At 45.8% G+C, this 60,948-nt stretch overlaps 2 protein-coding genes across 6 annotated transcripts; one reads left to right on the top strand and one right to left on the bottom strand.

Annotated features, from left to right (window-relative positions):
- Window positions 1-325: 325 nt before the first annotated feature.
- mRpL40 (mitochondrial ribosomal protein L40) lies at window positions 326-8,028 on the bottom strand. The gene is made up of 5 exons (XM_050179982.3): window positions 7,819-8,028; window positions 7,542-7,619; window positions 7,299-7,469; window positions 5,373-5,571; window positions 326-502 (listed from the first exon to the last, which is right to left on the bottom strand). Exons 1-5 carry the CDS (start codon window positions 7,857-7,859, stop codon window positions 386-388), a joined length of 606 nt encoding a protein of 201 aa, XP_050035939.1. The 5' UTR covers window positions 7,860-8,028; the 3' UTR covers window positions 326-385.
- A 2,271-nt stretch (window positions 8,029-10,299) lies between these two features.
- Window positions 10,300-46,967, top strand: LOC126532281 (uncharacterized). 5 transcript variants are annotated; one of them, XM_072288262.1, is made up of 22 exons: window positions 10,300-10,460; window positions 15,387-15,465; window positions 16,314-16,337; window positions 16,422-16,442; window positions 16,531-16,551; window positions 16,643-16,663; window positions 16,752-16,772; window positions 19,591-19,611; window positions 20,849-20,916; window positions 21,712-21,789; window positions 21,919-21,943; window positions 22,891-23,221; window positions 24,452-24,495; window positions 24,581-24,696; window positions 29,088-29,237; window positions 30,170-30,395; window positions 34,289-34,375; window positions 34,574-34,848; window positions 43,221-43,363; window positions 43,470-43,589; window positions 43,786-43,887; window positions 45,769-46,967. In XM_072288262.1, exons 1-22 carry the CDS (start codon window positions 10,320-10,322, stop codon window positions 46,532-46,534), a joined length of 2,880 nt encoding a protein of 959 aa, XP_072144363.1. In that variant the 5' UTR covers window positions 10,300-10,319; the 3' UTR covers window positions 46,535-46,967. The 5 variants fall into 5 exon arrangements, with proteins under 5 accessions (XP_072144363.1, XP_072144362.1, XP_054926905.1 ...); XM_072288261.1 differs by having other exon boundaries at window positions 43,470-43,598; XM_055070930.2 differs by lacking the exon at window positions 16,314-16,337 and having other exon boundaries at window positions 43,470-43,598.
- Window positions 46,968-60,948: the final 13,981 nt, after the last annotated feature.

The following is a 60,948-nucleotide window of genomic DNA, read 5'->3' as shown; positions in this document are numbered from 1 at the left end:
TTTCATAGCCATAATAGTAAATTATTGGACTACATTGCAATGTCAGAAGAGTCCAATATAAGTGTGAGCGTGCATATTGCTGGGTTTTTTCATACCCAGTCCAAACAATTCAAACCAACGCTTGAACGACTTCAGATTAATTTTGGTTGCCTGGCATTTCTTAAAGTGCACAAATTGTGTGGTGCACAAGTGTTTTTGCATGCCACTCTTCTTGAAAGGTGGTCGCTGCAGCCAGGAATCGAACCAGTGACCATGTGCTCTGCAGCAGAGTGCTGCAGCCACTAAGCCACCACTGTGAGTAATAGCTGCAATGGATACTACAAAGTGCAGGAGATAACTATATTTACTGGAGTAGTACATCTATTTTAACGAGCAGCTGTGCACTTTAGGGTCTCCACTTCTTTGTGGTGTCAACATATTTTCCATCAGGTGGCTCATAATTCTCAATTGGAGGAGTAGAAACTACGGCCTTGAACTGAGCAGGAAACAATCCATTGTCAGCCTATAAGGGGAGGGAGACAAGAGAAAATTTTTGCGCAGATGAATGCATGATCGACACAATGAAAACACTGCTTAACAAACTGCAGTCACAGATGTATGCACAGCTTTGTCGCACTCACTTAGTTGCGACCACATGTGCTAGGTGACTCAACACAAAGGAGAATGTGTGACTAACACCAATAAAGACAGCTACTGTATTTACTCGCATAATGAGCGCGCTTGCGTAATGAATGCAGCCCCCACTTTTCAAATCAAGAAGTGTGTTCTTTCTTTTTCTCGCATAGTGACCGCACCCTGAACTTGCTGCTGTGAAGTAGGAGAAGCACGGTATGATTTGGCGTCTGATATGGCGTCTGGCGGGTGTTCGTGTCGGACGCCGAATCGTACCACGTCTCCCTACTTTTATTGCGATAGCAATTATATGGACGCTCCGAGTGCATTTTTGCCGTCATCGTCGGTCGTCACACAGTGTAGGTGTGAGTGAAAGTGCCCGAGGGGCGCCGACGATCGCAGCTCAATCTCCCGGGTACAAGGAAGGAAACGCGCCGTCCCCTCTCACACACATGTTGGCGGGGGCACGGCGTTTTACTCCAATAGCAACTGTGCATTGTGCGGCCGCGGCGCGCCCTATTTTCAAAGCAAACTATTGGCGATCTGCGTCAGGGGCTGAGTCGATAGCGGCTCATACCTCTGTGCATGCTGCGTTCTCGCCACTCAGTTTGCGTTCAGTGAATGTTTACAAGTTTATATGGCTGATAAAACTACTACCCTTTCTTCGTGTAGCTGTCAACACATTCGCTATCGCAATCAATGGTTCGCATTTCGAGCGAAACTGACTTTGTTAGAGGTGGCCCCGAAAAAAAAAGAAATTCTCATAATTTTACCCCACATAATAATTGGATCCCCCAACTTTGCCCATATTTTTCGGGAAAAAAAGTGCATTCATTATGCAAGTAAATAAGGTACATTGTTTTTGTTGTTAAAAAGGTATAGCACACGGCAGATTATACAATAACCATTGGCAGGTAGGGTCACGGCTCCCAGTTTGCTGGAATGCTAATAAACCATTCCCTTTCGTACTGAGCTGTGCTGTGTGAATCTCACAGAGGTCAACTTTACTAAAAACAGCTCCAACATACTCAGAGTTTACTTTTAAAAAAGTAAATATGAAAACAATGCTTAGAATCCTGAATCTTGAAATAGAAACAACATGCAACATATTTCTAATGTACTTTTGATGTAGCATAAATGGACATGCCTATGCAGGCAATGCTGCACTAAAAATGCACCAGAAATGTGTTCCTTGAATTGTGTTTAAAACTACATGCTTACACTTTCATACATGTTCTGCATGTAAAGCAAAGCTAGTTAATAAATACTGCACATGATCTCTGGAGGTAGAAATAAACAACTGTCCAACACATTTGCAGAGTGTGGAACATGTCAACATACCATACTTAACTGCATAGTGGATGCAATAAAAAAAAGAACTGAATCAAGGTCGAGTACTTCAATTTAAAGGGACACTAAAGGTTACCAGAAACTCAAGTTAAAGTGGTAGAGCAATGTTCTAGAACGTCTAAGGCGTCAATATAATCGCGAACAGAGTTTTAGTAACCGAGAAATTGAGGTAAATGCATGACACGATTTGAGACCCCCCAGCGACATTCCGGTACTAGCCCGATGACGAAAGCACTCCTCATAATTTGTGTTACTAATACTCAACTACTCGTATTAAAAATATCATTTCATTTGATTATAAGACGAAAAAAAATGCTACTTGTCTACGTCTATTCGATTCTAAGAAAAAATAGTATTTTGAGGTTACCCTTCAGTAATATGGGTGTTCGAAAGGTTTCGTTTTCGCTCGACTCTGCGCCGCGCACGCTTTGGAGTTTCAGTAGTTTCGTTATCGCGTCGTGCTGTGAGGGTTCTGCTACCTCGCGAAAGTTTCATTTGGAACAAGCAGCGAGAATGCCAAGTCCATGTGGTGTCGTGGGAAGCCCTCGTTGCTTTCCCGCTCCGGAGAGCCGGTGTCGAGGCCGCCGTCGTAGTACGCAACGACGCCGGCAGTGCGAGCCCTCAGCAGCAGGTCGCGCTCGTCGGTGTTCAAATCGCTGAAGTTGAGCCCACCATCGCGAGCCAATCTGTCGGTGTCAGGGTCCATTGCGACGAGCGTCGAAGTTTGCGTCATAGAATGAAGTACCAGCTTATGGGCGTCTTGCGCTGGAGTTTGAGGTATAGTAGCGGCGCCTGGTGGCGGTGCGGGAAACGACATCTGGGTCGTGCCAGCTTGGGTCGTATTGAGCCCTGGCTGTGGCGAAGCACGTTTCTAGGCCGAGTTTTGCGTCGATTCGCACTTTTTTATGCCCTGTTGCAAGTGCGAAAAGGCTCGTCACTTCTCACAGACCACGTCGACCACGCTGCGAGCTCGCCGCAGCCTATAGTTTAACGAAAACGGACTCTCCGTGTGCCGTGGGACGTAATGTGGGACGTAATGTGGGACGTCATTCGTTTCTCCTTCCGCTAGCCACCATACTCCCGCTTTCGCTCTGCTGTCGGCTCTGTCTTGGCTCTGTTTCTGGCCGCGCGTTTGCGTTTTGCGCAGAAAAGCCGTAGCGCCGTCTGCGGACGCCGTTCTACTCACCGATGGCGCAACGTCACTATGAGACCATGATGTCAGTACTCCTCGATCGGAGGGCGGGCGATTTGAACTGTGCTAGAGGTACGCGGACGCTTCAGAACGCATTTTCTCTTAAAATAAGTCTCTGCTTGGCACGAAACAAGCGTTTCGAGGTTTCTGTGATGGTATTTCAACAGTCCACGTTGACTTAATAGTAACCTTTAGTGTCCCTTTAATGTATGTTCATTGCAGTGGGAGAAATTCTGAGCGAAGAATTTCACTTGAATTTATTCCCCATATAATGAAAATAACCCCAAACTTGGCACCGATCTTTCTTGGCAGTATAAAGTGCATCCATTATGTGAGTAAATAGTATACATGGTGCAGGCTATGCTACAGAGGCCAGTGTTAGAATAAGAAAAGCAAATGAAGGGCCCACACTTGCACGTCACAGAAACAAAGTAACCAATAACGATTACAATAGCTTTATTAAAATATGTAACTGATTACATTGACCAGTTACTGCCCTATGAATAATTGAGACATTACTAAAATGTAATCAATTACCTTTAGTACTTTCCTCGAATGCTTTATTAACATCGCACATATCCAGGTAATACAGTGCTTTCCTGCCTCTTTCAGTGCATCCTCTGCAGCCCTTCACACATTATCTTTACTAATAATCCTTTTCAAAATTTGCGTCGGTCAGACCCCCTACAATGATATTGAAAATTTTCTCTACATGTGCGCTGGGAGTTGGTGGGATGTTACAAGGTACGAACACCTTGCATACAAGATTTTGGTTACTCGGCATCTAGGTTCTCTAAGAAATGCAGCACTACAGCATTGCTGGGTTTTGAAGAAGGAGCCCCTGGTAGGGCCTATGAAAAACAGAAAAATTGTCCGTACATTTATTCCCTGGCATAAACGTCTGAAATGGCCGTCACTATTGAGCAATAGCAGTGCCAGTTAAAATCATGGGCCAAGATCTGGTGAAGCATAACGATGAGGAAACAAATACTGAGAGGCTGGCTTTGCCTGTCTGAACATGCAGATTCGTGAGGCTGCTGCATAGCAGGACTGCGAGCATTTTACTGTAGTTCCTGCCAAATTCAAGTATTCAAAGCTGCATTGCCTGTTACAGCTTGTTTCGCCGATAAGGTAACCGGTTACTGCAAGGGTGAACCAGAAAGTTTTTGCCCACATTTTTTTTTTAGCCAAATTACGGCTGTAAATGCGAGGTCAACACATCCATTCCCAGCGGTGGACCTTTCTTGGACTGGCCCGTCCTTATCGGCTGGTAGCTCTGCGGCATGGCGCTGCTGTCGGTTGTGGTTCACACATCCGCAGCGTATGAGCAACGAAGTCTGATTTGCTTTGTATGAAGCAAGGGACGAACGCCCATCAAAAGCCACAGGGAAATGCAGCCCACGTATGGGGAAAAGTGGTGGTGTTGTGAGTTCACAAAAGGCTGATGAAGCCAATACAGCAGTCCGACGGTGGTTCCACAGTCAGCCGGATGAATTCTACCACAGGGACATCTCAAATTTAGTGCTGCGATGGGACAAATGCCTGAACCGGTGTGGGGACTATGTGGAAAAACAGCACAAGGTACTAACAACAGTACATATATTTGCAATTACCTTTATGTACCTTATGTTGACTAATAAAAAATAGGGGCAAAGACTTTGATTCGCACTCGTAAAGAAAAAAAAAAGGCAATAATATTACAATGCGCATTACAGAGCAAAATAAGTAAACAATCAATTATAAAGGCAAGTAGTTAATTACATGTGGTTTGTTAAGTGCAAATCTGGAAAGGACACAACCTGACAGAGTGACCCGTCACACTGTTCTTATTTGATCATGAATTGTCAACTTGCCCAAGCTTCAGCCTTGGGCAGCATTCGCACCAGCGACCGACACAAGTTGTACGACAAACTGGCAGCCAAAGAGCAGCTCAAATGATGTTAAAACCGGTAATCATGACTTGCATGCACCACAGTGCCGTGCACATCTGCTTGCATCCCCATCTTCATGTAAATTAAGCATCAGCATACACCAACATCCTGTTCCTGTGCCACTGGTTCATTCAGCAGCTTTGCAACCTAAGTGGCAAAGCTGAAAAATTAAACAGTGAGCAACTGATCCAAAACAGTTGCCTTTCAATCAAAGCGACCAACTTGATCATGTGACCTTTGCATCGCAACAGTGTGTATGATGCCTTAACGAGACACGGGTGGCCCACCTGCACAGCTGCATTGTACAACTCTTCAGAGGCTTCCTTCAGCATCTCCAAAGCCTTCTCCTGTGTGGCCACGATGCGTTCCAGCATGGCAGATTCGTTCTGATGCTTCCGCATGCAGTATATGCTCCAGGCCCGCTGCATCGCCTCTCGCAGCTGACATGTCTCATGCTCCAGGACAGGTGGCGCCCTGTGCCTTAATCTGCAGTGTCAGCATAGAAATGTGCTACTGTCACGGATGCTAGAATACAGTCATTGCTGTGTGCGTTACTGGTACCATCATGTTTCAGCACTGAGAGAAGCTGCCTGGAAAGAAAGCTATATGTCCTCACCCACAATTCAAGCTCCAGCTTGCAGTGTGTGAAGTCTCATGCAGTCCTCGCATTCCGTTCAGAGTTGTCATTGTAGGGCCAGCTGCCACCATTTTGGGTGGCACTTAACACTTTTTGAACACAGTTAAGATGTTTGCGCTTTTGTAGACAATGTTGCCATGAACATGCAAGCCAAACATTACTGCACTGCATGCACAGCAGGGAGTTAAGTTTCACATGAAATAACCCTCTCTCTCTGTTTTCGAGCACCCTCTGTTATGCTATGTCTATGACAGCCCATGACACCAGCCACTGAGCCATTGTCTATGACCAGGAGTTACTCGCGAGTGAAAGCAGGAAATTGAATGACAAGTGAGAACTGGTGAACACTGAAACTTAAAACACAGAGGAACAGATATATGCAGCAGTGCACAATGGATTAAACAGCAATCGAACTGTGGCGACAGTGATCACATTCCACAGGCCTGAATGCATTATTAAAAAAGACAAGGCAGTAGTGTGGAGCAAACTATATTTGAGAAATGCTGTAGCGAAATTAAAATTTTAAAATTAAGTAAGATCAATAAAGTTGTACATAAAAGCTTTTGCACACATTTGGCAAAGATGCAATTAGCATGTTCTTGCCTCTTTAGCTCTAATTCATCGGTCACATTTAGTTTCCAGAGGTTTGTGTTTCTACTCCCATTTGTTACCTCCAATATCTGTAACAGTGCACTACCACCACAACACCTACATTAACTGCAACTAAAGAGTGGTCACTTTGCAGAATCTGCCGCGAGTCGCAGAAAAGTTACCACCACGGTGTTCAGACAGTCACTGACATAAACATCGCTTACGAAGGTTAAACGCCAAGAGGAGCTGGATGAAGGCACAAGGGTTTGCCCCACACACATTCGGACAACCTTTGATACCTTGCACAGTTACTTCAATATTGCAAGTGTACAGGGCTGTACAAGGTATACAAGACTGCATGGAAATTGGAAAATAGTTGTGAGTGTTTAAAATGAGCTTGTTATTACCAAATATTTGAGTCAAGTGCCAGATGAAAATTACCAGCTCCATTTTATGTGATGAATGGCTACAACTGTTTCAAAAGTGCATGACAATTTAGCTGACCACCAGGCAGTAATAACAATCTTTACTGAGTAGGTTTTTGGCTTCCTATCCAACTTCGAATAAGGTTTTGTGAGAGAGTAGCTTTTTGTATCATTAGCAGTCCTGCCACAAGCATTGTAGAATGATAAATTTGCCCGGGTCATATGTTCATTTTCCATAGTCCTCTAAAAAAACATGTCAGCGGGGTTCTAGAGTGGGTTGGATACTTTAGGAATTGACGTGATCGGTGCATTTACCATCACAGCAGGCACGTCAAATAAGCTGCATGTTACATGGTCTCTACGTTGCCCATATACTACCTAGAACTTTGCAGCACTACGGTAAAGACGTTTCACAGATGAACAGATCCCTGCAGTTAAATTTACTCGGGAAGCTACAAGGCTCGTCACAAGAGGAACCTGTCGACATCACTAATCCGTTTTTTTTTTCAGTAACCCGCCTGCCGCCAAAATGCCGATGCAGTCAACCATTCAACACTCACCCTAGCTCTTTTTGCAGTTTTGGGGCCACCTCCGACTCTTCGATTGGCTTGTACTTCTTGGCATGCCTCTTGAGTTGGCGGATACCCCTTTCGATCCTTCGCTTCTTGCGTTCTTCCCTCATACGAAGAATAGCCGGGTCGAGTCGTTTCTTCTTTTTAAGCGGCTCCGCACTGCGACAATTCATTTCCGACAATACCGGCATTAAGCACTGCAACTTCGCGCAAAGCAACATCGCGGCTTACTTAAGCTGGGCCGTGGTGTGCAGATCCTTAAACGCAACGGTAGCTGACGGCAGTAATCTCTGTGGGGCCGCCGCTAACCTGCAAAAGGGGGAAAAGAAAGGAAAAAAGGAAGAGTCAAGACAAGAAGCCTTGAAATTCGTCCCGGATCTTGACGAATTTTTCTTCAACTACAAGTCTTTCCTTCTGAAAAATCCGTGGATGCCAATTCTTCCCTTTTATGCAAGAAGCCTTCGAGGATGTCGACGAGCTCCACGTCCAGCCCGCACTGCTCTCTCACCTTAAATTGGTCAGCCTTGCAGTCAACGCGAAAAGTTGCATCCTAGCTCAGATGCAGAAGAGGCGCCACTACAAATATGTTATACCACTGGTTATACTTGTCTGTGTTAGCTCAGTCTTTTACGTTCGTAAACTTCATAGACTAGCCATGCCCCTCGATGCTCGCACGACCCGCAGCATCTGCGCCATGTGTGCTTCCGAGAGGGCGATAAACCCTTTCCCAAAGCAAGGCGGAATTTTGTAAATACTCCTCATTCGTGTATTCATTTGCGCTTGCATTTGTTATTTTATTTATATTATATATTTATTATAACCAAAGCGCTCCCCATAGATCTCATGCGTTGAAATTGGATATGATGATGATGACCTATGCGGTCTTTCCCACGGGAGTTCGGGTCTCTGGCACCCCCATTGCCCCCATTGCCAACCGCAAGGGCGCCGCCATGTTGCTACTTTCCCCAGGTGCAGACAAGAAGTAATCTAGTAACGTTGGGTGCAGACGACGATACTCAGACGAGACACATAATCCACGCAATCATTGTATGAAACTCTTCGATCGTGGTCGATTCAGATCGACCTTGATCTGGATTGGGTGTTGCTACAGGGTCATTTGCGATCGCGATCATGCGAGATCCGGATCTGGGCGATCGCGATCAGCCGTGACAATGGTATTACCCCCAAAAATGCATGGCGAACGAGTTGAGGAGAGAATTCATGGCTATGGAGGAGGGTAACTTGTAATCGTCCATGAGGCGCTTCACACAAATTGTGGTGCGAATGATTAACTTTAGCTGTATCCTACGCGTCTACAAAATTTTTCCGAGCCGTTTCAGGGGCCCTTTAAGAGAAAGCTTAAGCTCAGACCCAACTCCGACGCGGCCTATTCAAATACATGTAAAACGCAAAAACGTTTTTCTGAGATATCCCCTGGACAGATTTTAATGAAATTTGTTGCATTTTAAAAAGAAAGTTAAATTGTAATGACTCCAGGAAGCGGAATTTCGATTTAGGGCCTGGATTCTCTTGAAAAAAATTTTTTTTTAAGAATTCGCAAGTTCGAAAAAAAAGAAGACGCACGAAATTTATAAAATAGCATCAAGAACGGATATCACGGTTCTGTAAACGGCATCCATTAGATCATTCAAAGCGGACAGATTCGATATGATAATTTACATCTTTCGTGAGTCTGCTACGTTGTGCACAAGGGTTCTGCAAAACCTGTATTTCCATATTACTGAATTTTTTTAGCTTCATGTGTAACATATCAATTTTGTCCACTTTAGATGTACTATCGTATGCAATTCACAGAACTGTGATATGATTTTTCCTTGCTGAGTTAGAGTTGCAAAATAACTTGATAGCTTCGTTTTCTGAAAATTTGAGATTTTTGCCAATTTTTAATAAAAAATTGACGACCTAAATCAAAAATTTGAAACCAACACTCACTAGATTTTAAGTTTTCTTTTTTAATGCAACAAACCTCGTCAATGTTGGTGCAGTGGTTGCCGACAAAAACGAATTTCCTTTTACATGTATTTAGATAGGAGCACCCGAGCCCCTATTGTAGTACACTGTACCCGAGCTAAAGCTTCCTACTAAGATGCATTTCTGAGTATGGGCAGTACGGGATGGTACGGGTGTTAGCATGGAGAAAGTAAACTCCATGGGTGTTAGTATGGTGGTGCATCCTCCATGGGTGGTGCTTACTAGTTTAGGCAGCTACTAACGCATTCTTCTACGCACTGTGCATTTTACATGACAATTTTATAAATAGCCATCCGATCTTCCTGAATAACACACAGAATGAACTTTACACGTTGTCTGTATACGTACGTGCTACGTGTTAATGCTCGTTTTTGCACTATATTTTGAATATTCTTGCGTTACAAAAATGGGTCGTGGCCATGTCGTGGCAACAAGGCGGCGCCCTTGCGGTTGCCTTATTTTTTTTCCCGCTATAAGCTATTAAAGGGCAACTTCGGCGATTTTTCGATGTCCACTAGCTGATCTTAATAAAATTTTGAATGTATGTTCGCTTTTGCACTCTGATTATCTATGCCAAACTATATGGCTACAAGTCCTTTAGTTTTCCTGAACATGAATTTTAAAGATTGGTTGCGTTTCCGACTCATGACTCCCAACCACGTTCAGTAGGTCGTGCTCCCAACATCGTCGGTTCGGCGTTAGCGCGTTCTGTGTGTTTATATCACGGTTATATATTGGTTATACATTATGGTGGTGTAGGATCTGACGTCATCTACTCATCGTGCCGTCACACGAATCAGCTACCCGTTTCGGTATCTCGTTTGTTGTTATTTAAAATTATTGATGAATTATGATAAATTATTGATGAATTTGTGCGTGTAAATGTAACAATAAAGCAGTGCATTACTGCACCCAAGCTTTCGATTTTGTTTTCTTCTTTCTTGCTAATTGTATTACGACAGCAATATCCGGTCAGCCCGTTTCCCGTGGCATTCAGGGATTCTTCTTCATTCTGAAATGGCGTCCGCAGGCGACGGAAGTGCGACCGTGAAGAGGAAAATTAGCGAACTCAAAGTTGTCCAGCTAAGAGCCGAACTTGAAGGACGCGAGTTGGACAAAAGCGGCAGTAAAACTGCACTGATTGAGCGTCTTTCAAAGGTAACCACTTACGAGCTTCCTCTAAACGCTGCTACTTCCTAGTAGGCACTAGGCCTACTTCGCTTGGCGTCCTGTGCTGCCGTCCTAACTTGTGCCATGCTTGTGCATGTTTTGCTGCTGTATGTATACGTACAGTACGTAACATTCACGTCCTTGAGCTTTATTCAGAAGGTAGTCTTTGTTCGGAGAGAGGATTATTTAACGGTAGCCTATATTGACTTAAAGATGTAATTGCTGCCGAGCTAGATTTTTTTTCTTTCTCTCTCTCTCTCTCTCTCGTTTGAGTGGCTGCAGCTGGATTGCTTTCCACGCGAGCATTTCGTCACTTTTGCTTTCGTTAGATTAAAGCGCGCGCTCACGAACACACCGGCATATGAGAAAGAAAATGCCACGTCTTGGGTTTCGTTAGCGCCTACTCGGAATGCATGCGCAGAACGGAGTTCTTCGGCAAGTGTGACGATCTGGCTTTACTAGCGCTTCCTCAGGTATTTCGGTTTAAGAGCATATATTTATTTGAACGCGACTTGCAGATATTGCTCGAGTTGTTCGCCCAGATTTAAATGGTGACGGTAATTTTCAAGCAGAGCTGCAGCAATTACATGCAATTTGCGGATTTTATTACGATTTATCACGTCTTTTGTGTGTGGATTGCTGGTAAGTGTGGGTGAACGATGGTGAATGAGTACCGCCGTGGCAGTTCTGAGGAAACGAACTCTTGTAATTTTCTTTTGTTTGCGTAAGGATCAGACACCTCGAATAAAAATCGGTTACAAATTCACAAACTGCGATAATGAAAACTGTGCATAAAAAATCACTATTACAAAATTATGCTCAAGCATCCGCTCGGGCAATTCCAGCAAAACAGCATAAATTCAAGAGTTCTTCACCTGTACCTTTTGGTGACTGTACCGCTATCATGATTTCTTAGGTTATTCCTCACATTGCTGATCTTAAGTCTTTCGCAGCTGTTCTTGTGTGTGATTGAATCGGGAGACTCGCAGGCCAACAGTGCAAAAAATATTTGGATATATAGGTGGCGACACTTCAATTTCTCCCCTAACATACATAAAACTTCTTTAGTATGGATGGAACACAAGTAGACACTATGAAGCACTATTCACTAGTTTAATGAGTCCTTTTGCAACACTAATTCAACGTGCGTGCTAGTATATATATAATTCCCCTCCTTTCTTAACATCTGTTGCCACTGAATTTGCATACTTCTTGCATTTAAGTTCCTGAGATTTGTAAATGCGGCACAGGGAAAGGCTGTGTGCCTTATTTTTGAACTTTCATCATTGTAGAAGGTTGTTAAGTGGCCAAACGCCTACTATATGTAGAGTTCAGTGCTGTATACGAGCGAGTGTGTGGCATACCTATCTCTTTCTGCTGCACACATAAAGTCGCAGGAGTTAAATTTCCTTCTAAGTGACGGGGCACTTGGGAGACATTATTTACTGTTAAGATGGCTGCCAATGAAAACTGACCCTGACAACAATCAATATGCAAACAGTCTCTAGTGAAGCTAGTTTAGCAGGACTCTTTGAGGAACTATCAGGCATTGTTTGGGATATCATTGGCTTTAGTGAAGTTAGAACTACTGGTGAGGCTTATACATTGCTGAATAACGGCCATGTCCTTTGCTGTAGAGGACTCCCAGACCAACTCAGGCTGGTACTTGCAAACAAATATGCAGCCTTGCAACAGAGAGATGAAGATGACATAGTGGTAATGAATCGTAACTAGGCCAGCATCAAAAGCAGCTATTGAAGTGGAAGGTAAGGCACCAAGGTAGCCAGTACGTAAGCTCTCCCAAGTAATGAAGGACCTAATAAACGACAATGAATGAAAGTGTCCGACTCAAGAGATCAGATAGAATTCACAGAACTGTCAAAACTGATCACCAAGAAGAAAGTAAGGGATATTCAAAATTGTAACGTGAGAAAGACTGAGGAAACAGTAAAATTGGACACAGCATGAAATCAGTGAGAGAAATTGGCATAGGACAAACGAAGATGTATGTACTGAAAGATAAGTGGGGTGCTATCAGCAATTTCGAAGGTTTAGTAAAACGAACAGAATTCTATACTGACCTGTACAGTATCTAGAGCAGCCACCATACCTCCATTCGAAGTAGTACTGAACAGGTTACAGAGGCTCCTTCTCTAACTAGCGATGAGGTTAGCAGGGTTTTGCAAGAGATGAAACGAGAAAAAAAGCGGCAGGAGAAGATCGAATAAAAGTCGATTTAATCAAAGATGGAGTAGATATCGTGCTTGAAAAGCTTGCGGCCCTTTATTTAAAATGGCGCACGACTTCACTTCAAGGGTCCCAGAGAACTGGAAGAATGCCAACATTATACTGATCCACAAAAGGGAGACATTAAAAAATTGAAAAATAGGCCCATTAGCGCACTTCGAATATTATATAAAATATCCACCAAGATAATTTCCAATAGGATAAGGGCAACACTGGACTTCAGTCATCCCAAGAGAACAGGCTGGCTTCTGGAAGGGACGCTCTACACTGTTTCATATCCATCTCGTCAATCAGGTAATGGAGAAATCTGCGGAAATCAGCCTCTTGTCGTATATGGAAGAAGAGAGAAGTCTCATTTGGACAATAAAGAAAGTAACATGGTGTACATGCAGTGATTGTATCATTCTTCTATCTTCTAAATACAATATATTGGCGACAAGGCAACGACGATGACTGTAGCTCACACTAAAGCCCCTCCATCCACGCGCCACCGCCGCTTTCTTAAGTAGCGACAACCGCCTTTTCCCCTCACACCAAATCCGCTTCCGGCATTTCCGGTTCCGGCGTTTACGCTTGCTGGAGTTGCGCTGCGAGAATTTCCACTGTGATTGCAGACGATGGTGAGACGCCCGTGCTTAGCAACCGGTGCTAATTTGAGTAGCTCGCTCTAGCCATTCCACCAAGCATCATTCGTGTGAATCTACATGCTTGTTTGCGTACACTGCGCCCGCACGCTTTGCCTGTCGTCCCCTTTCTCTGACAAAGTGCGGAGAGCCATGGGCTGGGGCACAACACACGAACACAATTCGCTGTACACATCTGCTCGCGTCACAACACTAACACAATTCGCCGTACACCTTTGCACGCGTTACAACACGCGCGCACGCACCAATTCACTGCACACCTCCACTCATATCGCACAAGAAAAGCACACTTGTTTTCACCATGTCACTGAATGCCCTCCACGCAAATTTGAACTTGTTATATTTCATAGCTTCACGTCATTGCAGTTCTTCACGCAGTGCACGCACTTGGGACGTTCGTTACCTTCGATCTGCCGTACGAGACAAGTTCAACCTCAGAATCAACAGCATAAACTCTATGCGTCTGCCGTACAAATTGGCGTCGCGAACTCCTTCACTAAAGTCCCTCCATACGTGCTGGCTGGAGGGGATGTATGCTTCAAAACAAGAATTCAAAGGGGACAAGCTGTTGTATTCCGCTGAAGTAGTAGTTTGCGGTCGCTGTTTTCCAAATGCACGAAAAACGGGAGCGGTCTCCAAGCACCCAGGCACTACATTCCACTGTACGTTGTCTCTCGTGGCACAACTTGTCGCAGGTTGATGCGAAGCAGCGAACACGACCAGATCGCAGATTACAGTAGGCGGTGGTTCTTGGATGGAATCGCATTAACAGTTTCAACCGCAGCTGGTGCAATTAAAGTCTCTCCGTAGACGCGAAAGTAAACAACGCTAAAAAAAGATAGGGTCAATTCCACTCGGAACACGAAGCTGAAGCTACGCAAGTTCCGCTTGACGCCGGAAGCTGAGGGGGTGAGTGGGAGAGGAGCGTGGAGGAGGGCAGGTTGGCGGTACTTAACCTGGTCGGCGGTGACGCGTGGATGTAGGGGCTTTAGCTCACACGGCAGGAAAAAAAAAAAAAACTGATGTCAAGGGACACAAACACGGCATTTACGCATATGCCTGTGTGGAAGGTCAGGCTGGTTTCTGGTTGATATGGGATCGTCTGTCGCTATTTTAGCAGAACAACTCATCGCTATTTTTTTCCAAGTACTTGCCCTTTGAAGACTACTTCAGCACAGCTTTTCGACTACTTCAAGCCTAAATTGGAGCTCAGGGATGCTTATTGCATCAGCTATGTTTTGCGACAGAAGTGCTGGCATTCTTCTGTAGTGTCTGAGGGCACCACTGTTTTGGGCCTAGATGCCATTGCGGCACTACCAATGAAGATTGAAGGTACATTGCTTCAGTGCGTTGACCCGTAGCACTCCTGTATTTGCCATCTGAGCTACATTCAGAGTAAAACATTGGTTTGACAAACAGCTTGGATTTGCCAGTGGATTCAAACATAGAGTTAAGGTTCACGAGCTCGTTTCACCCATTGCCAGCAAGCTCCGAAGGTTGCCCTTTACTGTTCGCAAGCAGGTGTCAGCTGAATTACAGAAACTTGAAGCACAAGACATTATTGAGCTTGTCGATGCCTCTCTCGGTGGGTATCTCGAATAGTGGTGGTTCGGAAAAAGGATGGATTAATAAGAATGTGCGCTGATCTGCGAGTACCCAATAAAACTACAATTGTTGATGGCTTTCCACTTCACAGACAGGAGAGCTGCTGCATAGCTTAGCTGGCGCCCAATGATTTTCGAAGCTGGATTTAGTGTCTGCGTACCACCAAGTGGAACTCGACCCTGAGAGTCGTGATCTGACAATGTTTATTACGAATGATAGGCTCTTTCGCTTTTAGAGTGTGTGCTTTGGCTTGGCTTCAGCTCCATCAGCATTTGAGAATATGCATTGATGCATATCAGCATATTGGCAGCCTTTGCAATTACTAATGCCAATCTTTTCTAGTGTTTTTTTTTGTTTTTTTTGTGAAGCTTGTGACGGACTGTTTGATGGAAGTGTTCTCTTGCTGTCTTCTTTTTAGGCTTTAGAAGAGGAAGGACTCGATCCAGAGACTCACGAGTTTGAAATTTCTGTTGAATCGTCTTCAGCGAAGAAAATGAGTAAGATATGTTTGTGCCCATTATGGGGTTAAGGGTGGATGTGTGGGTGGGTGTTGTAGTTGATGTAAAGTGACAGTGGTCAACATACTACAGCTTATGTTAACAGAACTGTGACATGCCCATCCTTCACACTGAGCGTATTTTGTGGTAACTTCGGGCATCATTTCGTAGCACAGTGTAGCAGAAAGTGCGAGTGCTTGAGGGAACACTGTTGGCAGTTACCAGCATTTAGCTTAAATTTGTCAACTTGGAAGCATGGGTAGAATGACCTTCCAACCATAGCAAGCTGCTCAAGATGTAAAAATAAGGTATAAATGGCAGCTGATATTCGTTGGGGCTATAAATCTGTTAGGCTTCTTTTGTTACGGTGGTGTAATGAAAATTAACATGTTCCCTTCATTCACATTTGACCTGTTCAACACCAGCACTGGTTATCAGCATGTATGTTGCCCATAATTGCCACACATGTGAAAATCTACTTTCAGTACTAGATACCAAAAAAAAAAATTGATTACTTTTTTTTTTTTAAGACTAGGCCCATTCATGTGTAAATATGCGGAGTAATTTATCGTACTTGCTCTGGTATGTGAAAACTTAGTCTGGAGGTAGATTCATTGCAAGGAAGCTTGATTCCAGCAGTATGAATGTAATGCAGATTTGTTACAAAAATGTTACTATTTTTTATATTTCTTTAGGTTTTGATAGGACTACAGGTCCTGAGGCTTTAGATGTATCTTATGAATACATATGGTAGCTGCTTATACATTTTACTGATTGAGATGCATTAGATTAAGTTGTAATGAACACATGTATTTCACTCACACACACACACTTTTTGTTTGTTTCAGGTAACGAGGATACTGATTTAGATGGTGTGCTCCGTTTCATTTTTGATTGTTTTCCCAATGAACACAGTTAGCAAACATACAGAAACATCTTTGTTTTGTTCATTTCAGGTAACGAGGATACAAACTTAGGTGGGGTGCTCAGTTTCATTTTTGATTGTTTTCCCAATGAACACAGTTAGCAAACATACACGAACATCTCTTTTTTTGTTTGCTTCAGGTGACGAGGATACAAACTTAGGTGGGGTGCTCAGTTTCATTTTTGATTGTTTTAGTAATGAATACAGCAAATATACACGAACACATTATCCTTCTTTGTTTTTGTTTTTCAGGTAACAAGGATACTGACATAGGTGGGGTGCCCAGTCTGATTTTTCATTGTTTTACTAATGAACACAGTTAGCAAACAAACACGAACACATCCTTTTTTGTTTGTTTCAGGTAACGAGGATACTGACATAGGTGGGGTGTCTCATTCTGTTTTTGAGTTTCTTTCAGTGCATATAAATGTCTGTGTGCTCTTGTGTTGCAAGTACCAATAAGTTGTCAAGGGGCTAGAGGAGGGCTTGCTGTTAATTTTTATCTGTCCCTCTCAGTAATGTGCGCACAATGTGCATCTGGAGCACATTTAACCCTTTGAAGGTTATCGCCGTACATGTACGGCGGCGGTTTTCTGTCCCGCAAGGTCTTCGCCGTACGGGTACGGTTCCGACCCTCCGTTTGAAATTTCGCGCCATAATGACGATGAGCGCTCATCGGAAGGTGCTGCCACCTCTTAGCACTTACAAAATGCGTTTGAAATTGGTGCTACCTTCTTGGGGAGATAAACAGAGCTGATTGCTAGCTTCAGCGCGTCGCTCAGACTGCGGCAACGCCCCTTTGGCGGTTTCGATTCCGCCGCGTGATCGCAACGGAGGCGCGCGAAACGTTGTTTTTCTCTTTGTCGGCACGCTCTCGCAGCGGCGGCGGAAGTTGATTTCTATCTTGATTGGCACTTCTCTTAGCTTGGTTATCCACTTGCTTGTCCACTTGCTTATCAGCGCCGTTCGCGAGGTATTCTCGCTCTCCGCGGCAACGCGCTTACGCGAGAGGGTGCCTCAGGATGCCTCAGGATGCCCAAGGCAGCTGCACGCACGCAGAGATGGCATGTGTGCGCCAACACAACTCCTCGCTTCAAGAGAACAGACATGCATTTTAGGTGTGCAGACTGCGATAAGGCGCTGTGCGTAGACCCGTGTTACAAGGAGTACCACGCTCGGAAATACTACTGAACATGTTGCAGTTCTGAGTGATGCCGGCACCAAAATACTGTTCCTAATTATTTTTGACTATTTATTCCCGACTTAATAAATTTTGGACATTCAAGATCCGCAAAAAAGTAATTTGACCACCTGGGAAAGTTTTTTTCAAAATAATTCGACCCTCAAAGGGTTAAAGCATTGCTTGGAATGACCTGCACCTTACGCATGTTTTGTGGTGGTATAGGTTGTTCATAATGATTTCAGTGGCAACATGGTCAATTATGCAAATGCACATTTTACAACAGATATCTATGATCAGAAAGTCTTTTTTTTTTTTTTCAACATTTCTTTTGCTCTAGACTATTTCTACACCATTGTCTGTTATCACACCGTGAAAATTTGTCTTTGGAAACTTTGCATGTTAGCGTTTGCAAAAATGTTAGCTTTCACTTAGAGCGCTGCTTTGAGAAATTGATTGATGATAGACTGTACCACAGCAGAGAAACTACCGAAGTGGAAAAAATTGTCAAGTGAAGTAATCTAAACTGCCAAATAGTACACAGGTAATTACTGAATGTTGAAGGCTGTAATTCGCCTACTTGCATGCTTTTAGGCATTTATATTTTGACAATTGGGCAAAGGATGCTTCATTATTAGGTCTGAACATCAAGTTGCATTTTAAGTAGGTGCTTAAATTTTTTTGTGCAGCTTAGTTGGTTTGTTTATAGACAGAGCCACATTGTGCACAACTATGTATGCACCTTTCCTCCAAAATTTATTTATACAAGTGAAATATTGCATAAAATTGATGTATTTAAACCTTTACAATGCACAGATAGTAAGAATATTCATGGATATTGTAAAGCGGCCGAATGGGGTATAGTTCCACATACGTATGAAGTATACCTGTGAGCAAAAGTGTGCAGACCAGGGTTGTGCGATAAAGCAGATTTTTCCCCCTCTGCCTGTGCATGCAACTTGAAATAGGACTGCAGTCCAAACTTGGCATTGCAAACTTTCCATTGTACTTGTAAATTTCAGTTTATGCATGTTAAATACAAAGAAATTTAGTTTTCTTGGTGACCCTGTAGTCCGTATACTTTTGCTCATGATTGTACATTTAAGTTAAAAGGGCTTCATGGCACTCCCGAGAAAGCTTGTTGGGCATCACAATATGGCGATTTCATGCAACAGATGTGCTGATGTGGGGCATCGTGATCATTGGTTTAAAATGTAATGTGCAATTTATGTTTGCATGATATTGCAAGTGCTGTGAAAAAAAAACAAAAAGACTACAGGATTAGTTTACAGCCATTTTAACTACCACCTAGTTATCACGCAGCCACAAGCAAAATATTGCAACCATGGCAATGAGTAAATGGCGCGTCAATGTTGCAAGCACATGGCACACCTACAGCTGTTTTGTAGAAGCGGAAGCTGTTGTATACATAGAAGTGATGTCATAGCCATCAGGCTTGGCAACCATGGTGACACACTTTCTTTACGTAGTGTAGACACTATGTGGTTATCGGGTGCTGCTGCTGATGATAGCCACGCGAAAGATATTGCAACCATGGCAATGAGCTCATGACGAGTCAATGTTGCAAGCACATGGCGCGCCTATGGCAGTTTTCTAGAAGCGGAAGCTGTTGTATATATATAAGTGATGTCACAGCCCCATAGCCATCGGGCTTGGCAACCATGGCGACCAACTTTCTTTACATACTGTAGACGCTCTTTGCTTATCGGGCGCTGCTGCTTATGATGATTACCTTCATTTTGCTTGTATTTTGAGGTTTCTGCAACTGGTAACTTGGTTGTGTCAGTATCACACATCCCTTTGTTCTTTGATATGCTAATAAAAGGTAGAGCAAAAAATGGGCCTAAAGTGCTAGAGGGGCCTCTTCAAATTGGCCACTCATTTCACAAATGCTGAGGCCCCGTCATGCATTGCATGAAGATGTGTAGATGAGCTAATATTCAGTTCTAATTGACACACTTGTTTCACACACGCATACCATATTCTTTCTTTCTTGCAGGTAATGAGAAAACAGATGTAGGTAGGGTGTCATTTCTTTCTCTTTATTACACTTTGAAGGCACAGCTTTAACCCTTCAAGTGCCGTGGGCGAATCTTCTGTTTTTTTTTGTTTTTTTTTCTTTTTAATTAGTGCCAAGAATGAGTCTGTCTCGTCCACCTGTTTGGGTGCTCTGAGGGTCAGTAGTGGGATGGTCCACTGCATTTTGATGTTCTGGCCAGTTTCCTTTGGGAACTAGGGAGCATACGGACTTGGTTTGCCCGGTAGATATTTAAATGGTGGCTGCGAGTCGTATGTTGCCGCACCCATCGCGTAAGCGCAGCTTTCATTTGATTGTGTCAAGCTCCATAGACGGTTTGCTTCTGCATGAAAGCATTGACAGTGATGGCAATGTTTTCTGTGTTACAAACACACAGTGAATATGATTTCGTTGCCAACTATGATGTGCAATAAGAAAAGTAATATCTGAATGCGTTTTGCAGTTTTTTTTCCGGCACTTAAAGGGTTAATAAAGTTGGCTGTTTTAGGTGTACCAAAGGTTTGCCCGTATGAGATGTTTGTGGAGTGCTAATATCTGCTGCAGCAATGGTTTTAGTAGATAGCGAGGAATTTTACATGAATTCCTCTGCTTGCAATTTTATGTGCATCCCGTCTGCACGACTAAAGCATGTCCATGAATTTTATGTGCTCTTTTGAATGCTTCAGACATGCAGAGCCTACCTTGTCTGCTTTGTGCATTGGTTGTAGATGTCAATGGCACACAGTGTTCATAGAATGATCCAGAAATAAATTTCAGCATGATGTAGTTAATTCTTAATGATGCAGGTTGAGGCACATCTAGCATGTAAAGCAGGAAAGCTGTTGGTATATGCCACTGCTATTTTAGTGGTAATGAACTGTAGTTTTGCTCTTAATGTTAAAAACAACATAATGCATTGAGTGGCATGTGGAAAGCTTTTCGGTAATGACCACCAAAGTATAATTTGTGTATGTGATGACTATGCATACACGGTGCCTCGGAAGTAAAAAAAAAATTATTTGCATTTAATAAGCTGCATTTGGATTGCCTAATATTTTCTAATGTTCGTGTTTTTCCAAATAATAGTTGACTTTTTGATCAGAACTGTTGATAAAAAGATAGATCCAGTGGGGTTAGAAAAGTTGTCATCAGTAATGCTTGCGAAAGAACTGCACACAGCATCTGCATGCGAAGTGTGGCTGTGTGCATTTGCTCAAACATGTTCACTTTGTTCACACAGAAAAGGCACCTGAAGTTGAATCTGAGCCTCAGACAGTCGATGAAGCAGAAGAAGCAGAAGGTGAAAAGGTATGTGTAACCATGCTGTAGACGGGATTACTAGTTGGCTCTACTGCATGAGAATATTGGTTTTAAGGCTACTTGGTGGTTGTGGTAGTTCGCTGCCTGCTACCATGTAGAGTTGCATAATGACGTGGGTTGCCAATTTGAAATGCATGATTGCATACTTTATGCAGGAGCGATAACTGCATGCCGATGATTTTTTGTACGAGATTGGTATTTATTTGCTACATTATGAAACGCACCACTGCCAAATCATTTCATTTTTCATGTCTGTTTCTAGTATCATGATATATCATCAGATTTCTCTACTATTTTTCCCCGTTAAATGAAGACTAAAGCCCTCTAAGCCCTAGAGAAAATATTAGCAAATTTCAGAGCACCCCAAGTTTACTTGGTGGTCATAAATTTTGTTGTTGGCCTTTGACACAGTGGCAGTGGAGTAAGGATACCTGCATTTCGCGAGGTGCTTGCACTTGTCACCAAGCATTTGGGTGCTGATAGACCCTTTGATGGGAAAGTTTAGCAGTGCCAGAAAATATTCAGTAAAGTAGAATGTCTGTGTGTGATTAGGTGGCAAAACAAATAGATTGGAAAGTATTTCTTGGTTTTGCTGCTAACTTCATAATCAACATTGTGAACGAATGTCTTGTGACAAATTGGATGCTGCTTGTGTTTCTTAGGCCTACTGTAAATATGAGTTAACTTGAAGTAGATATACATTGTGCGTCATAGCCATTGAAATGTGTTCTGTTTAATATATCTTAAGGTTAGATTTGTTGAAGTTTTGTTTTCTTATTTTAGGAGGGCAGTTCCGAGGCAATGGACGCCGATGCTCTGCAGCTGTCCATTGAAGATGAAGAGAAGCTGCTAAATGAAGAGGTGTGTGCTATGGATTTCATGTTTCTTTGCACGTGTCTAGTTACTGTTACCGAGTCCCCTTTAAGGTGATAAGATAGCATATACAGTTTGATTTGTGAATTTTTAATGACAAATTTTGGTTTGTTTCAGGACGAGAACTTTGACAAATCAAAAGGTAAGGCATCATCCTTTATAGGGGGATGCTTGTTTTCTCTTTTGTTTTGAAGCATTGCCCAAAGTTCCAAGTCACTCGCCAGCAAAGCCCATTCTACCGGCCAGCAGCAACAACCTTCATCAGACCTGGGTGTGGCAGCAGGCGTTCATCTTGCATTTGTCCTGGAAGAAGCATTTCACCATAGAGGCTCTCAACGAGGCATCGAAGTAGTGCGAAGCTTCTCAAGCTTGTAGAATCTTTTCGTTGTCAACTGTGCACCTGGTGGAGGGTAGCACTGTTTCTTTGAAGAGTGGCGTCGCACTTTGTTTTTCAAGGTTTAGCTACCAAGGAGGCCAGCTCTGCAGGCAGTCTTGGGCCCGTGTACCTACATGGCCACCTTTGGTGTGCACTCACTGGAGACATGTTGCACTGCAGTCCCTTCGCACAGCTACGCGTCACCGGCTGGGAGCTGAGAAAACTGCATGTAGCGTCGGGAGTACCAGGCTGTAGCAAGACCATTGCTGTTATTTCTTAATTTTTGTCAAAAAAAAATGAAATTAGAAAACAAATGGGGGAACTTGGTGAAAGGAATTTGGTTGGGTGCCAGCATGAAGTAACATGGCCAAGGTGGATGTGCAGGTTCAGCTGTTACGGTTCTTCCCTGCCACTTTGTGTGCACAGCCCTTTTGTTATGGATCGGGGAGAGGAAAGGCAGGCACTATGCTACAAAGAGGGGGGGGGGGAGGCGGCTTCTGCTTGATGCCACTGGTGTTGTGACGCTGTAGCGAGTGTGTCTTCGGTCGAGCAGTCTTCAAGAACGGCCCTGCCTCGAGCTGGCGGCGCGGTTGGTAGCGTATGCCTGGCTAGCTGACCATGGGCCACCAGCCGTCTTGCGGCGAGCAAGAGGCGGCAGGCAAGGCTGTTGCTGCTGCTGCATCCCTTTTCCTCCCTTGCCTTCCTTCCTGCAGATGAAGCCTCCCAACAGGAAGACGACAACGGCAGCGGCTCTGCGGCGGCCGCCTCGCCGGCAGAGGCGGCCAGCACCACCACTGGCACCATCAAGAAGAAGGGCGCCAAGGCAACCCCTGCAAAGGAGCAGGACAAGGCCTCCTCAGCCATCACCGACTCTCCACCAAAGGAGGACCAAGAAGGAGGGCAAGGGGGAGACAGCGGCACAGAGAAGCGCAAGAAAGAAGATGCCACCACCACGCCACCGACTGCCAACGGCACTGGAACCGCACCGGCATCAGCTACTAGCAACAGCAGCACCACCCCTGCTAAGGCTGCCACTGCAAAGAGGTTGGTCTTGACGTGCGTGCGTATAACACTCCTTAAAAGAAAAAAAAAAGGTATGCTTTTACCATCTGGGGAAGGCACACTGCTGGTGGGACTCGTAGACGTGGACTGCGTTGCACCTTCTGTTACGGTCACAGCCACTGCCCTAGTCATCAGGTCCGCGAGCCATAGGGCGAAATAAACAAAAGGGTACGGGCAAGGCACTGGAACCTGGCGGTGAATGGCATTTGCACTGCGCGATTGTCCCGGATGGAGCATTTTGCTGTCGTCGTAATGCCAACAGGCGTTCCGTCTGGTCGGGTCCCCACAGGGCAGCGTGAACTCTGTTTTAATTTAAGGCTTACCAGAAGATGAAATGCAGTGTCCTCGGCATGGGGTGTGTCCAGTCCACAGCATTTTTTTGTCTCGCCCTCACCAGCTTCTGTCTGAGCATTCTGCTCACTTCCCAACGGGTTTCTGCAGCGCAGGGAGTAAGCTGGCTACACCTTCTGTTCACTTCCACGCGGTGCTCTGCGAGCAGAATCAAGATGCATCCTGTGTTCTAGTGGTGGCCATTCATCAAGAAGAGCAGCATCAGTCAAGATTGCGTCCTTTGTGCCAGCATTCAAGCAAGCCAGGGGCATTGACTACCAAAGGGTTGTTGCCATGGTGGGAAGACTGCTGCAGTATTTTCAATTACAAATTGTACCTCTATGCTATCAGTTTGGGATTGCTACGTCATTATTAGCTCTAAGCGTTGTCAGCTAAATGTGAGGTTTGTATGTGCGTGTTTAACATTAAAATAGCGGAAACAATTCTGCAGCAAGTAACTTTAAATTGGAGGATCTGGGGACGCTAAATTGCCTTATTTTACTCGTGTTTAGTCGAGAACTCTGAAGCTTCCAGCCACTGCTATCAAAAGATTCCGTGCTGTGAAGATCCTGTTCTGGAAAAAGACTGCACATCGGCAAACCTTTATGGACCCCTGCAAGCTTTCCTCGGACAACTTCAAGACTCCAAGCTTTGCCCTGCGTCCCTTGAAAACTACCTCTGGATCCTGCAGCATGAGACCAGACAGCAACACTAATTGGAAGATCTTGTTGGAGAACAATCGCCACTAGGTTCCTTACTGCCTGATCTGCCCAGAAACAGATTCTAACCTTTTTCATGTTTCAGTGGTGTGTTTTACTTAACTGTGAGTGCTGAAATGGCTTTCAAATGCATTCATCTTCTTTGTTTCTGAATTCCCGTTAGTGCTGTGGGGAAGGCCACCTCAAAGACTGCAAAGACTGCCAAGGGTAAGCGTCTCTAGGCACTTGCCCATGTAATCAAGCTGCTGTGCAGTGCATTGAATGAGCTTGCCTGTGTACCTGCTGCTTCTAGGAGATGCGAAGAAGGTGGTTGCGCCCGCCTCGAGTGGACGAAATGTCTGGGTGAGCAACTTGTCATCGACAACACGAGCGGCCGATCTCAAAGCAATCTTCAGCAAACATGGCAAGGCAAGGAAGCACATAATTTTTTACATTATGGTAATCTATGATTAGACTTGTGGTTACAAAAATCAGCGAAATGCTATCACATTGAAAAATGGTGTTTACTATTTTGCTACTAAAATTGTTATAAGGGGCTCTGCAAAATGGTTTGGCCTTTCCTGCATCGCAGTTCTTTTTGATTGCTTCCTTATTGTCGTGATGAAGCATTAAATGTGATGACTGGTTAGTATTGGTGGATTTGTTTGGTTGAATGGAACCTTTTCACTGGCTGGTCAGCGAAAAATACAAGGCCTTGCACATCTGCTGGTCGAGTATTACGAGCGCTTCACTTGCTGTGTTGGGTCTGGATGAACGTATTTGAGGTGGCAAGAAGACGTACAGCATGGGGCGAAAGCAAAGGAAGTTAACTTGGAGAGATTTAGAACCGCACAAAGCTGATAAGTTGGCAAGCATTCATATAAGGAAAAGGTAGGTATTCAAAATGATGACATAAGAGTAAAAACATGGTACCATATTTACTTGCATAATGATCACACTCGCGTAATGATTGCACCTGCGAATTTTGTCGTCAAAATTTGATTTTTTTTTCTTTCCCGCATAATGATCGCACCCCGAACTTGCCGCGGTGATATGTTGTGTGCCAAGTCTAGCTAATGATGATCACTCTTACCATCTGTCGAATGCTGTCGAGTGCTGCGCGAACGACTGAAGACATACCAAACAGTCTGCACGCACCAAACAGATTCTTAAGCAGATGGCCCATTTCATTCCTTCCATCGTTTTCCGCACTTCCATGAAGGAAAGAAAATCTACATCCCTACTGTCTTAGCTTTATTATTTGTGGGCTTTGTGATGGTTGTGGTCAACAACAAAAGGAGCCTTTCAATTCTTCTTATCTGCACTTGTGGGCACGCAACAAATCACGAGCAGCAACAATAGTAGGCACGTTTACACTGATACTTTAGAAGTGTACCCGATTCATACTCCAACGCTTGTAACACAGCTAACATATTCGCCCACCCCTAGCGGAAACGTGCCGTATTAGTATAGTAGTGAAGACAAATGCCATAGTCTTCGCAGCATGCGCGCCCATCTCTGTTTCTATCCTCTCAAAGTGGGTACCGCTCCGTTATTGCCGCCAACTTGTCGATATTAACTATATTATTCATTACTGATACGGAACAAACTGTTTGAATGCACATAATGTACTCACAAGAAGAAAAAAAAATTGTGTTCGGCGCGTTCGGTTTGCTGCACTGGCCACCATTTTTGTTTTGGTGTCCCGCACTGTTACAGCAGCAGCTGTTACATCCAGCAGCAAATGCGGGATAAAAAAAATTATTTTCACGGAAAATTTAACTCTTGTAATGATCGCACCCCTGAATTTGTCTCAATTTTTTGACAAAATGTGCGGACATTATGCGAGTAAATACGGTAATACAAACACTGGCATTTGTGTTGTCATATGAGAGACTTAGCAGAACAAGGATTGAGAGCATTGTGTTGCTGTTTAGTAGTAACTTGCCTAATGGCAAGCAGGTTTGTGTCCAATTGGTGCTACAAAAAAGTGAATTCCAAGTTGTTGAGATTTTATCAGATTGACCTGGGATGATACAAATATGAAGGAGGCTGATATTCAGCCTGATAACTTTTATGAGCTCTACTTAGGCACTGCCTGTTGGGAGGCATGTTCTGGTGATTCTCAAATAGTGGGAATCTGGATGACTAGTAGGTTTCAATCGAATTAAACTTGGCACACACAATATAGAAACGACCAACGCGTTTCTGAACGTTACACATGTAGCGTGGCCCAGTATGTCAAATTTGCCGTTGCAGTGTCTTATGATATTAGCTTCTCTGTCTTCATTCTTTGAATACTTTGTAATTGTGTAACTAATTCTGTAACCAGCTGTTGACATAAGCACATATTCTGTGATGAGCTCTCTGTGACATAAGTCATCCCGGCCGCCTAGTTTTGTTTCGTATCAAAGGGGCAATAGGTGCCTTGCAGAAACTGTCAGGGCGTGTTGGTGCTGAAAAAAAAAAAAAATTGAGCTGCAGGTTGTTTAAACAATGAAAGTGCTCCTGGTTGCGCAAGTAATCCTTGTAGTATCTACAGTGCAATCCACTTGTAACAATACCACACAACAATATATCGGTTATAGCGATGAGTCGACTGCAGTGTGTCAACTTATGCAATAGGGCAATGAGAAAAAAAATGTATAAAACAATGTTATTCACCTCATATTGGATATAACAATCTAAATTCTTCCTCTTGGGCGGTGTTTTCCATGCAGAATTATGGTGAAATTTGTGTTGCTAAGTTCCTCTTCACTGAGGTGGGGCAAAAAGTTGGCCTATGCAAGTTTGCATTTGCCGCCACTACCGAGCAGTGCGTCCCGCCAGTGCGCCGATTGTGAAAACCACAGTGAGCATTGCAAGTTGGCACAGCGTCCCACAAAACGGGGCCAGCTGCTCTGCGTCCGCATTGCTGGCGAGCGTCCAGAGAAAAAAAAAACCTGCGCTCGCTTTCTACAATCTCCCTCGGCAAGCATGGAAATGCACTGTGAGAGCAGCGGTCGGTGCTCCGACAAAGCACAAAGCTGTGTCGCTTGGGGCGAAGCTGCAAATTGCGCATGACTCAAAGTACGAGCTCGTGCAATGGACGATATTCACGATTCTGAAAATCGCGAGCGCCGCCACAATCATGAAGGCTAGAAGCAGTGATCATGTCTATCAACGAAAACGGTGGACTTTGTGTGCCAGGGCGAAACCCCCCACGTGAAACTAACTCTGGGATCACGTCGCTACTTGCGATAAAAATAGGTGGTGCCTCGATGGAGGAGTTTCTGAGTGCAGATGGTGCTGCCTTGTTCTGTGAAGAAGCTCCGACGGGGTGATCGTTGTCGCAACGCAGGCGGCAGCGTTGTGCGACGGAGGCGATGACAGCAGCAGCAGTGATGATGAGATTGACAGTGGCCCGCCTTTGACACCGACCCCAACGTTCACGCAAAGTGCACTGTCGTTGATAGTTACTCGCCGATTTCATGCACACTAATTATAGCCGCCAGTGTTCACGCAGCTTCTGGACACGATAAATTGACATTTAATTTTTCACAGCCTACTTTCTACAACGGCAATTTTTCATTGTAAGTGGCAAATCTGGTGTCGGAGTTTTGAACGTATGTTCCGCAGCTGTTTTTTTTTATGGCTGTCTAGATGCGGCGATGATCGGTTATAACGATTGGATTTTATATTCTTGATATCGTTATAAGTAGGCTGAACTGTACACTACTCACTACAGTAGAACCCCGCTGTTACGTTCCTCACTGCTGCGTTTTCCCGGCTGCTACGTCGTTTTCATCCGGTCCCGGCATAGCTTCCATAGGATTCAATGTATAAGGAACCCCGCTGTTACGTTGTAGCTGTGAAAACATTCCCGCAGGTTACGTCGCAACTTAGCACCCCGAACCCGCCTGGGCTAAATTAGAAAACGTGCTCCAACTGCCATTTTGGCTTTTGACGAGTTTTGGCTGGGCTTGGCTATGGAACTGGCGGTAAGAAGCCGCACGCCAGTTCGAGAGGCCGCATGAGGCTGCCACTAAGTGGCCATTCGTGAAAAATGATCTTACTATCATCTCTGTGATTACGGTCACCGCATGGTTGTTGGACGGGTCGACTCACGGAGGAAGGAAACTCGGGAGAGGCCCTGACGTCACTCTTTGTGCAGCTAAAATGAAACCGGAAGTTGGCGTTGCTCGTGGCGTTGCTCCGTCTATCGGGCCTGCTCTCCTCTCTTGTTTACGTTTCTCCCACGCCGTGCTGCGCGCAACCGGGCTGCTGAGACGCGCGCGCTCCGCAGCAATACTAAACATTTGTTAGCACGTTAGCATGATTACGCCAAAGAGGGCAAAATTTCCCGCGGATATTCGTTCGTCCGTTGCCATTGCTGTGGCGCGGTGACAAGGAGCACGAGCCGCATGATGCCGGGGAGTTGCCAAATCCTAGCTTTCGAGAAGCCGTCACGGCTCTGGACCTCCTCCGCAGGTACGTCACACCTCACAGCGACGCTGACAGCAATGCGGCCTTCCAGGGTATTGAGAAACGTGTGGCGATTTCTAGCGAGCGAAAGAAACGGCAAGCCACCATTCTAGACTTTTTTAAGTCCTAAGCGCACTCTGTGGAAATAAATTGTCTATAGTTGAAGCTGCACTTTTTTCATTCATTTTCGGAGCTTTCCTCACTGTTGCGTTTTCCCGGCTGTTACGTATTTTTTCCCCGGTCCGGTGAAAAACGTATGAACGGGGTTCCACTGTATACTACATGAGAGGAATAATAAGCAGAGCAAGTATTGATAGTATTGTACTGTGGTTTGATTCTAACTTTCCTAATGGCAGGTGGTGGCAGCAAAAATTGTTACCAATGCGAGGACTCCAGGTGCACGTTGCTACGGGTTCATCACCATGGGTACCGTGGATGAAGCAACCAAGTGTGTCCAACACTTGCACAGCACGGAGCTTCATGGCAAGACCATTTCTGTGGAAAAAGTATGTGAGATTGCTTAAAGCTAGGCCATTTTAGAAGCTTTCATTAGGCTACACATGCCCCTCGCTTGTTGGTATTTGTTTCGGATTATTTAATCGTCATTCTTTATTCTTTAAGTACATTCTTAGCTTACAAATGGGACAGAGTAGCAAAGATTGTTTGTTAGCTTAGCACTTTACTGTGCCAACGTCAACCATTCATGTGAATAATATGTAACATAGGAATGTATGACATGGTGCAGATACAAATTGTGAAGTCATCATGGTTTGGGATTGAGAAGCCAGTCAAACAAAAGAGAGAGTGCAGTGGTGTGTGCAAAGCAGTGTCAAAAGGTCATCAAAATAATAAACCATGAAAGGAAGTGTTGGAAAAATCTGGCCTCATGAGAGCTATAGCCTGGTAGCGTAAAAAGCAAAACATGACGGAGCACAGTAGAAACAAAGCAAAATTGGCCGTTGTGAGGCTGAGAAACGCAGTCTGATAGCAGCTGTTGTCAGTTGGTTACAAACCTTGTCATTCTGACTCGGAACCAAGAAGGAAATTGCAGGCAGTGATATACTCGTTGACAACCTAAGCATTCACTTTAAGCCCTGGAGGTGCATAAAGCCACCGTACGCCTGCCCTTTGTACCTCTTTGCTCCGAAACATAATTCCCAAGAGATGGTGACACTGAAATAAGCTCGCCTCTGTTGCGATGCCACAAAAATGAGTGAATACAATTGGCTGAAGCAAACTGTACGAATTCTTCGAATCGGACACTGGTACGTTTGCGACTGCATTCTTTTGTTGTCACCAACTATAGCTGCATTTTGAGGAGGGGGCATGGCAGAGGTGGCACTTTATGCTACTTGGCAAAAGCAATCCAATGACCTTATTTAGACCAGCGATGACCCGCTAGGCTCCCAATTTATGAGTGTATGCACCTTTGCCTCAGACCAAGTATGAGCCTGGTGGTGCATTGAAGAGGTCGGAAGCCAAAAACAACCAGGCCAAGGCACGTGCTGCTGCTGCGGCCGCTGCTCGCAAGGATGGCAAGCCTGCCGAAACCTCAACTGCAGCTGGAAGTGCAGCGAGTCAGGCCAAGACCAAAGCGCCTGTGAAGAAAACTGTGGTCACAAAGAAGGTTGTAAAGCCCAAAGCAGCAGCTGAGAAACCCAAAGGTTTGTGTTCTGGCAGTGCTTTAGTTGTACTATCACTTCTGCATTAAGAAGTATTCTATAGTTGGGCCACATGCGCATATCTGTGACAGCAAGACAAAAGCGCAGAGTTCATTGGCATGAGCATTTGCTGTAAAAACCAACTATATTCATAGTGTGAAAGGCATTAATACAGTCTAATCTCGTTAATTCAGACATGCTTAATTCAAACATCTGGTTCATTCGAACTAATGCCGTGGTCCCATCAAAGTTATGTGTATTCTAATGGGCGAAAACGGCCGGTAATTCAAACAGGCAAGCATTTGTGACTGTTTATTCGAACATCCGCACTTTGGCAATGTTCTCAGCAGCGCGCCAAATCATGCGGCGGCGCCTCCAACCAGCATTGCTCTGACCCTGCCATAGAGGAAAGGCTTAGGAGAGACCCCTCAACGCCACTTGCGGGAAAAATGTCACCCTCTCTCAAAGGGCAAGGTTGCTGTTTCTGCGTCGTGCCGCAATGCCTCAGCCACACTAGCGGCAAAATGCGCGCCATGGGAGGGACTAGTCCTGAGCCGATTTTTCATGGCTTGCAGCGGCAGCAAGTGAGCCGTGAGCGGAGGCGACCAATAAGAGTGGCCCCTACAGTGACGTATGCACAGGAAACTGGTATCATGCGGACCCGCCCGACCGCTCTATTCGTACTCGTGTCTTGTTCAGTCGGACTGCTTGTTTCGCACTATTGTCTGCTTGTGTCAGCTCTCTCTTGCGCTGTTTCTTTTTCTTTTTTTCTTTTCAATGTTGCGTCCAAACTGACATTCCTATGGAAAGGTTGTTGGAGACAGTGTGCCCTATCCGATTCTGTACAACAAGACAGACCTTGAATACAAGGACGCAAAGGCGACACCCAGTAACTCATCCTCCCTGTCTTTAGAATGCGGCGATGCCGTAACAGAAGGGGAGCACACCAACATGATTATGATCAGTGGCAATGACTTCATTATCTTGATTAGGCACGACTCTTGTTGAGAACGTGGATCGAAGAACATAAACAGAGCGCCGATCTGTCATCAGATAACCGAAAAAGCACGTGAGCATGCAGAAGGATGCAGCAGCGGAGGCCCGATCCGGCCTCAGCAACTCCGCTGCCTCAGTAGAAGTAGGTGGCAGAGGTAATTAGCACCATCCAATTCGCACGGCATCTTGTGGAACAGCAGCCCACGCCGAATGCACCCAACCACACGCAGCAGTCAGGGATGCTCTTTTGACAGGTCCGGTGGGCGTAATTTTGCAGTCTTCTGCCGCCAGCCACTCGTACTCACGGCGGAGCAGGTCCTTAAAAAGCGAAGATCCAGGCTTGTTTTATGACCATGTCGCACTTCACTAGCAGGGACCGATCGCGCATTTCAGCAACGTACGCCGCAAGCTTAGCCTACAGCTCCAGAAAGCGTCCAGACTTTGGCATGTGGGAAAATTCCTCACTTGCCGTCACAGGTGAAAATTTAGTTTCGCTGCAGTCGCCACACTCACACCACCTGTTCAGAAACATCGAACTTGCGGCCCGCTGTGCAGTTATTTGTTTCTTCGGCGTAAAGGATGGCAGCCCTCTTGAATGCTGCTGTGAACGAGTGCCAAATGATTAGTGGGCCTGGAGCACTCATGACGACTGAGGAAGCATAGAAGTAGCACGTAGCCGGCAGTCAAGTGGAATACGTCAAACCAATGCCTTTCGTCAAACTATAGAGAAAGCTAAGCGAAACAGCAAAGAGAAACCCGCGAGTGGTATCTACTCTTCCATGAACTACCGATACTCCCCGCAAGCGCCGCCGTTCTGAGGGTGCCGCCGCGGATGGAACAGCGGTGCTTCCATCAACTGTCGACACTCCCTCATGAGTGTTGTGTGCACTGTAACACTCTCAAAAAGGTTGAAAAACCCTTTCGAAAAGCGAACAAACACGCGGGATAGCGAAAAGCTACGGGTAGGGCCATAGAGCAAACATAAAATTGGAACTCCCATTGGTCTTGCTTTTTTGGCAATGCCATGTTTTGGTTTCTACTGTAAGTCGACCCCCCACTTCAGATTTTCAAATTTTAAAAAAGTGGTCGACTTACAATCGTGTAAATACGGTACACTCTCCTTGCCCTCCCTCTCAATTCCCTTGGTTACTCCCTCACCTTCGACGGTCTCAGTGCGCACCCGCCTCCATGATGGCCCAGCACCAGTCCTGCCAGCCTGGCGCCAGCTTGCTCCTTGAAGTTTCATTTCCTGCCGTTATCGGGAAGCAAGTGTTGGCCAGGGTGCCCTTGCTCGCTGTGTGCCTGCACGCCGCTATATTTCACAACGTGCACCGTTAGGGCATCATGCCAGAGGCAAAACCTCGAAAAGAATATAGATTTTTTTTAATATAACATTTTCGATACCTACAGCTACTGTTCCTCTAATTCACCAAGTTTCACATCTCACAGAAGAGTATTTTGCCCGCAATATCAATGTATAACATCACTGGGAGCTGAATTCCGCGCAAAAACCTTTTTATCGCGGTGCGTAGCTCTTTTCCTACGCGCGCAATCGCAACCATCTTGGTCTCGTTGGAAAGAGGAGTATTTCTTCTTCAATTTGCCGGCAGAAGTGACTGCCGGCTTGCTGGTGATGTTAAAATCCAGGAAGAAAAAAAAACTACAAACGCGCGATCTCATTCATCGACTAGCGCGTGTGATCTGAAACGTGTGCTGTGGTTGTCTATGCAAGGTTCCTGTCTGCTCCATTCCGCAGGCGACGTGACGGCGCGTCTCGTAGATTTGACGCAATGTCCGATCAACTCGGGAGGTTCACCACGAGGCACAACTTCGACATAAAGAAGCGATCAGCTTACAACTTTCAAAAGCATTCCATTCCTTCGGAGAACATCGAGAATAGTCCGCCGTCAACCGCAGTGCTGCCAATGTGACGGACAATCCTGAAGTAGGCCTAGCCAGCTCGCCGAGTGAAAGCGTTCCAAACAGCAGCTGCATTCGGCGTGACACTGCAATGTTGCAGCTTGCGGATTTGCTGTAGATGGAGATGAATGCTGAGAAAAACTTTGTTCTTGTTTCAACGCCAGCAACAAAGTGGAAGTGAAGTTGGATTAGCTTACTCGCGCTGATGGTGTTGTGGCCGCACCATTTGACGCTGAGGCAGGATTCGCTATCATCACTAGGACTCTGAACGCACTGATGTCGTTCGTCATGTGCAAGGTGTGCGGCAGTAGTGTTGCAGTAGGCAAAAGTGAACGGGAATATGGCCTCGCCATAAAGATCATTATCACGTGCGCGTGCTCCGGCGATGTCGTGTTGGCGTGGAGCTTGCCCCTCGAGAACAGCAACCTTGCCAAGGGCGCGATGCAATCTGCCAAGAATTGGCGAACGGCACTAAACTATGTTTCTTTCCCTGCTTGCTTTCACCTGGAATGTGATTTAGCCATGCCTGGGATCAAGTTAGGACACACTAAAACCGCGGCTAATGACATGGGTTGTGTGGCCTGGAGATTAATGTGCAGTTTTTGCAGTCCATATCATCAACAGCACCTGTAGTTATCAGCTGGTGCGGATGATACCATCATACATTCTGTACAGTTGTCCTCGTACAATTAAGTCATTGTGACTATATATGAGGTTTGTGTATTCAAACTTTTTGTTATTGGCCACATAAAGCTAATAAAGCAACAAAATTTTTTGCTGGGGCGTCAGCACATGCGCCACTGTCATGTCGGCGTATGGAATTTGGCATAATAGGTGCTCCCCTGTACAACATTTCAGTTGTATCAATGAATTTTAGCACATTGTAGATTCTGTGCATTTATCCTCTTCATGGTAGAGTGGTAAACTTGTGCAGATGGGAAGTACGTGAGTTTATTTTCTTTCTGTTCTTTTGCCACCAGCTTCACCAAGCACAAAAGACTCTGCGGCCAAAAGCGGAGATGAAAAGGATGACGTCATGGTGATTGACGACAATGAAGGAAAGGAAGGTGCGTGTTGTAATCTTTCCAGGTATTTAATGCGTAATCCAATGGAACGAGTACATTGTGCATTCCTTATGCACACATGCAAGCTGCGATTTAGATTTTACGGCCATAATTCTGCACATAGTTGTGTGTCTAGGTTTTGGATGACTGGAAGGCTTGTTGTGTTGACACAGTGCAGTGAAATCCGGGGACCTTTTTCAGACTCCAAGGACAAGCACCGTGAGAGGCGTAGCTCTGTCCGTGACCGCCACTCTGGACGCAGCCGCTCTCGAGAACGGCTTCCTCCACGCCACTCGTACTCATCCATTCGCCGACCTTACGAGCGTAACATGGGCTTCTACCGGAGGCCAAGCTTCTACCAGCGGCCCTTCTACAATCGGGGCATGGGCATGGGGCCTGGCTTTAGGGGGCCCTCGTCGTTTGGCCCAAACCGACCTGGCAGCAGCCACGATATGATGGCACTGAGAAGGATGCGGGTGAGCACAGCACATGCCACTGCAGTAGCTGGCTTCGTCCGTCCCTTAAAATTAAGCCATAGAAATAGTCAGTACCAGATTTTTGCTCATATAACCCACAACAAAAATGCAAGCAATTCACCAGTAAAGTTGGGGTGGGGGTTATATGCGAACTTCGTCTTTTAAGGGAGGAGGCTACCCTGGAGAACGGACTTTTTATTTTTTAAGTTATCCTGATGAAACTTGCAGGGTTCGTTCACACCACCAAGCTACGAGGAACTGCAAAGTTTCGTGAAGATGTGTTCCAGTTAGTGAGGTGTAACTAGGTGGTTCATGTATATGCCTGAGGAAGAGCCTGGAGAAATCCCAGGACATCGCAGGAATCTGAAATTCAGTGTGATGATCCCTTGATAGATATCCCAGGGAGCTTCAAAGCCCTTTCTTTTAATTCCCCCTCGAAAAAATTTCAACAGAACTTTGAAATTGATTTAGCCAGTAATGACCACGTTCATCAAAAATTAATTGCCTATTATAAATTACCGTATCTACTCGCATAATGATCGCACTTTTTTTGTCAGAGAAATTGACGCAAATTCAGGGGTGCGATCATTACGCGGGTTAAATTTCCCGCGGAAAAAAAATTTTTTTTTCGCCTCGCGTTTGCTGCGGGATGCGAGATTGCGGGTGCGGGACACCAAAACAAAAATGGCGGCCGGCGGAGCAAGCCGAACGCGATTTTTTTTTTCTTCTCGTGAGTACATTACGTGTATTGAAACAGTTTCTTCCGTATCAGTGATGAATAATATCGTTAATATCGGCAAGTTTGCGGCAGTAACGTAGCCATATCCACTTGGAGGGGACAGAAACACCGTATTTATTCGCGTATAACCCGCACCAAAATGTGAAAAAACGCGGTTAAAAAGTGGGGGTGCGGGTTATCTGCGAATTTTTTCCTTGGGAGGGGGGGGGGGGGTCGGCTTCACCGCAATGTGCGGCGGCCTCCCCGTGTAGTCCGCCATCCCCATCGTCATCGACGCTTGTCAAGCCGATGAAGGGCCAACGAAAGGCCAGCATTGTTGAGCCTCACGTTAGGCGCTGTTTAGTGTACTTACCCCAGTTTGCACTGTTTGCCTGCTTTGTTTTGGCATCATGAGTGCGACTCGACGGCAGTGTTTCACAGCGAAAGAGAAGCTAAAGATTATAGCCGCTGCCGAAGAAATCGGCAACAGAGCTGCTGCAAGACAGCATGACGTCGACGAGTCGTGCATTCGCGACTGGAGGAAGAAAAAAGTCTCGAAGCAACGAACCGGGACAGGCGAGCGTTTCGGGGTCCGAAGACTGGCGCGTACCCCCACCTCGAGATGCAGCTTGCGAAGTTTATTGAGGAGCAGAGAAGTCGTGGCCACGCTGTTTCGACTGAGATGGCGCAAATGGAAGCCCTGAAGTTGGCCCGGGAATTGAACATTCCACGTGAGTTTCGTGCAAGCCGTGGATGGCTTCAGCGCTTCATGCGAAGACATGGATTTTCTATGCGGCGGCGAACAACCATGTGCCAGCGGCTTCCTGAAGCCTACGAGGAAAAGTTGTTGAACTTTCAACGATATGTGATCGCACTTCGGAAGGAGCACAGCTATTTGCTGTCTCAGGTGGGAAATGCTGATCAAACACCTGTGTACTTTGAGATGCCGATGGACACGACCATGGAAAAAAAGGGCTCCAAATCAGTCAGCGTGCTGACCGGCGGAAATGCCAAGCTGCGCTTCAGTCATGCTATGCGCTTTGGCTGACGGCACGAAACTGCGCCCGTATGTCATTTTCAAACGCAAGACGCTACCTAGCATTCCACTGCCCCCAGGAATCGTTGTGCGTGCGGAAGAAAATTCGTGGATGAACAGTGGCCTAGTCGGTGACTGGCTTCGAGTAATCTGGGAGCGAAGACCAGGTGCCTTGCTGGCACGCCGGTCGATGCTCATACTAGATTCCTTCAGAGGCCACTGCACTGATGCGGTGAAGGCTCGCCTTGCAGAGACCAGCACCGACCTCGTCATAATACCTGGCGGCATGACGTCCATGCTACAGCCACTCGACGTGTGCCTGAACAAGCCGTTCAAGGCACACGTGAAGCGGCTGTATGCCCAGTGGATGGCCGACGGCATTTACGCCCTCACACCGACGGGACGCGTGCGAAGGCCTGATATTCCATTGCTGTGCCAGTGGATCGTGGATGCGTGGAAAGCGATACCGGCCGATTTGGTGCGCAAAAGCTTTAAAAAATGTGCGATCAGTAATAGTTTGGATGGTTCCGAGGACGACTACGTCTTTGAGAGTGGCGATGAAGCCTCGGATGGCAGTAGTGAGAGCGGCGACGATTAAGAATCGGATAACCAGTGACGTGGTGACGGTCGTTTGAATAAATGTTCTGAAAACGAAATGATCACTGAGTGTGAGTTGCATCTTTCAGTTGCATCTTTCTAGCGCTCATTTTTTGTTTCAGGTAAACGTGCGGGTTATACGCGAGTTTTTTTTTTTTTTTTCCGCCGAGTTCAAAGTTAGGGGTGCGGGTTATACGCAGGGGCGGGTTATACGCGGGTAAATACGGCAGGTAGGCGCGCTTAGCTGCCAGTGACATAGAAATGCATGGCCGACGTGCTGCGGAAACTGCGGCATCTGTCTTCACTACTATCCCAATACGGCACGTTTCCGCTAAGGGTGGGTGAATATCTTAGCTGTGTTACAAGCGTCGGCGTATGAATAGGGTACACTTTTAACGTATCAGAGTAAACGTGACTACTATCATTGCCGCGCGCGATTTGTTGCGTGCTCACGAGTGCAAAAGCAGATGAAAAGAATCGAAATGCGCCTTTATTGTTTTTGTTGACATCAACCATTATAAAGCCAACCCATAATAAAGGCGATTTTGGTTGTACCTCATTTTGTCATGGAAGTGCGGAAAGTGATGAAAGTAATGAAATGAGGCATCTACTTAATATTTGGTGCGTGCAGGCCGCTTGGCTTGTCTTGAAGAGTCGTTCGCGTAGCATTCGACAGATGGTAAACGCGATCATTATTAGCTAGACTTAGCACACGACATATCGCTGCGGCAAGTTCGGGGTGCGATCATTACGCGGGAAATAAAAAAAATCGAATTTTGACGACAAAATTTAGGGGTGCGATCATTACGCGAGTGCGATCATTATGCGAGTAGATACGGTAACTGCACTAGCTTTCAGAAAAAGAAGCTTGTTACACCCTGGCAAAGTCATTCAGGAACAGAATTAAAAAAAAACAAAACAAATTTGAAGAGCAGTTCTTGAGATATTGCCTTCCCCAGCACCACTACTAGCGAAAAAATCCATTCTGAGAAAACAGGCCTTAAAGTTGAACACCTGTGTTCCTATTAGAAAGTTCCTGTGGAGCTTCTAATTAGCTCTTACGGTGCCAGGCACATTCAATGTGTCGGATTCTTGACTGGCGACAGCTGACAGCACAGTTCTGCTGCTGCAAGTGTCTATGCAGTTGGCACTCACTGTGGAAGATCGGAAGTTTGATGCTCGTACAACTCGCATATCGCACTTCCGCGCACCAAACATCTGCACTGTTTTGGCCTTCGTTGCCGGCATCGCGTGCAACAAAGAATTAGCGAGAAAAAAAAAAGCTGCGAAAATAATCTAAAAGAGCGTAGCTCGCAAGCAGACGTCTGTTGAGGTGGATGGAGCAAGGGGCAACGACGACGCAAGTACGGCATCGAAGGGAGCAGCTGCCGTTGCCGCCGTCCGCACAGCAGCCAATGGCAGGAGCGCTTTAGCCCGCGGGATTTGAACGCGCTGCACTGGCCAATCGGCGCTCCCCATCGCATTGCGTGAAAATGCCAATAGCGCCTCAATCATGCCAACAATGCCATTTTGCAAAGCGGCAAAACAGAAACAAAGAATTCACGGTCAAAACGACGCCAAGATGACGCACGCAGGCAGGCTGCATGGGCGAGGAATGGCGCGCGTTCGAACTTCGACTTCATTTCAGTATTTGCACGTTTTGTGGGCCCCTTGTGGCCTCAAAAGTTTTTTTTTCTTTGTGGTTAAATTAGGTGCTGATAATTACAGAACAGGTAGTTTATGAGACATACAACCCAAAAATAGTTTTTCAGAAATAGACTTTTTCGCGATTTTTCGGTTTCCGAGGGCTGCGTCCCCCCTTAAGTGTGGCGTCCCCTCACACTGCCGTAAAGCCACACTTGGATGAGTCAAGCATCCGCTAACGGAGACATTCTGCAACTATTTTAGCGTAGTTGTATGCAGTTATTAATGTGATAGTGTTAAGGGCCCCATTTCGGTGCCGCAGCCATGTCAGTATGAGAAAAATACTCCCGGTCCATGCAGGCTCCCCACGTGGTGCATAGGCATTACTGATTTAAGGGGGTCATGGGTTGTTGAGATAACTGTTATTTGTTGATAAAATCTGATAAAACTGCATGTGCTATTCATTGTTCTGTGCTTATTTTAAATATTGAATTATATTTTGTATATACATAGTAGTTGCCGAGACAGTTAATAATCACCTTCTATTGTTTGTTGAAACAACTAAAATTTACCTGCTAAAAGGAAATTTTCAGACAACATATAGTTGGATATTAGAGTGCATAAGGATAGCAATGCTGGAAACAGATACGAATTTGAACAATTATTTGTCACTTTACAGCCCATTGAAGTTCTGTGTTCACAGTATCAATAACAAGAGCAAATGTAAATGTAAATAAAAATATTTGGAGCTGAAAATTAAAAAATCTGCTCTCAGTGTTGCATTCCCAATACATTTAGCTTTGTGCTGCAAAAGAAATAATAGCTCTAGCTGTCTTAGATCCTAAGATTTTAATACAGAAAACAAGCAAAGTGACCAAAAACCATGTTTTGAGAAAAAAGAAAAACTTTGCTCAGTGCATTGCTATTTACATATTTGCATTCAGAATCAACTCGTAAGCCTCATAGTTATCTGCTTGCAACTCTTCAAGCTTAATGCATTTAGCTTCATATATACATATCAAAAATATTACAGGTGTATTAATGCTGCCACAAACAGGCGAGCGCGAAGTTTGTGCTGAGAAAAACACAGCTTGATTTATTCAGGAATACAATGAAGTATTTACAGGTTACCAGTCAACAGGCTAGTATGCCTCTAGCACATGCCCCAGCATGTATCCACTAGTGTGAAACATTTGTTATCGGGGGAAAAAAAAAGTGTCGTTTGCCGATTACCGGTGCTCCGCATTTCGCGCACAGCGGTATTGTTCACGAGGGATGGGTTGCACTTTTGGTCCATGTGGCACCACCGCAACTCAAGTTGCTAAAAACAGAAGTCCTTTGGGAAACCTGTGCGCGATGACGATGCCATGATCAAGGCAAGTGTGCGGCAGTCTGAAACTTTTTTGTGCTGCTTGAGAACCGCTGGAAAGCAAAAAGAAACAAAACATTGCGGATCCACGTATTACAATTCTCACTTTCTTACCCAGGTGGCTCTAGACACCCGCAAACCACATGCGTGAGAGAGAACTTTAACTTGAAATGTGTTGTTCAAATTTATCGATTTGAATAGGCATGGTAGTGAAACAGTTAAGTGTGAATAAATTTAGGTTCTTGCAAGTGTTTGGAATTATGCTACATTTTATAGTTAGAAAATTGGATGTGCATTGAATTTCACATGTACAGTCGACGTTTACGACAATGAGAAGCTGCTGCATCATCAACTTTGTATGTTTTCCATAGTGAAATAACGCGCTTACTACAATGCCCCGATGCTGCATTATCGGTTATAACGATGAAGTCTGACTGCTGGGTGTCCGAACCGAAAGGTAGTGAAATGCATAATCCTTGAAAAGAAAGAAAGAAAATGAGAAATTCGAGTTGCTGCATGATGGGCCGCTGCTGAAGTTTATCACCACCACCACCACCAACAGCTGCCGCACGCTCATTTTCCAGCCGTCTCCACGTGCCTCTTTCCATCGCCCTTCCACCCCTCCGAACACTAATGGGCTGTGCCCATAGCTCTACGCTGCCCACTCTCCGAAACACAAATGGACCATGCCAACTGCGCTGCTCCCAGCTTGCTTGTACGTTGCTCGCTGGCTCCTCATTCAGTGCAGTTGTGCCAGCAGCTTAATCGCTCGCGTTCGTCTTTTTTTTTGCGTTGAAATCGTTCCTGGCCACGCGCTTTCTCAGCCTTGTTTTACTTTCTGCCGAAACGGAAGATGGCTGATCCGCCCGCTGATCGTCAATGCACGATGTTGCCGGTGAAAAGAAGGCGCACAGCTACAGATTTTGGAAATTCTTCCTACCGATGAGGCGACCATTGCGAACGTGCTTGTGTCAGATAGAGACGGCGATGATGGCAGCGATAACGCGATAGGGCAGGCTGCCTCAACATTGTCCTCACAGGAGGGCCGGCAGATGATTTAGTCCCTCCAAGGCTTCGTTTTTGCGAGCAACCTTCCGCTGCACTACGTGGAGCACCTGGGTGCCTGGGAGAAGGATGTCAGCAAGCTTCACGTAAAGCATGCAAGGCTGATGGACATAGGGTTTTCTCGTGCAAGCCAGTGAGAAGTACGTGGCGGGATGCCTGTGGCAATCTCGCCTCAGTGTTTCTTCTGGATTTCTCTAGCTGACAGGCTGCCGCAGCAGCCTTCTCGCAATTTTTTAAGGTCTTTTTGGGGCTACCAAAGCGATGCCTTGGCGGTGCTCACATATTGCTTGCCACTCGTGACCCCTCTTTGCAGTTGTTATAGCAGTGCCATTCATTAACGCTGACAGCCACGGCTTGTTACGTGCGACCGGAGTGCCCAGGAAGCACAATGGGTGAACACAATCTGCAGCCGGATGGAGGAAGGTGGTAGGGAGGGGCACTGGCCTATCTGCCATTGGTTTTTTCACAACAGCTCCGCCATCCCCCTATCTTCATTTTTTTCATGCAACCCGGTTATAACAATGCAATTTTCGTGGCACTTGAGTATCGTATTTACTCGCATAATAGGCACACTTTTCAGAAAATCCGGCTCAAAGTTCGGGGTGTGCCTATTACGCGGGGTAAAATTTACAAAATTTTTTCAACTCGCATTCTCGCGCTTTAAATTTGAACATATGTCAGGAATATGGCTACTCTCACATAATTTACCAATAAACCCAGTAAAGAAGGAAAACTAAAGTAGGAAAACTACTTGCCTTTTAATGAACAGGGAAGAGACGTCGACTGCACACACATGTAAAATTTATTAAGACATTTATTAAGTCTATGTCGGGAGACACTGCACAACTGTCCTGTCGAAGGCCCTGTATGTGTTGAACGAGTTGCTCCTCCACTTGCGGATACTTTCCGAACTTTGCACCGCGGAAAGCCCGTCGAGACTTCTTGGTGGCCTGAAGTTTTTCCTGCTGACCTCGCCAGTGAAACCAGCGCCAGAGAAACCAGCGAATGCTGGTTTCTCCAGTGTCTGCTTGCAGCATGGTTCCCATGCTCCAGTGCATACTGCACAGCTTTCAGTTTCAATGCAGCCATGTAGCTCTCGTACTTCCCCCTTGTGGAAAACGCAACCACACAAACTGCACACCGCTTGCAAAATGGCGAAATTTGGCGTTTTTTCTTTTCTTTGCCTGTGTGGAGCATCGATGGTGATTGCACTGTCGCTTGTGTCGAGTCGCCCAGCTTTCCGAGCTGCCTCAGCAAGGGTAGCGAAAAGCTTACATCCGCGTGGTGGTTTGGAAGAGGGGGGGGGGTGTTATCGATAGTTGATGGAAGAACTATTTTTCGCTCTTTAATGTTTTTTTTTTCTCTCTTTGTTTCTACGGCCGATTAGGTTGTCATGCTCGCTGGCTTCGCGGCGATTCGGGGAGGGGAGTATCGGTACTTAACGATGGTTAACGGAAGAACTGGTTTTCGCGATGTTGTACGTGCCGTGGGTCCTCAGCAGCTGTGACGGCAGCAACATTAATGAGGGCTAGTAGTCAGTTCAGCAAATACGTTAATAAGCTTGGGTTGTGGAATGTGCATGCGTGGTTTTTCTTTTTCTTTTTCTTTTCTTTTTCCTCCTGAGATGGAGAGGGAGGAGGGCGTCGGCTTGCAATCGTGTAAATACAGTGCTGATCACAGTGCCAAGTTCGGGGTGCGCCTATTATGCGCGGAAATGCAAAAAAATCAGATTTTCCGTGACCAAACTGGGGGTGCGCTTATTATGCGAGTTTGCCTATTATGCAAGTAAACACGGTATTGTTATAAGTGGGTTCAGCTGTATTAGAGTTAGGTAAATGTGGCAATTATACCTTGTGTAAATATGGGGCATAACACAGTAACAAGAAATGCATAGTTGCAAATATATGATAGGGAAGACTTCATTTTTTCATGTGCCAATGCAGGAGGAACGCATGCGCGTGCGAGAACGCATTGATCTGCGTGAAGAGGAGCGGCGCAACTATCATGACACCTTGCGACAGCGGGAGCTGGAGCGCAAGCGAAGGGAAGAGGCGTACCGGCTGGAACGTGAGCGAGAGCGTCTAAGGCAGGTGGCCTTCATCTCATAATATAAATTTTTTGTCACTTTGTGTAGTGTGACATAGTATGGATGTGAGTGGAGCCAATAACTTATCTTTTGTGTCTTCTGTCAGGATTGAGCGGGAAAAGCTGGAGCGCGAGAAGCTGGAGCTCATCTGTCTTGAGCGCGAGAAACAACGTCAGGAGAGGGAGCGCATCCAGAAGGAGAGGGAAGAGCTTCGCCAGAGACAGCTGTATGTTGGGTAAGCTTTGTGCTTACTTTTGTCAGTTTACTTCTATCATATAGTGCAGATGTTGCTCTGTGCATCTGTGTTTGAGATCACGTCATCGACATAGTGGAAAAATCACTAGATGGCACATTGTATATATTGAGAACCAAGATTCATGGGAGTCCTTTTTTGATGTCTTCCGGTTACCTTTCTATTTTAGCCGGGTAGAAGAAACACGACGTGCTGTCAAGCGACCACTCGTCCCTGACAGGAGGGAGGAAGACGCATATTATGCAGAACGGAGACGATCCCATCCGTCTAGGTGAGAGAACCAGTTGGCAGCAACCTTTCCTTCTTCAGCACACCCAAGCTCACCTAGATTACTCGAGGCACACCATAAGAAGCACACTTAGTCATTTGGTTCAAGTGTAGTTTAAAATTCATTTCAGATATGATGACTGACAACTACATTCGCACCTTTTATAAGCTGGTTCAGCATTTTCATGTTACAGCAGAGGTTCGCCAGAGGCAGCTGTGTGTTGGGTTGTCATTCCCTTGGTGCTAAATTGCACCTAGGGAACAGACTGATAGTCCTGGACATGCTTCTTTTTATTGTTGCCCAGTCTCAAAGTTACATGTTGCAATACAAACATTGATAAGATAAAGAAGAGGAACTTCAATCTTTTTTACCTTAAAAAGAGAACAGCAACAGTGATTTTGCATCCTAATTTGGTGAGAAGAATGGGGATGGAGGTTGATGTGGCCAGCACCAACACTGTTATGATGCTTACACAGGACGAAAATCTGAGAGCAAAATGTTGATATGCTAATACAGTCCACTGTTGTTACAACAGACCCTGATAATGCAGACAAAAAATGTCTATTTCATCCGAAGGCCGTAATATCCGAAATGCCTCACTTCCGAGACTTTGATCATGATGTCTAACAACTTTATTGCAAAAGTGAGTGAAGAACGTCCAGAGTAAAAGACAAACATAAAAGCTCACAGTTTCGCCCGAAATGCAAAGCATCGGTTGCGATAGCAAATTAGACAAGATAAGCTCGGCAGCAGCAGCGACCGAATTGGCCTTCGTGCTGTCTCTCGCTTCAACGTCGAAAGCACAGCATATACGAAGCCACCGGCAGTGGGCACACTTTGTCCACATCGCAGATCGCTTTCAATGAAGGCAGTTATGCCGTATGCAGCAGCCGCCGAAGTAGAACCCCCTGTCTGTGCCTCGTGCGCAAAAGAAGGCGGTGTGTTGCCGCCCCACCTTCCTCCCTCGCATGCGCGATATTGAGCCACAATCATCATCTGACCTCCAAGTCAGTTGTTGGCCCGTATTGACACGGCAAAAAAATGTTTCTTGCGCCCGATTTTGAAAAAAAAATTGCTGCTAATTTCGTCCGCTGTATCCGATAGTCCATTGTAGCGCGGTCTGTTAAAAGCGAACTTCGTTGCATTAATAAAATAAGTAGAACTAAGGCTGAAATATGGTCCGTTATATCCAAAAGTCTGTTATATGCGGGTCCGTTCTAACAAGCGTGGACTGGAGCTTTTGTTTTTAAAGGCCACCAACAGTCTTTTCTAGTGTATAGCTACCAACTAATTAATGAACTGTTCCAGCTCCAAGTATAAAATCTTAAATTGGAAGTTGCAGAGCACTAGCAGAAATCAGAAAATCTTGTGCAGGCTCCTTCTGTCCTAAAAATATTTCTGTGCACTGAGTAGTGTGTGCGGCTTTGGGAGGAAGAGACACTGTCATTGTTTAAATGCTTGGCACACTAGTGTAAATTTGTAAACTCGGTCATGCATGATGCCTGGAGGAAGATGTGTACCAGCAGAGGTGTCAATGCTATTAAACAGTTGTATGCTATGCCGCCCCATTAGCATTTTCTTCTCTAGAATGCATAGCCCTCAATTTATTGAAATCTTGCACCTTTACCATTGAGTTCTCTCCCTTAGGTCCAGGGACCAAACGTTACAAGTTTTTCATTTGGCTGCCAGTAGCAGGCAGCTGTGCTGGCTTTGTTCCTTTAGGACGTGTCATACTTCAGAGGCGCACAAAATAGTAGTGTGTTCTATAAATCAATCCTAAATGGAATGCACTTCTATCTTAAGGCTTGCAATGAGTTCTGTCTCCTAAACCTGTGCTACGCTATTTTACACCATTGGTACTAATACCCTGCTCACAAACACCAGGCCCGAGTATGAAAGCAGTGCCTCGAGCAGCAGCAAGCCAGTGAGCCAGCGTTCAGACCGAGATGAGCGCTTTGGGGGAGGCGGCAGCAGCAGCAGTCGCCACAGTCATCACAGCAGTAGCAGCCACCACCACCACCACAGCAGCAGTGGCGGTCACGGCAGCAGCCACGGGAGCACACACGGCAGCACACACGGCAGCAGCCACCACATGCCTTCCTCATCCCTGGGGAGCCAGAGTTTCTCGAGCAACCGGAACTCTGACTATCGACACAATGGAGCACGCAGCTCATTGGCCGCACCACCGCCACCACCAGCCTCGTCGTCGTCGTCATCGCGAAGGCCCTCAATGCGAGATGAGTGGCGCTCTGAAGGCACGAGTCGCAGGGAGCATTCGTCGTCCTATGACGGGGCTAGCACAGGCCGCAGCAGTAGTGCTTTTGCCGTCCCGTCCTGGACCAAAGCTGGCGGCAGCAGCAGCGCTGGCTTTGCCACCTCAAGCAGTGGATCACAGCAGTGGGTTTCTTCCTCGTCCTCATCGCGCAAGCCAGAGAGCTCTTCCTCGTGGAACGGTGGCAGTGGAGACCATCATCATCATCGCTGGAGCAGCGCCGTTGGCAGTAGCACAACCAGTCGTGGCGCCAGCAGTACCAACACTGTTGCTGTGGGCAGCGGAGGCTACACAAACAGCCTCTCCAATGGTGGGGTGGGAAGTAGCTTTAGCACAGGGGACCGCTACTCGTCGGGGGGTAGCATGCGCAGGTATTGAGCCTTTTGAACACCCTGTGCGCCATGTAAGCGACAGTAGCTGCAGAAAGGGGGGGGGGGGGGGCTGCATCACTGCTGTGAAATTGCAGTCATGCAGTCAAAAGAGAAGTTTGCAAGGTGCAAGCCTATTTCACTGTGTTGACACGGACCATGCCTATTTATGTTGATTTCTTGTTTCTTTTCCCACAACGGTAGTGGGAGGTCAGGGTTAAATTGTTCTCATTTTGTTAAATAACCTGGCATTTGCAGACTTTTTTTTTTTAAACATTTTGTATCAAATACACATTTTGTCTAGTGCACTGCAAGCACCAACAGAGTTAGGCTACTGTTGTAGCAACTATAGGCATTATGCATTCCTCTTTTGCTGTTTGTTTTTGTTTACACTGAACTGTACATTGGCAAATGGAAAGACAATAAATGCATACATCATGTCAGCTTGCCTTCACAAGTGAAAGTGATTTGTTCTTAGTGATGTTAGGAGTGGTGTACTCCTATTCGAGCAAATGTCGGCTGGCTTGCAGCTCATGTCACTGGAGTCTGTAAGTGAAAGAGGTGCCATTTTTTCATGCCTGAGCAACTTATTACAGTGCCAACCACCCTCCTGGGTGCCCTGAAAGCAGTAGTTTTGCTGTGCAATGTTTGTGATGAATCTAGCTGTTTACCACTGCTTTCAAGGTAGAGTTACTTCTCGCAGTGGATATTGTAATGTGACCAACAGTGCCGAAGGCAATGCCAAAGCCTCAAGGTCTTTTTGGTTGATAAATATGAATGCGGATAAATATGTTGTTTTGGAGCCAAAGTACATTAACCAATTAGTGCATACTTTTCCTGATAAGCTCAAGAAACACAAGTTCTTCCATTTGTACGGTTGCTTACAATGTGCTAGGTGCCGTGCTGCAGCTTCTGGCGATTAGGCAGTAAAGGTCTTTGTTGCGAGTCGTTTGCGAATGACCTGGTAGTAGAAGAGTGTTTCCTATGTCATTAATATGCACTGGAAACTCGCGATAAAGAAATCCCGTGACTGCAAAATTCTCACATCGAAATATTTTCGTATCGCCAGCAAATGCGCATAGGATTCAATGCACTTCGTACCTCTCGACAGCGAAAAGTTGCTGTACTACAATCCCACATCAACAAAATTTGCCGGAACGTAACCCCGCATATTACCTACTTGCGCAAGGCTAGCAGACTCCAAAAGGTGCTCAAATATGATTGCTTTGCACTAAAATTGCGTAAAATACCACTACTTTTGCTTACAAAAACGACCAAGCGCCAGAAGCGATCGTGCCGGAAACATGTCACGGCCGCCATCTTGTTTGTTGATCTGCCGTTTGAAGCAGCAGCATATTGATACCGGCATGTGACGACGGTTTTTGCACACCTGGTGCAGTGCATAATGTGCCTTGGCGAGAAAAATGTAGCATAAACAATGAAATTCACATCCCACCGACAGAGAATTATTTATGGTGCTTAAAGGGAAGCTGAAGTGTCGAATTCAATAAGACACGTGTACACGGATGCGGGAACCTTATAAGCCATGCACGTAAAATTTTGGGCAGGATTTTTCACTTAGGAACGACGTAATATCTGTCAAATATCACTGTCGCTCCGCCCCCCGTCGAGTGCCGCGCCGCGCGCTGCTGCTGACGATGCAAGCGGAGACCAGAAACCGCGCCGTAGTGACGTCGGCACTGGTGTTCCGCTCCTTCGCAGTCTCCGCGACCGTGCCTGACTGCGCTTGTTTTTGCGTGCGTGCCGTCGTAGTCTGCCTCGCTCGAGCCTGCATTCCATTGTTTCTGTGTATGTAGAGTGGTAGTTGACGTGCGCAGCATCAATTGAAGTGGTGGGTCGATCATGCCGGCGTTCTGTGCAGCCTACGGTTGCACGAACACCAGCGGCCGCGACGATGTTCCATTACTCTCCTCAAGACAAGAAGCTTGCAGCTAAGTGGGAGGCTGCTGTGAATCGAAAGAATTTCAAGCGCTCAAGAACAACAGTGCTGGGCTCCAACCACTTCCATGGCGACGATTACTACCAGAGTTTATCAATAATGCGTGAATGAGTGAGAGTACGACTTTCTGCTAGCAGGCTTTCTAAACGCAGCGCGAAAAGGTCGGGGCAACGAACGCACAAAGGCGGGACGGGTGCGGGTGGACAGATGGTAACTTGTCTACGAAGACCTTATGAATACACGAACTCGTCCAAACCTGGATTTTGATTTATTGCTAGCTCCTTCGTGTTAGCATGCTGAACGGAAGGTACATGTTCATCTCCCACCCTTGATGCAGGTTTCGTCGCAAACCGCCGTTAATTTTCTATTCGCACGTGTGTTGTCAAACAGCCAACATGCAGCTACCATAATGCAGTGCAAGTGTAAAGTTTTCGTGTGATTGAAAGCCGGCGCACGCCAGGACGCTGCACTCCCCCTTGCGCACAGAGAAACCGGCTGTCTCACGTAGCAGACGGAATTCGCCGCCTTTATGGCTCCCGTTACGAGTAACGTGCGGATGGCACGCTGATGAATGCCACTACACGTGCTACAAGAGCCGGAAAACTTTTCCCGCATGTAAACAGTCTGTGTAGATTGCCGACAGCTTTGGGGCAGCACACAAATGCTGACGATCGCATCCCTCCTTACGGTCCAGGTGGAGGCATGCAGGAACATAACAGTACAGATGTTTGCCCGGAAACGAACTCACTAGACCGCTGAATACAGCTTTGGAAAAAACATACTCGCCAAAGAACATTTCTAACACATGGAGATGCTAACACTTCGCTTTCGTTCGCGTCGAAAGTAGTGCTTGCTACCAGCATCTTTTGCTTCTTGGAGAGGCCGGCTACATATACATGTAGGGAGCAACGCCGAACTCCTCAGAGAAACACAAGCTCTCGAAATTCACCATTACCGTCTCGCCAAACCACAGCGCCAAACCACCTTGCACTGTGCTTCATGTGTGGCGGCAGCGACCGGTCTGGGCGAACACCAATATTGACGTCGCGAGGCTCTCGACCCATCACAGGCGGAAACGAGTTGTGCGAGCTGCCCGAGTCTGCTGCTGCACTTTTCGTCGAAATAAAATTTGTTGGCACTTTCTTTCGCTCAATTTCGATGCAATATTCGAATTCAGTGGGTTGAAAACCATTACGTACAGCACTTCACTCATTTTTTCTGGAAAACTCTTCAGCTTCCTTTTAAGGTAGCGGTCGCAGCATGGAGTTCCACGCATCGAGCCGTGATTGAGCGATCATCCGGGAATGCGCATTTCTTGCTTCAAGAACGCCTGTTTTGGTATCTCCTGACAGGCATCGCGTGAAGATTCGGCACAGGATGTAGATTTACACGAAGGGGCCATAATCTCAATCAGCTGCCTTTGGGTAACGAGATACGATCACTTTCGTTCTTGGCACCGGACGCACCAGCACCTATGGGTGGAATTTTGACAGTAAAGTTTCATTCTGCGACGCATTACCTATCTGTGCTGTTTGATTTCGCAACAATGAAATTCTTGCAAAAGGGATTTCGTTATTTAGAGGTTCAACTGTAAGTAACAAGACTGGACTCTGGACAAAACCCTGCTGTATGCTGTATTTTATATGTGAAAGTGAAGAGTACCTGTTGACTCAGACCGATTGGCTTTCGTTAATTGCCTATTAATTTTGTAATCTTACGGTTCATTTTAAAATTGGTAAGCTTCATTAAGTGGATGTGCAGAACCTTCTCGAATGCTTTCACAAAATCTGAATATAGCATCTATTTTTAACGCACTATGAACAACCCCTTGGGGATCACTTGCCGATTCGAACAGTTGCGTTTCACAGGAACAGCCACGAAGAAAACTATGCAGATTGCTAGAAAAGAAATTTGTGTTCTGTTAAAAATTTCAGGACGGTGGACGATGTGATGTGATCTAGTAGTTTACAACGTATTCTTGTTAGTGAAATGGGCCTGTAGTTTGAGACTAAGCAGAGACCACCAGATTTAAAAATGGGAATCACGCGCAGTCCACCAGGCGGCAGGCAAAACAGACTACACTCGCGCATAATAATGAGCTCATTCATTGAAGTGTTTAAATGAACAAGTTCAGATCTGGTGGTATTGGTTCCTGTGATGTGAAAGCCAAACAAAAGTTCAATTCGTCTGCAATATCGTAATTGTAAAAGTCATAGCTGTAAAACTTTTCCTTCTCTGCTTCAATTTCTGCTTCGCACAGTCTTGAATGTTCGCAGTAGCATTCCCAGTCGGCAGAGGTCAGAACATTTTGCTTTTGAGTACGCTTTTATTTTATTAATGCACCACTTTACGTATGTTGTAAACCACTTGTTTTTATTTCAATATCTGATAGTAATCTTCCGAATATATCTTTCCTTTAGTTCAGTGAATGTCCTTTGAAAGATTTGCCAATATTCGTTTGTATCACGATATGAAAATGTTGTTAACTTTGTAGAAAATGTTGTCATTTAGTGTGCGTGCATTCCCTCTTCTGTAATCATGTGTTGTTTCTTTAGATTACAAGGTTTTTCACATTTTATGATATACTCGCAGTCAGGGGGTCTGAACGAAATGTTTCGTTCTGGTTTGTTTCGTTCCACTGAAAAAAGTTCCGTTCCGGTTCTGCTCCGTAATGGAAAAAAGAAATCCGTAACGGTTCATAACGGTTTCGGATTGCATGCAGCACTTTTCGAAGAAAATTAACTATAAAAGCATAGTATTTATTTTTCTCAATAAGTATGTAAATTCTGATATCATGCTCAGTGCCTTGAGTCAAAAGGCTATGAGCATGATCTTGGAAGCAGCATGTCATCAAGTGTACTAGGCAAAATCGAGGATATGGTCTGATAAGGTGAACATAAACGAATTATAAAGCTTTGGTAAGAAAGCGTTGTACATGTAGAAAACGAAACTAAGCTGTTCAGCATGCAAGCCCTAGGCTTTGCCACGATGCTGATCTGCTAATGCACCGAACGGCAGGCTTAGATTAGTGGAGCACCCGACTGGCTATTGCTCGCACTATCCCTGCCAGAGATAAGCGCTTATGTGGACCCCTGAGATGCACCCTTATGCTGACGTTGCCTGACGTCTGTTGTTTCGGATTGCAGTCTTTTTCCTTGAACCGAAAACCGATAAAAATATTTCACTCGCAAACAAAACGTTCCAGTTACGTTTTCATTCCGGTCAAAAATGTTTTTTTCTTTTTTTTTCCCGTTTCATTCTGACACACTGCTCGCAGTGGATAACATTGCGGTCGTTCATGCAGTTAAGGAGATGTACAAACATACTTTGCGAGTTTGCAGTCAATACAAGATCTAGTAGTGAAACACCATGTGTGGGACATGGTACCATTTGCTGCAAGATCGGCTGCAAAATCTGTTTAACGTTCGCTGCTGAGGCTTATAGTTGGCTTGAAGCCGCTGCTATGCCTGCCAGCATCACCTGCACTGGATATCGCAATGATGGCTCCCGTGATGCAAGATATGAGTCCAGGACAAGAGGCAGCAGACTTTGTGCTTGATGGGTGGCATTCGGCCGATGCGCAATTGGCCAAATTGTAGCAACAACTGACGGGCTTTCACCGGGTCACACGTAGGTTTCCTACAGTGAGTGAAAGTAACAGCTTTAGCGCTGTGAAACTGGCTAAAATATAGTTTTTTAGGCCACTTGTGGAATAATGTGGCTTATTTTCTGGCGAATCTGGTATTTCGCACATTTCGGCAGTCTTTGTAGAGTCAGAATTATCGGTCGGCAATTGTCCTATGTACATGCCGGGCAATATATTTTAATGAAAACGGTCTTTCAAAAATTAATTTGCCAATGTGAGGATGCTGTCCTCACTATTTTTTCCTTGATGGCGACAAACACCAGACTTGTACACATTAGAGAAAAAAGTAAACGATTACAATTAGTTTTCACAAATGTAATACGAAATACCAATTGTTCGAAAGTGACCAGTTTAACTTTCCTTCATAGTTTTATTAACATTGTGCAAATAGAGCAAACAGAACAATCTGGGCTGGACCTTTCAATGTTTCCTCTGCAGTCCACATGTTTACCTTCACTAAGACTTGCTTTCCAAAATTTTATTCAGTAATCTTGTTCTCTTGTGAATATCAGAATTGCAGAGTATGGCTCTCCACTCTGGTAAGTGGAGATCCCTGTTATTTCACTTTTAACTCCTTGAAATAGTGAGAGGGACTATTCCCACTCCTAGTGGCTGGACTGTTCCATTCCATTCATCCCATTACAGCAAACGAACATTTTTTAAAATAATTTTTTGCTACTTCCGCTTGCCTGTCTGTAGTAATCAAAGCCAATTGTTGAAGTATTAAGTTGAATGTGAAAAACAGTGTCGCGTAGAATATTATCGCACAAAAAGCATGCTTTTCGGCCTATTGCATTTGTAGCGTGCCGTTGGCCGTAATCTGTGTAATATCTACTGTTTTAAAAGATGCTTTTGAAAGACCCCTTTTGACAGTTTTGGTTTTGCTAAAAATCTCTCATATCTGCTGTGAAAGAAAACGCGTAGAACATTACATGACATGGTGGAAATAATAAGACAGTCATAGTGATAGAAGTGAGCATGATGCAATAAGTACGAATTCCAATTTTAAAATGGAACAGCATGTCGCATAAATGATGTGGCATGAACTGGCGGTGAAACTGTGGTACTGAGATATAGGCAATAAGATTAATGCACATAAGGCAGCAGTGGAGCGAACTGGTGGTGAAGCCTTGGTGCCGCAGATTATAGTAAGATTACATAAGACAACTGTTTTCAATTGCTGCATACTCGTTGCTTAATATCGCAGTGTTGGTATTGCGTATCTGCTTGTGCTTTATTCCGTGTGTATTACGAACTAAAAAGTTAATGCTAACGAGAGGTGCTGCCTTCGCGGGAACAAGCGGAGCGGCAGAGCCGTTGCATCCCTCATTGCATGGTAGCGCGCATACGAGCGCTGTGCGCATGCGCATTTGCGAACGAGTTCCCAGAGTTCCGTGGACTCCTTGCGAGATAAAGTCCTGTTAACTTAATTGTGCCAGCATAATGGGTGCCAGCACTACGATAGTTCCGATGCAGAAAAGGTGCAGGCGACGCCAGTTGTGCGCCGTGCTGCACCCACTCACGGCACCTTGCCTTGCTCCCCATACAATCGAGGACAAGTGTCCAAGGTGCACCGCTGTACTTTGGGCAATCGAGTATTTAGGCGCAGAAGGCGCAAAGAAACACTTCGCTTGATTCGGCTTAAAAAAAAACACAAAAATACCTTGACTTAAGGGCTTGGACAAGAAACCATGACAACACATAGCTGTTATTGAAAAAATAATTCAACACTTCTGAAAACATCAACTGCGGGAGCATTGACTTGGTTAACAAAATACAATCAAATTTCAGAGAGCGTTACAGAGTAAACAAGATAATAGTTACAAAATTACCAAGAAACGTAATTGGTTACAAGTATGTGTAATTTTTTGTGTATAAGTCTGATGTACACTAGAAGGTTGATTAGCCATTGCAGTGTAATTGCTAATTAACTAAGATTTCTTGGCTTTTAAACATCAGTTTTCATGCCCATGTTACAATGGCAGTGTTGCAGCAGGAAGCTAGATCAAATTACATGATTTTCAATATGCCATACTTCGATATTCTTTGACAAAAACATTTTCGTTGAGATACTTCCCCCCCCCTCCCCCCAAAAGAAGTGCTGGAAGAGTTGCCTACATTTTCGCAATGCTGTTGTCATAGAGCATCTCACTGCAGTGACCTTTTGGTGCATCCAATCTGTCGTTTGTGCCACATGCTACGGTAGGTCGGAGAGATGCAAGAGAAATGCATTCACGGAAACAAACCAAATGAGGCAGGAAGGTATATACACGTGGGCAGTGCTTCTGGTGCTCTTCATGCGCAGTTTTGGTATCGAAGTGGCACTAGGTGAATTAATATTTTAACAGATGGCCCTTTCAATATAACATAAATTACTTTTGCCTGCTGCGGCGTCCATCTTCAATACTGCCATTGTAACGTTGCTGTTAAATTCACTATAGTTTAAAATTTTCTGCAGAAACCATCGACAATGATTGTCAGTGTAAAAGAATAGCCAAATGCTTCAAGGTATTCCTTTTATTAAACGAACGATTCACGCTTGACGGCATAAATTTATTGTAAGGATATTTAGGAAGCATTTGTCATTTGAGTGCATGATTCCCTAGAGAGGAAGGCTGTTAACCAGCACATCTCTAGTGGTAGTGTATAGGTGGACATCACGTGCATCTCAATCTCAAAGGTTGCCGTTTGGCAGCAGATGCTTCCCCGCAACTCTGTTGAAAGAGCGCATGGGCACTTTGCGTTGGCGTCTCGCTATCGGTGGCGAAAGCCCAACGTCCATCCACCGCCAAAGAAAGTTACTGCAGATTTTGAAATAGCTTTAGTTCCCAGGCATAACCGATGTGCTATTCTCGATAAGGTCAAGTTCCATCGTGATCGCAGTTGGAAAGCAGCACTGTCTCTGTGTAACGCGTTTCTTTTTACGTCCTTGTTCAGTTGCGCTTATGCATTATGCCACGCATTTTGAGACAGTTGGATAAATCTCCTGTATGCCAACCAGAGCAAGCAATTGCAAGGTGGCGGAATCGACAATATCGGAATTGACGGCCCTCAGTAGGGCATGTAACGTCATACTAACGTTTTTGTGCAGTATAACACCCCTTTCTCGGTAGTGTAGCATAGCCTCAATGCGGGAAGCGTGTGGACAGTTCCGGATCTGGTAGGTTTGTTGCTGTAATCGTAAAGCTTGTGAAAACTATAGCTAGAACAGCTTCGCCTCGACGTGAATGGCATTCACTGATGCCAGAACCGGCGCACTGGGCCTCTAGCTGCGAGTGAACAGCATAAAAAATTTTGGCAGAAACCATCTCGAGAGGACTGTTGACGTTAATGGAATTGGCAATGTAGCGACACTATTGCCGCCGCCGAAACACGTCATGTATGAAGCCTGTACTGCAGCCGGGCTCCTTTCGCGCTTCCCTCCGCACACACTGTGCCGCCTGTTTGAATACATACTCAGACAATATTGTTGGAGGTGATGTTCTGGCGAAGAGGAAGAGAAAGGGGGGGTCAAGATGGACCCTTGTAAATAAATGAGTGTATTTTAACCCGTACTTTATATATGGCGCAGCCGACCACGTGGCTTGAAGTAACGTTGGTAAGAAGAGCAGATAGGCAGGTGACTGCAGACCTACCAGCTTGATGGCGAAGACCCAATGCTTTTTCAGGAATCCATGACTTTGGAACGGCGTCGCATCATCTCTGTGGAGGTCAACTGAGCGAAGCGGCCCTTGTCGAGAAAGGTGCAGTACGCATCGATGCTTGTATGTCTGAGTTTTGAGACTGTTTCCAGGACACTCGGAGATAGATTAGAAGAACGAGATTGTGCACATGAATAACACCTTGCTGCAACCGCTGTTGCAGCAGCAGACCACGCAGGACGAGCTGCAACGACGGATTCTCAAAGCAGTTTGCGAGTCAGTAAAAGCTCAGAAACCAGAGAGAGACGAGATTAAGCCTGATAGCTTCGATGGGGCGTCCAATACAACTAACTTGTGGTTCAGATTTTGTGAATATGCATGTGTACAAAACAAGTGGACTTCATCGGACAAGAAAGTGTGTAACATGCGCCATTTTTTATCTGGCAGTGTCAGGAAATGTACATTTGAATCGCAAGTTACTGCTGTGAGCAGTGGCGTAGCTAGGTCGGCTGGCACCCGGGGCCCATAGGTCTTCTGTACCCCCCTCCCCCCCCGGGTGTAGTCGAGAAAGTCGAGGATATCAAGAAATTCCGGGTGTCTTCAGACGTATATGACCCCCTACTGGCCCCTTGCACCCCCCCCCCCCCCTTTGCTACGCCACTGGCTGTGAGCCATGGCATGAATGGAAAGATGGCTTTCCCATTTTGAGTGAAATCTGAGTGAAATTTGAGTGAGAGCGCGCGCCAGCACATGCCAGTTTCCCCCATCATTCCTTCGTGGAAGCTTGCGCTTTGAGAATTAGCTCATAAAAGCAGTGTTTGCGTAGCGCACGAAAGTAGGAAAGGAAGGACAGAGACGAGTAAAGAGCGCTGCCCTATAGCGCTTTGAGAAACTGCAACAGTGACAATAAATTACGCGCCCAGGCCTTGGCGCTGCTTAATTACACGACAAACAACAATATGTAGCCTTTTTCGCTGCTGTGAGGTCACACAATGACAATCCGATGCCTTCCTGTGTATACGGAAGCTAGCATCGTACGCGCGCTGTCGCACGTAGTCGAGGAAATTGCAAAACGCGTGCTGCAGAGTCCCAGGCGCATGGCAAGATTCATTGCTAGGACTGTCTGCATGACCGGTGACCTGTGCGCAGTGTCGAGCAAAGGCGACGTGAAGTCGAATTCATTGAAGCGTACTCGCTCGACTTTGACCCTAGCCAAGTGGCGCAAAGTCTTGTCCGGGGTACATTTTTCTCAGGCATCTCTAAGGACGATCTGGTTTAGCCCAGTAATGGGGGCGAGTTCCAGCACTGGAAAAGCTGGCGCCACCGTCGGCGTGACGTGGCATGAGGGATCACGGCTGCCTTTGGAAGCGTGCAGCATGGTAGGCTACTGCTCGGTGCCGCAGTGCCGGACGTACGCAACGGAGCCCGGTGTCAGCCTTATTCACACGTAGCCGTAGGACAAGCTCCGTGAAGCTTGGCTCGCGAAACTTAGATCCCGCAAATAGCCATCGGCTACAACTCGGATATGCAGCAAGCACAGACGCGAGGAATATTTCTGCTACGGCGCCGGTACTGCGATGTTCGGTGAGTAGCAGAAAACACGCACCGAAACGTTCGCCGCGCTCCCTGCCTGGCTAATGTCACGATGGTTTGGTCTAAGAACTAGTTGATGCTAGACACAGGCAAGTTCACTGGAATGGAAAGGGAGTGGTAAGAAGCACATTAAATAAAGGCATGGCAGATGGTCACGTTTGTATTATGAATTAACGCACTGGATTATGAAAAAGAAGCTGTGCGAAATCGCCCTCTGACTGCACACAGTGCGACGCAACTTCAGAAATAATATTGAAATGTTCAAGAATTTAGAAGAAAAAGAAATATTAAATCGTCGCGACGGCACATCACAGTCGCCGTAGGCGTCGAAGCCCCTGTTAATTAAAACAAAATTGTGTGGGAACAGCTCTGGTAACGTCCATGCAACAATAGTTGCTTGTGGACTGTTAAATGCTCATATGCTGCGGCCTAAAGCCCACAGCTCGGTGCGAAAAAGCTCTCGGTGAAAGCGAAACATTGTGCGCGGACATGCATGCAGACGCGCAGTCGGTCGCCGCAAATCCGTGTGATGGCTGCATGCATTGAGGCTTCGTTCTGTTATGCGTCATTTGGTTTCACAGACCGCCCACAGGAACATATTTCACACAGTTAGCGCTAAGCTACTGCCGACCTTTCAGGCAAAAAGCTGGTTCGGGAGACTCCATCGCGGCTACCGCGCGCAGTGGCTTTCACTACGTATTCGGTAAAGAGATAGCGTCTGTAAACGGTTCTGTGTTTTCAGTCTGCCCAAGATTATTATTTCGACAGTAATAAGGTTCCCTCGTTTTGAGAGTACTTACAGAAATGTACAGGAGGGCTGCCGCGTGGTGTTTTTATTAAGTGCCGTAAGCCAAACCTATGAGGAGCGCGCCGCGTGATTCCTCATACTACGCAAGGGAGGCGCTTCCGACAGATGGCGACTCCGTAAGTCCTCGCCCCCGAAACTATTGTGCAGACTTGCATGAGCGAAGTAAGCAATATATTTTAAGGTAGAGGACTTCCATAAAGCCGACAACCCAGTGCCCGGGCGACGCTGGTTTTTGGCCCTCGTTGCGAGGGGTTGTGAGCCGGTTATACATGCCTCACCGCGTGTTTCTACGTTTCCGTTTTTCCTGTGTTGCTCACTTAAATTCTACATGCGACATACAGCCGCCGTGCAAGTGTGTACAGTCCGGTCGTAAGGTGTATGCGAGTAGGGCGAAAATTCAACACAGTCGACTCTTGTTAATTCCAGTCTTGCGGGACCGCAACATATATGGTCGAATTATCCGAAAGGTCGAGTTAATAAACGGCGGCAAAATGAACGAATTCAAATGAATCTTTTTCGTTGCTTGAGGTAGTTTCGGCGTCGTCGACAGACTACTTCAATTCAGTATTACAATAACTATAATCGCCGATCAGTGACTCACAGTCCAACACTCGGTGCTGACACAATCCTCGAAGAGACATCGCCCAGGGCGCAGTGCAAGGCGTTATCATCACTGCAGGACAGTTCGTTGCGGTCACCGTCGTCGCTTAGGGAAGTGGTAGCGCTGTCTCAAGGATTTCCTAACCATATACGTGCGTGAGAGGCCGCCAGTGGCGGTCGAATCAATCGAAGCCGCATATGCTTTCTCGTCTGAACTAAGCGAGTTTTTCTTCCTTAGCAATATCTGGTTTCTCGCGGGGACCTCCCATGGTGTCCGAATCAAGTGAAAAGTCGAATTAACGGGAGTCGACCGCACAACGTTCATTGCACCGACTCCACCTGTGAACTCGGCCGTTTCGTAGCCGTGCCTACCGTAAAATTGTAAGTCAAGCGCAGCAGCATTGATTCGCCATGCCAGTCACGCAGTATATATAACCCTGTTACGCCCAACGTATCGCAAGCAAAGCTGACATTGAGGCCACAATTGCTGATTTAGGCGCGGGAAGCTTAACGCAAAAGTCGTAGTTTCATTTTTTATATACTAGAATGAAATTCCAGCTGATATAGCTCGACAATGCAATAATAAATTAATTAATATACTAATTAGGTTATACGTCAAAAAACATTTCATTCTTTTTTTACGGAAATGCACACTTTCCATAACCAGAAGTAACGGAGAACCAGTTCCAATTTTTCTTGATGTAGAATTGTGTTTGGGCATTGCAGGGTTAAAGGAATGTGTACAGCAGACAGTTGACTATAGCTATCCATTTTCCACACACGCAATCTACAGCACAGTCGTAACGCTCGAGCTGCGCCATTCGTCCAAAGCTGCATAGGTGACAGCAGTCACATTTGTCGAGCCAAGGATGACATGTCGGGAAACGGTGGCTACGACAAGCTGACGTCAATGCGTGTGGCTGATTACACTTTATACTCTGTTTCAGTAGCTGCTCGTAGCAGAGCCAATGCTATGAGACCTGCGAGCGCAGATCTTAGACTCGCGCAGCGAGATGTAGTGCTATAGTTCGGAATCCATTGCTTGACTGAATGGCCTTGACAAGTGGTCTTGTCAGCGGGTGTTCGCTTGCAAGCTTCTCTGCAGGTCGCAGCGGCGTTTTTCTTGCGCGATTTTGCTTCGATTTCTAATAAAATATTTATTGAGCGTGCAAAGCGTGCAAAAAACAAAAAATTCACGTAACGCAGCCGTATAGCATTAATTTGCATTTAGAAAGTACAAACAATTAATTGCCGTGAACAGCGGCTAAATTCACACGTGTAGTCGGCACAGCCACAACACCACGGAGTACTCCGGCTGGGTATTGCTTCGTCCTTCGCAAAAATGGTGTCCACAGACTCGCTTGTGTGGTATCGTTTCGAGCTGCTCTTTTACGCCAAAAGAACGAACAAGCCGGCGTTGAACACGCTTGGAACATTGCGGAAGGAGTGCGGTAAAGGTGGAAGAAAACGGTTGCACTTGCGAATGTCAACAAACGCTTCGTGTATAAGTGGATGTTACAAGAGGGATAAAGAGATGGCGCCACCATCCCGTGCGACACGCTGGCCGAGTGCAGTTTCTTGAGTCCCCCGCGTCCGCCGTCTCCGCAACCCTTCCTTCTTGACGCGTTACTTTTTTGTTGTCAGAGCTATTATGGAGCGAATTTTCTACCGCTGCTATCACAACAGTTGGTCTCGCTGCGCACTTGCAAACTGTACGTAGATTATGTTGCCGCCGCCTGCAGGCTGCAAGGGCACTTAAAGTGCATGAAATGAGGAGGTGTGCTCGCTGAATAAGCCTGTAGCTTCCACACTGCTGCGAGGAACTCCTGAAATGGAGCGTATACCTGTTACAGCGAGCAGTCGGGGCAGCGCGCACCAGGGGCCGCCTCAGGCCCGCCGCCATTGAGTGCCTTATATATAAAAGGTGGATGAGCAGAGAGAACACGTGCACTGTTGTGAAGTAAAAGAACTGCGACAGAGAGGTGTGGGATGATCGAGCTATATCCGCCTCAGCTGCGGTTAAAGAAGTGCCCGCAGCTACCGTTCGTCATGCACACTTTTCCACAAGGCGAGCGCAACAAGCGCTGTCGCCGGTGCTGGATAAACCAACCGACCGCAATGACTGAAATTCCCAGGCAAAGCCACGTGCAGTGCTATCGCGCCACCGCTGGCACAA

The sequence above is a fragment of the Dermacentor andersoni genome, chromosome 5, assembly GCF_023375885.2.
Source record: "Dermacentor andersoni chromosome 5, qqDerAnde1_hic_scaffold, whole genome shotgun sequence".
NCBI lineage: Eukaryota > Metazoa > Arthropoda > Arachnida > Ixodida > Ixodidae > Dermacentor > Dermacentor andersoni.
This window is presented reverse-complemented; position numbering and strand designations above follow the sequence as displayed.

Coding starts and splice junctions, on each gene's coding strand:
- LOC126532281 (XM_072288261.1), top strand. CDS start 10,320: ATGGCGTCCGCAGGCGACGGAAGTGCGACCGTGAAGAGGAAAATTAGC. Junction 24,697..29,087: donor TCTTCAGCAAACATGGCAAG/GCAAGGAAGCAC, acceptor TCCTAATGGCAG/GTGGTGGCAGCAAAAATTGT. Junction 43,888..45,768: donor AGACGATCCCATCCGTCTAG/GTGAGAGAACCA, acceptor CACAAACACCAG/GCCCGAGTATGAAAGCAGTG.
- mRpL40 (XM_050179982.3), bottom strand. CDS start 7,859: ATGCAACTTTTCGCGTTGACTGCAAGGCTGACCAATTTAAG. Junction 7,470..7,541: donor CACACCACGGCCCAGCTTAA/GTAAGCCGCGAT, acceptor GAATTGTCGCAG/TGCGGAGCCGCTTAAAAAGA. Junction 503..5,372: donor TGTACAATGCAGCTGTGCAG/GTGGGCCACCCG, acceptor CTCCCCTTATAG/GCTGACAATGGATTGTTTCC.